Below are 72089 nucleotides of genomic sequence, written 5' to 3'. Positions count from 1 at the left end.
TTCTGAAGCTCCGCACTCGCAGAGCTCTGAAGGCTTAAACCTCCACGATCGCGGAGCACACCAGGATCAAAATTTCCTATAAAAGGCACGAGCTTGCTGCCGAGTTCAACACCAAAAAAAAAAAAACAATAATAATAATAATACTCCTCTGTAATAATAATAAATATATATATATATATATATATATATTATATATATATAGTATAGTGTAGTTTTATATTAGATTAGTTTTGGGTTATGCAAAGGTTATTTTACTGGTTTTAAAGTCGGAACTCTGTCCGTGTAACACTACGCGATAAATAATCAATGTAAGTTATGTTCTCCTTTTTAAATTAATGTTTCGTACTTAAGTTATTATTATGCTTATTTAAGACGAAGTAATCATGATGTTGGGCTAAAAATATTAAAATTGGGTAATTGGGCTTTGTACCATAATTGGGGTTTAGACAAAAGAACGACACTTGTGAAAATTAGACTATGGACTATTAATGGGCTTTATATTTGTTTAACTAAATGATAGTTTGTTAATTTAATATGAAGATTTACAATTGGATGTACCTATAAATAACCACATACACTCGATCGGACACGATGGGCGGGATATTTATATGTACGAATAATCGTTCATTTAACCGGACACGGGAATGAATTAATAGTCACTAGAATTATTAAAACAGGGGTGAAATTATATACAAGGACACTTGGTGTAATTGTTAACAAAGTATTAAAACCTTGGGTTACATGCAGTCGATATCCTGGTGTAATTATTAAACAAAGTATTAAGACCTTGTTACAGTTTAAGTCCCCAATTAGTTGGAATATTTGACTTCGGGTATAAGGATAATTTGACGAGGACACTCGCATTTTATATTTATGACTGATGGACTGTTATGGACAAAAACCAGACGGACATATTAAATAATCCAGGACAAAGGACAATTAACCCATGGGAATAAACTAAAATCAACACGTCGAACATCATGATTACGGAAGTTTAAATAAGCATAATTCTTTTATTTTCATATTTAATTGCACTTTTAGTTATCGCACTTTTATTTATTGTCATTGTATTTAATTGCACTTTTAATTATCGTACTTTTTAATTTTCTCGCACTTTTATTTATCGCAATTTCATTATCGTTATTTACTTTACATTTTAAATTAAGTTGTATTTATTTTTAATATTTTACATTAGGTTTTAACTACGACTAAAGTTTTAAAATCGACAAACCGGTCATTAAACTGTAAACCCCTTTTTATATATTATTATATATTATTATATATATTTTGTACAAATATAGTTATTTAAAATATAGTGTGAAATAAGCCATCTCCCTATAGAACGAACCGGACTTACTAAAAACTATACTACTCTACGATTAGGTACACTGCCTATAGTGTTGTAGCAAGGTTTAGGTATATCCCATATGTAAATAAATAATTAAAACTTGTGTAATTTGTAACGTATTTCGTAGTAAAAAATAATAGTATTTCCGTACCCCCACGCTACGACATCAGTTCATTTAGTTGAAAATTTTGAAAATTTTTACTAGAATTGGGTAGTCAGTATATAAGACTAGGGCTGTTCTTTATTATCAGAGAGCACTAGATTCTAATACAACTACTACGTTACTAGTATTTTTAATGGTAACCAAGTGTATAAATTAAAAATTTTAAAAATTCGAAAGAATTTAACCCCTTCCCACACTTAAGATCTTGCAATGCCCTCATTTGCAAGAAATCAGTAGCAATTTTAAATTATTGAGGGTGAGTAGCGTAGAAAAATGATTAAATTTTACCAAAGTTTCCAAACATATTGGCGTTTGTTTGTTGAATGATAAATGGTGCACATCATTTGTTCATTCCTTCTTGTTGTTACATCACATTTGTTTTTCGTTTTGTCAAAATTAGTAGTTTTTGCTGAACTTAATGCCAGTCTTTGAAAGTGCGCTGTTTTACCCTGTTTTGTACATTAGATAAACTACAAACATACATAATATTTTTTTATATTTTTTTTATAAAATCTGTATTTATTAAAACAATTTAAATGAATATTTTTTTAAAATTTTGTTTCCTTTTACTTTAGGTAGTTTCGGTATGTTTACCTAGTCCGTCCCTTGACAAAATTTTAAAATTTATCGTTAAAGCGATTGTTTTAAAAGCAAAGATTTTTGAGTTTTTTTAATTTTTTTTTTAGTATACTTTAGATCAATAAAATTAAAAATAATGATAATAAAATTTCTCGTTCCGCCCTTGGGTAAAGCAATTTCGGTTCAACGACCTAGTCTTCAACTCACGACGAATTTTAAATATCAAATTTTTAACTTAATGAAATAAAGTAAATTTTTGTTTTTAAATTCACACTAAACTTAAATTTAAAATGCATAAAATTAAAAATTAATTAATATTAATTTTACAAACTTATATTAAAAATATTAATTTTTAAAATATTTAATAACTTAAATATATTGATTTTAAAATTTTACATTATTAATTTAATATTAATATAAAAACAAGGTAAAAATAAAATTAAAATTTTTTTTGTCTATTATCCCACTTTAATCAATCAAATATTATCAAAAATATACGCCCCTCTTTTGGGTAAAGTAATTTCGGCTATTTTACCTAGTTTTACTCCTGACGAATTTCTAAAATATTTTTGGATTGATTGATTAAAGATATTTATACCTTAAGAATAAGCGGTAAATTTCGCAGTGATGTAATAAATTTTTGTATGATATCAATAATTTCGGTTTCGCATACCTAATTTTATTGAATACCAATTTAATACTTTATAGCGAACGATTCAGCGTTTTTTATCAAAAGGTTAAAAGTAATAAAATAAAATAAAAACTGTACATACTTACCTGTGAGATAGAATTCTCAGAGACCTGCTTTAGCTGACTCATAGGAGAGTCGTGTGATTTGATTTTCCATAGCTACATAAGCATAACCTCGATTCTTCAATAACTTTTCTTCTAAACACATGAACGGTCCTTCTCTGCATAGAGTAACAAATTCGGTATTTGAATATGTTTGATTATTCGAACACTTACCTTCGTGTGACCATTTTCGGCATTTATGACATCTTTCAAGGTGTCGTGCTCTTCCTTTTGTTACGGATTTTGATTTTTCTTTACCAAAATGTATCTTATGATGATCTTTCCTGAGTTCTTTCCTCACTTCGTCCATTTTTCCTCTTATGAAGGATACCAGTTCACTCGGGAAAGTGTTATTATTACGTTTAGTAATCATAGCATGTAGTAGTAGACCATGGTTCAGATCAAAGGAATTCTTCATCTCGTAAAACCTAAAAAATAAAAATTCAGAATGGAGGGAGAAGACTAGTTCTTTAGGGTCTGCTAGGGAAAGACCATTCGGATTCCATTCTCGAAAACTACACGAAAATAGAATATCTAACTCTAACAGAAATATATATTATACTTAAAAGACTCGAATCTTCCTACACTTAGTTAGCTGTGGTGTCGAAATTGTGATTAACTTCATTGTCAACTTCCATCGGACCATGTATGTAATGTTTAACTCTGTGATCATTAACCTTAAATTCAATCCCATTTGAATTTATTAACTCTACTGTTCCGTATGGGAAAACTCTTTTGACTATGAATGGTCCAGACCATCTTGATTTCAATTTTCCAGGAAATAGCTTGAATCGTGGATTGAAAAGAAGAACTCTGTCTCCTTCTTTAAATTCTTTTAAACTTCTGATTCTTTTATCATGCCATTTCTTTGTTCTTTCTTTATAAATTAATGAATTTTCATATGCTTCATGTCCTAATTCTTCTAATTCATTTAGTTGACTTAACCGTAGACGTCCGGCTTCATGTAAATCAAGATTACATGTCTTCAAAGCCCAAAATGCTTTGTGCTCAATTTCTACTGGAAGGTGACATGCTTTTTCGTAAACGAGTTTAAAAGGTTTGGTTCCAATTGGAGTTTTGTAGGCTGTTCAAAAAGCCCAGAGTGCATCCTCCAATTTCATGAACCATTCCTTCGGATTTGATCCTACGGTTTTCTCTAGAATACGTTTTAAAGCTCGGTTAGTATTTTCAACTTGTCCACTTGTTTGTGGATGATAATCGGTTGAGATTTTATGAGTTACTCCATATCTTTTGAGAACTTTCTCAAGTTGATTGTTACAAAAATGAGTACCCCGATCACTTATTAAAGCTCTCGGTGTTCCGAACCTTGTAAAAAGACGTTTTAAGAAGTTGACTACAACTCGTGCATCGTTAGTTGGGAGAGCTTGTGCTTCCGCCCATTTAGATACATAATCAATGGCAACGAGAATGTAGAGATTATTATGAGATTTTAGAAATGGACCCATAAAGTCAATACCCCAAACGTCAAATACTTCACATACTTGAATGACATTTTGTGGCATTTCATCACGTTGACTTATTTTTCCGGCCCTTTGACAAGCATCACATGATTTACAAAGAAGGTGTGCGTCTTTGAAAATTGTAGGCGAATAGAATCCAGCGTCGTAAACTTTTCTTGCTGTGAGTTGAGGCCCATAATGCCCTCATGTTGGTCCTGTGTGACAATGGTTTAATATTTGACTAGCTTCATCCCCGAATACACATCGGCATACCATTCCATCGGGACAACTTTTAAACAAATGTGGATCTTCCCAAAAATAGTGTTTTATATCACTAAAGAATTTCTTTCGTTTTTGGTACGACAACCCTTTTTCAAGGAATCCACATACTAAGTAGTTTGCATAGTCTGCAAACCATGGAATTTCATTATAATCGATTTTCAAAAGATATTCATCAGGAAAGTTATCTTGTATAGCCGATTCATTTAGAACTTCTAATTCAGAATTTTCAAGACGAGAAAGATGATCAGCTGCGAGATTTTCTGCTCCCTTTTTATCTCGGATTTCAATATCGAATTTGTGTAAGAGTAAGATCCAATGGATTAATCGTGGTTTGGCATCTTGTTTTGAAAATAGGTATCTAAGAGCAGAATGGTCAGTATAGACCACCGTTTTAGCTAGAACGAGATATGAACGAAATTTGTCAAAAGCAAAGACAATAGCAAGGAGTTCTTTTTCAGTAGTTGTGTAATTCGTTTGTGCTCCTTGTAATGTCTTACTTGCGTAATAAATAGGTTGAAATCATTTTTCAATCCTTTGTCCTAAAACGGCTCCCATTGCAAAATCACTTGCATCGCACATGAGTTCAAATGGTAGATTCCAATTTGGAGTTATCGTGATCGGCGCATTAGTGTGTTTTTCTTTAAGAATATTAAAAGATTTGATGCATTCATCTGAAAAGATGAATGGAGCATCCTTTTCTAGGAGTTTATTCATAGGAGTGGCAATTTTAAAAAAATCTTTTATGAAACGTCGGTAAAAACCGGCATGCCCTAGAAAACTCCTAACTCCTCTAACATTGGTGGGATGTGCAAGTTTAGCAATTACATCTACTTTAGCTCTATCCACTTCAATTCCTTCCTTTGAAATTTTATGACCAAGAACGATGTCTTCTTTAACCATGAAATGGCATTTCTCCCAATTAAGTACTAGATTTGATTGTTCGCATCTAATAAGCATTCGCTCAAGATTAACTAGACATGTTTCAAATGTATCACCGAAGACTGAAAAGTCATCCATGAAAACTTCCATGCATTCTTCTATCATGTCGTGAAAAATTGCCATCATGCACCTTTGAAAGGTTGCAGGGGCGTTGCAAAGTCCAAATGGCATGCGTTTGTAAGTAAAAGTACCATAAGGGCACATGAACGTGGTTTTCTTTTGGTCGTCGGGTGCTATTGGAATTTGAAAGTATCCGAAAAAACCGTCAAGAAAACAATAGTAACTATTCCCGGCTAATCTTTCCAACATTTGATCAATGAAAGGTAAGGGAAAGTGATATTTTCTGGTGGTGTCATTTAATTTTCTATAATCAATACAAACAAGCCATCCTGTTATAGTCCTAGTAGGAATAAGCTCATTTTTTTCATTTGTGATGACAGACATGCCACCCTTCTTAGGTACGCATTGAACTGGGCTTACCCATGGACTATCAGAGATTGGATAAATTAAACCTACATCTAGCAGTTTAATAATTTCTTTCTTAACAACATCTTTCATATTAGGATTTAGTCTTCGTTGGCATTGCACATAGGTTTTATGACCTTCTTCCATAAGGATTTTATGTGTACAATACGAAGGACTTATGCCTTTAATGTCATGAATCTTCCATGAAATAGCTGGTTTATGAGCTTTTAGCACAGAAATGAGTTGAGATTTTTCATTTTCTGTAAGAGAAGACGATATTATTACAGGTAATTCAGATTCACCATGTAAATAAGCATATTCCAAATGGTTTGGAAGTAGCTTTAACTCTAATGTCGGTGGTTCTTCTATCGATGATTTATATCGATATCTGTCTTCTTCTTTTTACATTTGAATTTCTTCTGTTGTTGGTTTGTAATCATTAGCCATAAGTGCGGCTAACATTTCAACTTCATCAATTGGTTCAGTTCCTTCTCCTAAAGAACATTCTCCTGTTCCTTGTAATTCTGGAAATTCTTCTAACAATTCTGCATGTGAATCTATAGTTTGAATATAATAACATGTATCATCTGCAGATTGCGGTTATTGCATGGCTCTATCCACAGAAAAGGTAACACTCTCGTCCTCTATATTTAGGGTCAGTTTCTTACCGAACACGTCTATTATTGCTTTAGCCGTGTTTAAGAATGGTCTTCCTAATATGAGAGGAACTCGAGAATCTTCTTCCATGTCCAGAATAACAAAATCTACTAGAAATACTAAAGTACCAACTTTAACTAGCATGTTCTCCATTATCTCTCTAGGATATTTTACTGATCGATCAGCTAGTTGTATGCTTATTCATGTTGGTTTCAATTCTCCAAGGTCTAGTTTAGCGTTTAATGAATACGGCATTAAATTTATACTAGCACCTAAGTTTGCCACTGCTTCTATTGAACTATGACTACCCAGAAAACATGGAATTGTGAAACTTCCTGGATCTGAAAGTTTTTCTGGTATCTTATTCAACAAAACTGCAGAACAATTAGCATTCATAGTAACAGCCGAGAGTTCTTCCATTTTCTTTCTATTTGTGATTAGATCTTTCAAGAATTTAGCATATCTAGGCATTCCTGAAATCACATCAATGAAAGGAAGATTTACATTTATTTGTTTAAACATATCCAAGAATTTGGATTGCTCGGCTTCAAGTCTTTCTTTTCTCATTTTACTCGGGTAATAAAGTGGTGGTTGGTATGGTTTAACATAAGGTTTAGCCTTAACTGTGTTTTCTTCATTAACCTTTTCAACTACTGGTTCTGTTTCCTTATCTTGCTCAGGCTGTGGTGCCTGTGGAGTAGGAATAGCGTCATCAGAAATTACAGGTATTTTAGGTGATTTAAGTCTAATACCACCTCTCGTGGTAATGGCTTTAGCCGTTTCATTCTGGGGGTTAGCATTTGTATCGCTAGGTAGACTTCCCGGTTTTCTTTCACCTATCAACCTTGCTAGGTTGCTTACTTCTTGTTCCAGATTTTGAATAGAAGCTTGTTGATTTCTAAATGCTTGAGCATTTTGTCCATTGGTTTGTTTCTGAGATGTGAAAAATTGAGTTTGAGATTCAACTAGCTTCGACATCATGTCTTCTATATTTGGCTTTTTATCATCGGTTTGTGGTGGTTTGTTTGAAAAAATAGGTCTTTGCTGATTGTAGGTATTATTAGATACTTGTTGATTGCTAGGACCTTGTTGATTGTTGTATGGAACATTTCGGTTATAATTCTGATTTTGATTGTAGATTGGTCTTGGCGGTTGATAATTATTCTGATAATTATTTCCAGGCCTTTGGTTAATGTATGAAACATTCTCTCTTTGTTCCATTGTTTGTTCAATACCGAGACAATCTTTTGTCAAATGTGGTCCTCCACACTGCTCACAACTAATTCGTATTGAGTGAATATCCTTAGTCATCTTTTCCATTCGTCTCTCGAAAACATCTATCTTTGCGGAAATGGAATCAAAGTCATGGCTAGAATCGGCTCTAGCTGCTTTAGATGATCTAACGATGTCTTTTTCTTGGTGCCACTCATGTGAGTGGGAAGCAGTGTTATCAATAATTTTGTAAGCTTCAGTTGCGGTTTTCTTCATAATAGAACCACCAGCTGCTATATCGATGTCTTTTCGTGTAGTGATGTCACATCCTTGGTAGAATATTTGTACTATTTGATAAGTATCTAAACCATGTTGCGGACATCCTCTCAATAATTTTCCAAATCTTGTCCACGCCTCATATAGTGTTTCATTTAGCTTTTGCGTGAACGTAACTATTTCTCCTTGAAGTCTCACGGCTTTAGATGCCGGAAAGAATTGTTTAACAAATTTTTCAACTAAAACATCCGATGTATCAATTGCCCCTTCAGGTAAAGATTCTAACCAATCTTTGGCTTCTCCCTTTAAAGTCCAGGGAAAAAACATGAGATATATATGTTCCTCCTCCACTTCTCTAATTTTAAATAGAGTACAAATCCTATTAAAGGTACGAAGATGTTCATTTGGATCTTCCTTCGGCGCACCACTAAATTGGCATTGATTAGTTACCATGTGTAGGATTTGTCCTTTGATTTCATAATCTGGTGCATTAATGTCTGGTTGAGTAATTGCATGACCTTGGCCAGTGCGTTTAGCTCTCATTCGGTCTTCCATACTTAGAAGTTCCAGATTTTCCATGATTGAATTTGTTGAATCTGAATCACTAGTGGATTCTGACTTAATGGTTTCTTCCTCAACAATTTCTGGATGAGTGATTTGTGGTTCAGGAGGAGTGATTAGTGGTTCGGGATCTCTGAATTGTCCCTGAATATCCTCCGGATTCTTAATTGTGAGGTCGGGTTCAAAAAATGGATTATCAGAAATTTGAATTGGAGTACTTGGTCGACTGGATGACGATTCTAAAGAAAAATCAACGGCGACAATATTGGCTAGATGTCTAGATCGAGTTACAGGTGGTGAACGTATAAAAGGTGGTGAACATTTTGCTCGGTGCATTCACTGAATATCCTATTAGTTATAAAAGATAAAAATTATATAAGTTATCAAATTAATATACTTTTCTGATTTTGCCTTTTTTCGAATAGCCAATAGATGCAGCAGGTAGCCAGGACCCTTTAAATCGGAAACCCACAACTCACCACTAACAAATCCAACTATTACTACGAACCAGAAAATTTTGGATGTCTATCAATTTAACCGCTTAAAATAATTTTTCGTCGAAGTTTAAAGAAATTTTAGAGAAGAAATAGAAAATTCTATGTCCTAAAAACTAAAGCGTCGAGAAATAAGAAAGAAAAAGAGCGCGTCAAAAAAGTCGAAAAATAAAAGGTCGAAAAATAAGCGTCGAAAAACAAATAGTCGAAAAATAAAAATAAGAAAATAAGCGTCGAAACTTAGTATTCTAAAAACTAAATATTAAAACTTACGTCTAAAGGTATTAAAGCTTAAAAGAATTCTAAATCCAAAACGGCAATAACTTAAAAAGGCACTAAAACTTAAAACGGCGTCGCAAAATTCTAAAGCACCTAAATCTTAGTCTAAAGAAAAAGCACTTAAGGGATTTTACGGCAAAGTCTAAAAATCTAGAAATATAAAATAACTACGGCAAAATACTAAGTTACGAACTAATTACGAACGAAAAATTATAAAATTACGCTTTAACGATTAAAAATATACAAAATATAAAAATAGGCTTAAAGTTATAAAAATACAATTTTTATAAAAATATTATTTTTATATTATTTATTTTATAAAAGTATTAATTTCATAAATAATACAACTAATTATAACTTAAAAATACAAAATAAATAAAATTAAAACTAATTAATTGAATAATTAACCCTAATCTTAATTAATTAATAATAATAATAATAATAATTAAAACCTAACCCTAATTCGATTTAGCTGATGTACCAGGCCTGTCAAATCATCTCATGCGATCGCATGAGCTGAGTGTTGTAAATCCATGCGATTGCATGGTTCGTGGATCCAGGCCAGATGTTGGGCTGCTACAGTTGGGCCCGATTACTTTTACTCTTTTTTTTATATATATTTATATAAAATATTTATAGCTCAGGATCTTTTGTTTTTTATTTGCCGACGGTTTTAATATATAATATAATATATATATATATATATAATTTTAAGAATTAATTATATATTATATTATATTCATGTGCATAGTTGACTTGTAATTTTTAGTCCGTTGCGTCGCACGTTGAAAGTTGACTCTGGTCCCGGTTCCGGATTTTCGAACGTCCTTTCGTACTATTTAATATCTTGTACTTTGCGTTTCGCGACTCGTACTCTTGTAATTTTTAGACGTTTCTCATCAATAATTTGAACCACTTTGATTGTACTTTGTACTTTTTAGCTTTTTGGTCGTTTGTGTCTTCAATTCGTCGAATCTGTCTTGAGGGATAATGCTACACTATGAACCACTTTGATTGTACTTTGTACTTATTATTTAAACGAATATCACTTGTAAATAGAACAATTGCAACTAAAAGCTTGTCTTTCTTGAGGGATAATGCTATGAAATATATGTTCGTTTTTAGCGTTATCATCATCCTCCACATCTCGGATTTTAAATAGAGTACAAATCCTATTAAAGGTACGAAGATGTTCGTTTGGATCTTCCTTCGGCGCACCACTAAATTGGCATTGATTAGTTACCATATGTAGGATTTGTCCTTTGATTTCATAATCTGGTGCATTAATGTCTGGTTGAGTAATTGCGTGACCTTGGCCAGTGCGTTTAGCCCTCATTCGGTCTTTCATACTTAGAGGTTCCAGATTTTCCATGATTGAGTTTGTTGAATATGAATCACTAGAAGATTCTGATTTAATGGTTTCTTCCTCAACAATCTCTGGATGAGTGATTTGTGGTTCAGGAGGAATGATTAGTGGTTCAGGATCTCTAAATTGTCCCTGAATATCCTCCGAATTCTCAATTGTGAGGTCGGGTTCAAAAAATGGATTATCGGAAATTTAAATTGGAGTACTTGGTCGACTTGATGACGATTCTAAAGAAAAATCAACGGCGACAATATTGGCTAGATGTCTTGATCGAGTTACAGGTGGTGAACGTATGAAAGGTGGTGAACGTTTTGCTCGGTGCATTCACTGAATATCCTATTAGTTATAAAAGATAAAAATTATATAAGTTATCAAATTAATAGACTTTTCTGATTTTGCCCACGTTTCGAATAGCCAATAGATGCAGCAGGTAGCCAGGACCCTTTAAATCGGAAGCCCACAACTCGCCACTAACAAATTCAACTATTACTACGAACCAGAAAATTTTGGATGACTATCAATTTAACCGCTTAAAATAATTTTTCTCGTCGAAATTTTGAAGAAAAAATCTATGTCCTAAAAACTAGAGCGTCGAGAAATAAGAAAGAAAAAGAGCGCGTCTAAAAACGTCGAAAAATAAAATGTCTAAAAATAATAATAAGAAAATAAGCGTCGAAACTTAGAATTCTAAAAACTAAAAATTAAAACTTACGTCTAAAGGTATTAAAGCTTAAAAAGAATTCTATATCCAAAACGGCAATAACTTAAAAAGTACTAAAATCTTAAAACGGCGTCGCAAAATTCTAAAGCACATAAATCTTAGTCTAAAGAAAAAGCACTTAAGGGATTTTACGGCAAAGCTTAAAAATCTAGAAATATAGAGTTACTACGGCAAAATAGTCTTAAAACTAATTACGAACAATAAATTAAAAATTATGAATTAAACGATTAAAATATACAATTTATAAAAAGAAATAAAAATGATAATATTACTTATTTTTATAAAAATATTATTTTTATATTATTATTTTATAAAAGTATAGTTAATAATAATTATTAAACTTTATAAAACTAATTAAAACTAAAAATACAAAATAAAATAAACTAAACTTAATTATTAAATAACTAAACCCTAATTAGGGTTTAATAATAATAATAATTAATAATACTCCGTAATTAATTCTGATGGTCAAAGGTTTCAGACGTGTCAGAGAGTACCATACGGTCGCATGAGTTTTCTACACTCAAGCCATGTGATCGCATGGTTTGCAGTTTTAGTTTTAATGCAGGTCGGAAATAAATGCAGGCTCAGTATCTATATTTTTTTTTAATTTTATAAAATTTAAAATAAGTAAATAAAATACACTTATATTTTTTAAGATCTAAAAAAAATACTTTTATACTTTATAAAATATATATTTTTGTTTTACTTTTTTTTTATGTTTTAAATTTTTATTTTTAATATTTAAAACGTATTTTTATGACAATAAATTAAAACTTAATAAAAAAAATTTTTTTTTTAGAAAATAGCGTTTCGCTTCGGCGTTAAGTGTCCCCGGCAGCGGCGCCAAAAATACTTGATGTTATGCGAGGCATATACGAAATAGTTATATATTTACTACGAAATACTATTATATACGATACAATTTTACACAAGTTATTTTTTCGTTTATAGAGTGGATATACCTAAACCTTGCTACAACACTATAGGTAGTGTACCTAATTGTATAGTAGTGTAGTTTTTAGTAAGTTCGGTTCGTTCCACAGGGATACAGTAAACAAGTTTAACGCTATAATTATTTTAACCTATATATATATATATATATATATATATATATATATATATATATATATATATATATATATAGGGGCACGATCTATGGATAAGCTTAAAAGGAGTACAAACCGGATAAGCAAAATAAAATTTTATTTTTTTTGAATTTTTTTTACATTCATAAATCTGCATTAAAATGCACCTCTAATCAATTTTTTTCATAAAAAAAAAGTTCAAAATCTTTCAAAAATCGATGATGAATGGTAAAATTAACCATTCATCGGGTTAATTTATCATTCATCTTGTTTACGATTAATGATAAAATTAATCAATGCTAAAAAAAACCAGATGAATGGTTAAATTAACCATTCATCTGTTTTTTATCATTCATCATAAACAGATGAATGGTTAAATTAACCATTCATCTGCTTTTTTTTAGCATTGATTAATTTTATCATTCATCGCGAACAAAATTGAATGATAAATTAACCAGATGAATGGTTAATTTTACCATTCATCATCAATTTTTACCATTCATCATCGATGTTTACCATTCATCATCAATTTTCGAACGATTTTGTTCAAAAACTTTTTAAAATTTTTTCGTTTTCTTCTATTTGCATATTAAAGGATCGTTTTTTTTATTAAAAAAAATTTGAAATTTTACTTATCCAGTTTGTGCCCCATTTAGTGCTTATCCATGGATTGGTCCACTATATATATATATATATATATATATATATATATATATATATATATATATATATATATATATATATATATATATATATATATAAGTAGTATTATTATTATAAAAGGGGGTTTTTACCGTTTAATGACCGGTTTGTCGATTTTATGTCTTAAGTCACAATTAAAACCTAATGTAAAATATTAAAAATAAATACAACTTAATTTAAAGCGTAAAGTAAATAACGATAAATAAAAGTGCGATAGTGCGGTAAAGTAAATAACGATAAATAAAGTAACGATAATTAAAAAGTACGATAATTAAAAGTGCGATGAGATATAAAATAAAGGAATTATGCTTATTTAAACTTCCGTAATCATGATGTTCGACGTGTTGATTTTAGTTTATTATTATGGGTTAATTGTCCTTTGTCCTGGATTATTCGATATGTCCATACAGTTTTGTCCATAATAGTCCATCAGTCATAAATATAAAGTGCGAGAGTCTTCGTCAAATTATCCTTATACTCGAAGTCAAATATTCCAACAAATTGGGAATTCGAACTGTAACAAGGTCTTAATACTTTGTTTATTGAATACACCAGGTTATCGACTGCGTGTAGTCCAAGGTTTTAATATTTTGTTAACAATTACACCAATTACCCTTGAATGTAATCCACACCTGTTTTAATGAGTCCATTAACTATTAATCCATCCCCGTGTCCAGTCAAATGAACAATAATTCGTATTTATAGATATCCCACTCACTGTACCCGATTAAGCGTGTGTGGTTATATATAGATACGTCAAATTGTAACCTTTATATTAAATTAACGAGGTATCGTTTATTTAATATAAAGCCAGTTAATAGCCCATAGTCTAATTTCCACAAGTGTCGTTCTTCTGTCCAAACCCCAATTATGGTCCAAAGCCCAATAACCCCGTCTTAAATATTTAGCCCAACATCATGATTACTTCGATTTAAATAAGCATAATAATAACTTAGCTACTAGACATTAATTTAAAAAGGTTGAACATAACTTACAATGAGTATTAATAGCGTAGCGTTACACGGACAGAATTTCGACTTACAAACTTAAAACATTCGCTAACATAACCTTATTATTAATCTTAAATTAAAATTAAAATTATAATTATAAATATATATATATTTGTGAGAGAGAGATTAGAAAAAGATGTAAATAAATCGGCCAGAACGAGTGAACTTTATAGAACTTGGCCTGCTACAGGCTGCCATACGATCGCATGGATTTTGGTCTTCCTTGCCATGCGATCGCATGGCCTTCTTTTACAGCTCAGGTACTTTTGTTTGCAAGCTTGCCGGCACTTATTAAATATATATATATATAATATATATAATTTTATATATATTATATTATATTTATATGCATAGTTGACTTGTCATTTTAGCTCCGTTACGTCGCGCGTTGAGAGTTGACTCTGGTCCCGGTTCCAGATTTTTGAACGTCCTTTCGTACTATTTAATATCTTGTACTTTGCGTTTTGCGGCTCGTACTCTTGTAACTTTTAGACGTTTCTCATCAATAAATTGAACCTCGTGGATTCTACTTTGAACTTTTTAGCGTTTTAGTCATTTGCGTCTTCAAATCGTCGAATCTGTCTTTTGTCTTCACCTTTTATTATTTAAACGAATATCACTTGTAAATAGAACAATTGCAACCAAAAGCTTGTCTTTCTTGAAAGATAATGCTATGAAATATATGTTCGTTTTTAGCATTATCATACATGCGCAATTTTTATAAATGTTTTACGAAATAGACACAAGTAATTGAAATTACATTATATGGGTGAATGATCGAAGCCGAATATGCCCCTTTTGCTTGGTAACCTAAGAATTAGTAAACCGATCTACTAATTGACGTGAATCCTAAAGATAGATCTATTGGGCCTAACAAATCCCATCCATGGTTGCGGATGCTTTAGTACTTCGATGTTATTTTTATCATGTCCGAAGGATTTTTCGGAATGATAGGGGATATTCTTATATGCATCTTGTTAATGTCGATTACCAGGTGTTCACCATATGAATGATTATTTTTTTCTCTATGCATGGGACGTATATTTATGAGAAATGGAAATGAAAATCTTGTGGTCTATTAAAATGATGAAAATGAATGATTATGATAAACTAATGAACTCACCAACCTTTTGGTTGACACTTTAAAGCATGTTTACTCCGCTGTGCATTTGCTCATATTAGAGATATTACTAGGAGTCATTCATGACATATTTCAAAAGACGTTACATTCGAGTCGTCGAGTTCTTCAAGATTATTATTAAGTCAATTATAGTTGGATATATTATGAAATGGTATGCATGCCATCAATATTCGATGTAATGAAAGTTTGTCTTTTAAAAATGAATGCAATGTTAGTAAAATGTATCATATAGAGGTCAAGTACCAAGCGATGTAACCAAATGTAATGTATTCGTCCAGATGGATTAGGAGGAATTGTTACAAAACTACCCAAATCTTGGTCAAACTTCAAAAGCTAACACATCTAAAAAGCGTCCCCTATCAAAACAAAGCGGGATCACTAATCCATACGAATGCCCTTACCCTTATCCACGCCGGAGCCTATAAAAAGGTAAACAACGAGAGGGTAAGCAAAACGCTTAGTGAATGCAATAATTATACACATACATATATAACCTACTTACTTGCAATCACTTACACAAATACCTCATACACGCTAGCATTTAAATTAGCATACCGTCACAAAGAATAACGCTAAACCTCCGATAACACAGGCTAGCACAACAATAGCATATAACGCGAACAATATAACATGCTACACTACATCACATAACCATGGTTAACCAATCATACAAAGGGAAGGATTCTCGCGAATAAACCGTTAGCCACGCAGATGCCACTAGTATGCATCATTAGTCCCTTGGGTGGTATCGCATACCCGAACTTAAAACCCACCCGTCACGTGAAATGTGGTATCGCATACCCGAACTTAAAACCCACACTTCACGCCCGTACACACACATAATGATGAGGTATCGTATACCCGAACTTTTAACCCTCATCCCATGCCAACACGATGTGGTATCGCATACCCGAACTTAAAACCCACATCGCATTTCCCACAAGTAAATACATTACATACACACATGTATAATTATTCCACTCACCTTAAGGATTCGGTGACGGTTTTATCCTTCTGCAAGCTTCAAAGCCAAGTACCTAATACAATAAGTACTCGATCAACACCCAAACTAGTTGGACTAACACCAACACCCTACTCAAGTGCATTTAATGACTTAATGCATTAAATCACCCATTTACACCAACACCGTCCAATTAAGGTCAAGACCATCATTAATCACTAAAAGCTAGCGATTAAGGTCCAACAACACTAACTACCACGAAATCAGGGTATTTCACACCCATCCTTCCCAAATTAGGTCAATCATTACCCATTCGACCATTTTAAGTCAACACACCCCTTCCGGGTCATTCACTACCCCAAGTAACACCCATTTACCAATTAACTAGATGTGCTAGTAATTAACTAACCAATTAAGACTCATAACCACCAATTAACACTTTGAAACCCTTGGTTATTTACTATTGAGTCTTCATGACTCAATCTTTCCCAAGAACACCCAAAATCACCATAAATGGGTTTTATGTTCATCACTAACCCAAACCCTAACCCTTAAACAAATTAAAATAGGGAAATCAAAGTTAGAACATACCACCATAACCAAAATGTAGCTTACGGCTAGATGAATAACTTTAATGATTGAGCTTTAACCCGGATCAAGCTTCTTCCTCCTTGATTCAAGCTTTCTCTCACTTAAAGGGTTTCTCTCTCTAAAATTAAAGTGGAATTGAAGATGATGTTGGTGGTTGTGTTGAATGTGCTTTAACCATCACAAATCTGGCCATAAGTGCCCTAAAACCGGCCCCATGTGAAAGGATCATAATGACCCTCATTAAACTTTTATTTAAAAGCTAGAATCTGCCAACAGTGCAAGTGCGCGGCGTGCAACCTTACCCTTGTGCGGTGCGCACAAGGTCCTGGGCAGCCCCTGACCTCAGTTTAATTATATACAGCCCCCCACATTCTATTCACCCTATTTACACTTCTGTACAGTAATTATTCGGGTCTTACAACTCTCCCCCACTTGAATCAGAGCGCGTCCTTGCGATCCAAGCCGCATGATGAAGCGACCCATCCTAATCCATCCGGACGAAGTCCATATCGATTATAAACAATTCACAACAGTTGATTACATCACGAGGTACTTGACCTCTATATGATACATTTTACAAACATTGCATTCGTTTTGAAAAGACAATCTTTCATTACATCTGAAGTTGACAGACATGCATACCATTTCATAATATATCCAACTATAATTGACTTAATAATGATCTTGATAAACTCAACGACTCGAATGCAATGTCTTTTGAAATATGTCATGAATAACTCCAAGTAATATCTTTAAAATGATCAAATGCACAGCGGAAGATTTCTTTCGTACCTGAGAATAAACATGCTTTCAAGTGTCAACCAAAAGGTTGGTGAGTTCATTAGTTTAGCATAAATAATCATTTCATAATTTTAATAGACCACAAGATTTCATATTTCCAATTCTCATAAACATACATCCCATACATAGAGACAAAAATATCATTCATATGGATTGAACACCTAGTAACCGACATTCACAATATACATATAAGAATATCCCCATCATTCCGGGATCCTCCTTCGGACATGATATAAATTTCGAAGTACTAAAGCATCCGGTACTTTAGATGGGACTTGTTGGACCCGATAGATCTATCTTTAGAGTTCGCGTCAATTAGGGTGTCTGTTCCCTAATTCTTAGATTACCAGACTTAATAAAAAGGAGTATATTCGACTTCGATAATTCAACCATAGAATGTAGTTTCGAGTACTTGTGTCTATATCGTAAAACATTTATAAAAGCAGCGCATGTATTCTCAGTCCCAAAAATATATATAAAAAGGGAGTAATGAAAACTCACCTAATGTATTTTGTAGTAAAAATACATTTGACAACACTGAACAATGAAGGGTTGGCCTCGGATTCACGAACCTATATCATTTGTATAATTATTAAAATATATAATGGAATCACATAATTTTATTTATTATTATTTGTTATTTATATATTTTAGTTATATAGAATTTATTCTAAAAAATTCATTAAAACATTTACTTATATTATATCTTACATTATATGTTATATATATTTATTTGTATATATATTTAAAATGATTAATATTATATATTTAGTTGTATCAATATATCTATATATATTATATGATCGGTATTATATTTAAAATCATTAGTTGGTTATATGTAAGTATATATATATAAATGATATTGATAGGTTTGATATATATATATAGTTATGAGAAAATATAATTATAATATATGTAAATAAGTATATTTTATATACAAAATATTTGTCTGGTTAAAGAGATAGTTTTGATAATAATAATGATTTGATAATTATAATAATAGTAATAACTTTATTAATAATACTTATTAATAATAATAATACTAATAATAATTCTAATACTTAATAATAATGATAACAAAAACAATAAGTGTGATGATAATAATAATAATATCCATAATCATAATAATGATATTAGTACTAAAATGGTAACATTACAAATAATAATAGTATTAATAATACTTATAGTAATTAATGATAATAACAATAGTAATTATACATAAGGATGATACAAAAATGATAATAATATTCATGATACAATAATTATAATACCTTAAATGTAAATATGATAATAATAAGTATAATACTAATAATAATAATAACAATAACAATAATAACAACAACAACAATAATAATAATAATAATAATAATAATAATAATAATAATAATAATAATAATAATAATAATAATAATAATAATAATAATAATAATAATAATAATAATAATAATAATAATAACAATAAGTTAACAAGTGTACTACCTTTAAATGCTCAAAAAAATAGTAAACTGCCCAATCCGGGACTCGAACTTGCGACCTCTCGAACCACACAAACACTCTTGACCACCCATCCAACTCTGATTTTTTGATTAATTACACAAACCCCACATATATATCTGGTATCTGTTTAGCCTGATTCATCTCCTCCTTCTCCAAAAATCCAATCGACTAACTTCTTAACCTTTATTTAGTTGTTTGATTTAACTATTTTAACTGAAATCTAAACGTTCCATTGTTGTTGATACAAAAAAAAATATATATATATAAACATAAACTAAACAGCTTCTGCTGTTATCGTAGAAAAAATAAATAAATAAACTTAAATCTTAGTTTTGAATTCTAGACACTTACAGGTTATATTTATAACATAAAATAGTTTCTAATTCCATCGTATAAACTTATGCAATCCTCAATTTATCTTGAAACAAAACACAGAACTCGAATTTTACAATGAACACTTCGTTTTGACTTTTTGAAATTAAACTTTGACCTCATAATTAGAGCTCGATGAGAAAAATTGGAATTCGAAACTTTGCAGGTAGTTTATATAGAAGATTTATAATAGAACTGCATTATTAGATTTTGAAATGGGTTTTAAATTCAAAGTTTTGCAGTTGGAGTTCAAAAACAGGGTTATACGACTTGTTTCCTAATTTTTCTGTTTTTATTCTTTGAATTGCAGTACGTAAAGAATTATATAGAGTGCAAGTGAGCTTAATACAGTTATAAGATTCATTTTAACATTTTGTTTGTAGCTTAATTGAATCATACAGTTAAATTATAACGACAGGAACAAAAATAAAATAAATAAAAAAATATAAAAGTTGGATAAGATTGCTAACTGAATTCATTTGTATCCTCATATGTTTAGACGTAATTGAAGGCAGTAGTACAAATTATATACAGTACGATGGTGATATGAACTGATTCCATGATTCTAATTTGGTACATATGATCTTATCCCCTTTTTATTAGTAATTAATAATTAATAATTATAATTATAATTATATTAATAATAATAAAAATAAGAATATTAATATTAATAATAACAATAATAATATTGTTATTAACTATAAAAATGATAAATATGATATTATTCATAATAATAATTTGTATTATTTATAATAATAATGATATTTATAATAATAATAAAGATTTCTAATATTACGGATAATAATAACTAAAATAATAATACTAATCGTACTAACAACTAAAATAATAATTTTTACTACTAATTATAATAATAATGATAATAATAATGATAATAATAATATTAGTGATTATAACACCTTTCATGTATTAATTTTTACATGTATTATTAATTTTTATATCTATAATATGTATTGAAAATAATTTAACAAGTAGTGATATTAATGCTAATAATAATAGTGGAAGTAATAATAACATTAGTATTATATTTTAAACTTGTAATTAATTTCATGTAATTTTTAATAGGTATGTAATATGTATATTACATATTATCTTTTATCAAATATGAATATTTATAAGTTATATATCTATATTATTATATATATACCATTACTTATATATAGATTTTAAAAAATATATAGATTCATATCAACTTAATTATTTTGTTCATTAGTTTACATTTTTAATTTTTACTTGATTAAGTTGTATTTCATTATTTCAAATTATTATATATACTTTTGTTTATATTTATACATACACACATATATATACATATATATATACACACTTATTTATATATTACAATATACTTATAGTTATTAATAGAATTCATATACATACATACATTTATAGTTATACATTTTTATTTACAAACAAATGTTCGTGAATCGTCGAGAATAGTCAAAGGGTTATTGATTATATGATTAACATTTCAAAATTTTTGAGAGTCAACATTACAGACTTTGCTTATCGTGTCGAAACTATATAAAGATTAAGTTTAAATTTGGTCGGAAATTCCCGGGTCATCACACATGACAAGAGGGAAGATAAACTAACACAAACTTTTCAGGCTCCCAAGTAAACTCGGAACCTTTACTACGACGCCATTGAACTTTATAAGTTCTCACCTCTTTATTCCTCAACCTTTTCACCTTTTCATCGAGTATAGCAATCTGCTCCTCAATATACTCTAACTTATTGTTTAGCTCAATCTCGTCTAGAGGCACCCATGAAGAATCATCTGCAAGACACTTACGGAGATGGGAAACATGAAATGTATTATGGATCCCCGCAAGCTCTTTGGGTAATCCCAAATGATACGCAACTTCACCAACACCAGCTAAAATTTTAAATGGCCCAATAAACCGAGGAGCTAACTTTCTTTATTTTCGAAACCGAATAACACCTTTCCATGGCAAAACTTTAAGCATCACCATGTCACCTTCTTGAAACTCAATCGGTCATCTTCGTTTGTCAGCATACTCCTTTTATCTATCTTGAGCCTTTTTCAAATGAGCCCGAATCATATCAATCTTGCTATTCGTCTCTAAAACCAAATCGGTAATCCCGATTTCTCTTTGACCCACTTCACCCCAACAAATCGGGGTTCGAAACCTACACCCGTAAAGCATCTCGTAAGGTGGCATCCCGATACTAGTATCATAACTATTATTGTACGAGAATTCCACCAATGTAAGTGCTCATCCCAACTATCGCTGAAATCAATAATACACGCCCGTAACATATCCTCCAATGTTTGATTCGTACGTTTGGTTTGACTGTCCGTTTGAGGATGGTACGCCGTGCTCATTCTCAATTGTGTACACATATCTTCATGAAATTTATTCAAAAACCGAGATGTGAAACGAGTGTCTCGATCTGAAATAATAGATATAGGAATCCCATGCCTCGATATCACCTCCTTGATAAATAATTTAGCCGAAGTCTCCGACGATATCGTTTCCCGAATGGGAAGAAACAAGGCACTTTTCGTCAACCGATCAACTATTACCCAAATCAAATCAAATTGGGTTCTCGCCATCTTTGGTAACTTTGTAATGAAATCCATGGTAATGTGCTCCTATTTCCATTTTGGGACTTCCAACGATTGTAACTTACCATACGGCTTTTGGTGCTCGGCCTTAACTTGCAAACCCGCGACACATTGTTCAACATACTTTACGACATCACGTTTCATGCCCGGCCACCAATACTCTTTCTTCAAATCAAGATAAATTTTGGTCTCGCCCGGATGAATGGAATACTTTAACTTATGTACTTCATCAAGTAGCACTCGTCGGAAATCTCCCATTCTAGGCACCCACACTCGTCCTTGAAAAGACAACAAACCATGCGGGCCTAAAGTAATAGACTCTGTTTGCCCCACGATTCGTTCCTCATGCTTATTGTTAACAAAAGCTTCAATTTGAATCTCACCGAGCTTTACAAGAAAATCGTTAGTAATAAACGTGCTTAAAGACCCTACTCGTATTGCCAGATGTTGACTCTTCCGACTTAACGCATCCGTGACCACATTCGCCTTACCCGGATGATAAAGTATTTCACAATCATAGTCTTTCACCACATCCATCTATCTACGTTGACGATAATTCAAATCTCGTTGATCAAAAAGATGTTTTAAGCTCTTATGATCCGAATAAATCGTACACTTGACACCATACAAGTAATTGCGCCAAATTTTCAACGCATGAACAACCACCACCAACTCAAGATCATGAGTCGGATATCTCATTTCATATTCCTTTAATTGTCGAGAGGCATACGCGATGACTTTACCTCGTTGCATTAGAACACAATCGATCCCATTTAAAGAAGCATCACAATAAACCGTCATGTCTTCTACACCTTCTGGCAACACTAACACCGAAGCTTGACATAACTTCTCTTTTAACAATTGGAAAGCGATCTCTTGCTCGTATTCCCAATTAAATCTCGCGTTCTTTCTCGTCAATTTCATCAATGGAGAAGCAATTTTAGAAAAGTCTTGGATAAACCGACGATAATAACCGGCCAATCCGAGGAAACTTCGGATTTCCGTAGGCGTAGTCGGTCGTCCCCAACTCTTTACCCTCTCAATCTTCCCCGCATCTACTTGAATACCATCCTTCTTCACAATATGGTCAAGGAATTGAACTTCCCTTAGCCAAAATTCATATTTGGAGAATTTTGCATATAATTTCTCCTTCCGCAACGTCTTCAACACACCACGCAAATGATGTTCATATCCCTTCATACTCTTCGAATAGACAAGTATGTCGTCAATGAACACAATAACCGACTTGTCCAACATAGGTTGGCACACTCGGTTCATATGGTCCATGAATGCCGCCGGTGCATTCGTAAGACCAAAAGGCATAACTACAAACTCAAAATGCCCAAAACGCGTTCGAAAGGCCGTTTTCTCAATATGTTCCCCACGAACCCGCATTTGGTGATAGCCGGACCGTAAGTCAATTTTTGAGAAATACGTCGCACATTGGAGTTGGTCAAACAAATCGTCAATCTGAGGCAATGGATAACGATTCTTGATCGTCACTTTGTTTAACTCCCAATAATCGATGCACATCCGCATACTACCATCCTTCTTCTTCACAAATAAGACCGGAGCGCCCCACGGCGAAGTACTCGGTCGAATAAAACCCTTCTCAAGCAACTCTTGGGTTTGATTTAACAACTCTTGCATTTCCGTTGGTGCTAAACGATAAGGAGTTTTAGCAATGGGAGTAGTATCCGGAACCAACTCAATGCGAAATTCAACTTGTCTTTCCGCTGGAACACCCGGTAATTCATCCGAAAAAATTTCTTCGAATTCATTAACCACCGGAATTTCACGAATGGGTGGTGGCTCTTCACGAGTATCAACTACATGAGCAAGAAAATTCATGCCACCACTAACAAGAAAACGACGTGCCCGTGCATAAGTGCATAATGGCACAAGTCTTCTCCGTCTCTCGCCATGAATAATTAACTCTCCCCCACTTGGGGTCTTCACACGAATAGATTTTTCATGGCATGCAATATCGGCTCTATAACGATCGATCCAATCCATACCAACGACAATATCAAATTCACCCAAGGTCATCGGGATAAGATCAATTTTAAACGTTTCGGAACCAAACACAATATCACAATCATTACACACATCAACTCCTAGCACCGTCTTACCATCCGCTATTTCGAATTCTATCAGATGACTTAACTTAGCTAGCAGTTTATCAAGCTTAGACACAAAACTTGGAGAAACAAACAATAAATTAGCACCGCTATCAAATATGATCCTTGCCGGATTAGAGTTAACCATAAAAGTACATGAGACAACTTCATTGGATTGTTTAGCTTCATCATTGGTCATCAAGTAGTTGCGACCCCTAACCGTAACCGCCGCTTTCTCTAAATTTTTCACTTGCTCACCGTACAAATCGGGACACTCCGACTTTCGGTGTCCTTGCTTTTGGCAATTAAAACATGTGAGTGCGTTTGTAACCGGCTTTGGGCATTCACGCGAGATGTGACCCTTTTACCCACAATTATAGTAATTAGGGAGAAAACCTCCGAAATCACTCTTCTTAACGCTATTAACACTTTCGGAGCCCTTCTTCCTCTTCTTGCTTGAAAAGTTCGATTGGCTCGAACCTTCGAATTTTCTCTTAGAAAAAGGGAAATCACTTCTTTTTGGAACCTCCGGCTCGAAACCTTGGGCTAACTCAAACAATTCATCAAAAGACTTAGCCATTCCCCGACTAATCTTACGCTTCAACTTATCGCTTAGTGTACGATAAAAATCTAGCATCAACTTGTGATCATCACCAACATACTCCGGACAAAAACGAGTCTTTGTCAAGAAGGTAGACTTGAGAGTAACCAAGTCCATTGAACCTTGTCGCAAATTGTGCAACTCGTCCCAGATTCGATCAAGGTCGGAAGGAGTTTCGGTATTCTTTGAAAAATTCCTTTTTAAACTCTTCCCACGTCAAGCTCATGCATTGCTTCTCCCCATATAATCGGATTTTATCGTCCCACCACAACTTTGCCTCTTCACGCAACATACTAGAACCGTACCTCGTCTTCTTCTCGGGAGGACACTCCGCGGTACGGAAGGCCCCCTCGATGTCGGAGATCCAACATGTACTTTTCAACGGATCCCTTACCCCATTAAACATAGGGAGTTGAGCATCCTTGAATTTTTTGTAATGGAAGTCCCGCCTTCCATGTCCCCCATTACCATCACCCCCTTCGACACGAGGATAAATATTTCTAGCTTCTAATGCCTCTTCGATCGTGGCATTCATTCGTTAGTTTATTAACTCGGTTACTTGCCCATCAACCGATTCTTGGAAAACCTTTCGGACATCCTCAATAAACTCCGCTCTTTGCTTTTTAATGATGGCTTCAACTTTGGCCGTAAACTCGAGGTCCTCGCTCGTACCACCTTCATGGTTCTCGGGTCCGTTTCTCGTCTTCATACTATAAAACGGAAATAGATTAAATAATGAAACGAAAGGATACAACATAATATTCATGTACACCTCACCCCCCCATCTTGCTCAACCCGTAACAATGGTAGCTAATCATTGTTACGCGAGCACGTCGCATTAACTCGCTAGTAGAACGTCTATCTCACTTGATGATTGCAAAACACAATACAAAACAATTAGCGCATAGTTAGTTCACCTAAACCTAGGCACTAATCAATCCCCGGTCCGACCCGTCTCCTACAAGTCCCGCATAACGCGTATACACAATAAAGTCTAAGTCTAGGCACCTATCTCAAGTCGCCTAAATCCCTTAGACCATGCTATGATACCATTTGTAACAACCCAACCCAATATCCAACCGAATACGCGGAATAATTATTTTTTTTTTTATAACAGCACAGGTGCGCGGCGCGCAGTACCCTATGGTGCGCGGCGCACACGAGCCTCATCAGCTTTTGTCCGGTTTTGTCAAATTTCAATTAAAGATTTCCCACTTCCCGACATATTTAGACGAAACGATTTTCACAACATGTTATGATAGTTAAAACTCACACGATTCAATAATAAAATAAGTTTTACGAAACCGGGCCCATATATGCCGTACTACGAGTTTCGTACAAAATATGAGTTTCGACCATACTTAGTTTAAATTCCAAATGACACTAGAGCATGATGTTTGGGGGTTAAACTACTCAAATCTCGGTCAAACTTCAAAAGCTAACACATCCAAAAAGTATCCCCTATCAAAACAAAGCGGGATCACTAATCCAAAGGAACGCCCTTACCCTTGTCCATGCCGGAGCCTATAAAAAGGTAAACAATGAGAAAGTAAGCAAAACGCTTAGTGAATGCAATAATTATACACATACATATATAACCTACTTACTTGCAATCACTTACACAAATACCTCATACACGCTAGCATTTAAATTAGCATACCATCGCAAAGTATAACGCTAAACCTCCGATAACACAGGCTAGCACAACAATAGCATATAACACGAACAATATAACATGCTACATTACATCACATAACCATGGTTAACCAATCATACAAAGGGAACGATTCTCGCGAATAAACCGTTAGCCACGCAGACGCCACTAATATGCATCACTGGTCCCTTGGGTGGTATCGCATACCCGAACTTAAAATCCACCCGTCACGTGAAATGTGGTATCGCATACCCGAACTTAAAACCCACACTTCATGCCCGTACACACACATAATGATGAGGTATCGCATACCCGCACTTTAAACCCTCATCCCATGCCAACACGATGTGGTATCGCATCTAACGACCCGTCTGAGTCCATCAGGACGAATACATTACATTTGGTTACATCGCGAGGTACTTGACCTCTATATGATACATTTTACAAACATTGCATTCGTTTTTTAAAAGACAAACTTTCATTTCATCGAAAGTTGACGGTATTCATACCATTCCATAATATATCCAACTATAATTGACCTAATAATAAACTTGATGAACTCAACGACTCGAATGCAACGTCCTTTGAAATAATTAATAAATATAAATATATAATAATAATAATAATAATAATAATAATAATAATAATAATAATTCTAATAATAAATTATAATAATACATTTACTAATAAAAGAGATGAAAAATATACAATATTAATAATATCATAAATAATAATAATACTATTAATAATCATAATAACTATAATTAAAATTTATTATTAATTATAATGATATTAATAATAATAATAACAATATTATTAAAATAACACTACTTATAATATCATTTCTATTAATGATAATAATAATAATAATAATAATAACAACTTATACATATCTAATTTTATATATAGTTATATTTCATATCAAAATTAATAGTATAAATAATACAAATATTAATGTCATTGTTAACCTTAGTAATAAATATGAAAGTAATAATAATAATAATATTGATATATTATTTATGTTCTAACTTGTAATTTCAGATAATGTATTAACTTTTCATTTTATTACTTACGTAATACTTATTCTATAACATATTTGAATACTTGAATATTTATATATATATTTTATATATATTTTACAACGTACATATTATACTATTTGTACATAGAATTTATATATATTTATTTTATTTACATCTTAATTATTTTGGTATATTACTCTACATATTTAATTCAAATGATTAAATGGTATTATATTAATTCAACTTAATATGTACACTTATAATTATATTTACATATATATATATCTATTTACAATTAATTGTTCGTGAATCGTCGAGAATAGTCAAGGTCAAATGCATTTATGAAAAATAGTTCCAAAATTTTGAGACTCGGTTTAATAGACTTTGCTTATTGTGTCGAAATCATATAAAGATTAAGTTTAAATTTGGTCGAAAATTTCCGGGTCGTCACAGTACCTACCCGTTAAAGAAATTTCGTCCCGAAATTTGATTAGGATGGTCATGGTTAACAATAAATATGTTTTCGTGACGCATATGAGCTGATGAATAGAGTTTTATTATCATTGAGTAATATAGATAAAACAATTCGATTATTCAAAATGTACGAGTGAAGCTATCTCAAAAGAGTGAAAGGAAGAATTAGAGATTGGACTTAATCGGTGACGCAGTCACTGTTGATTTCTGGAAATAAAGAAATTTAGAGGAAATCTTCGTAATAAGATTTGGTTCTTCGATAATTAAGGAATTTAGAATCCTCTTTGATCAAATGCGATAATCTGTCTCGATTGCTCCGTCTGATTTTTCCTTTATAAATTAAACTCTTCCGTTCCATTATTCTCACCATTCCTATACTTTCTTTCTTAGTTCATACATCCAAAAGATTGTGAAAATGCTTAATCCAGTTCTAATCCTTGATATTTTCCTAATTATCATTTCTGTCATCCTTCTTTTCAATCTTCCACCAGAAAAATCTGTTTACTCCTACTATTACCTTGACACTATTCTTAATTCTACCGTGTCTTTATATTTCTATTCGTATTAATATCCACAATTTGTAACCTTCGTGTTGTTATTGGGCTTTATATTTTCTCTTATATTTTGGAGCTCTTTGCCTTTTTATTCTCTTCTCGACCTCTAGTAAAGCGAGTATTGGTACATAATTCGTAAGTATGGAGTTTCGAATGAACTTAATGTTCTAAATAAGAAAGAACGTAATAGCACGATTTGATTTGTTAAATTACCTGAATCATTGAGAGTAGAACTATCAAGAATATACTTTCTTGATATGTTCAGAAGTTAAGCAGAATGAAAGAGTTATATAACATGGCACGTGATGACGTTATGATCTGTGAATCATCACGTCCCATTAGGAACTCAGCATGACTTACTGTAATATAATCACGTTGATCAAGTGTCATTATATTATACTAATTCATGCATCAATTTCTTTACATTTCTCCAGGATTCATTCATAAATTAAACTTAGATTTTACAGAAGTTTCCAATATAATGAAACACAGGAAGCACGAAGAGGTATATAATTTCAGACGAGAATATTTATGAAAATATCCTCAGAAATATCGAAGATATTTATGATGATATTTTGGAATTTTCAAGTTCGAAGGTTGATGAAGAAAAATTTTCCGCAAGATTTTAACATGACTTCAGAGCAAGATATTCTCTAAAGATTTCAACGGATCCAGAATTACCTGGATTCTTTGAATATATGGTATGGTCCTTGTATTTTTTCTTGGTCTCCTTCGTGGTTAGCTCAATCCGTTTTCCAGTTCCAACTTTTCTGAGCTTTTCCAACATACTATTCTTTATCATCAAACTTCCGACGGTTAAGGTCGTTTACGGTTGTCTACAGTTTCTACTTCTTCATTCAGCTTTTTCAATATTTAGAGTATTGATTCGTAGACTGGGTGCTTTTCAAAATTTTGGAATTGATGATCAAAATTTCTCGAAATTACACGTTATATATATATATATATATAACTGTTGAAGTGAAAACACTGTGAGATTCGAGACTGATGGTTGATGATTCCCGGGAGTTGGTATGGCGGTTATTGTTACAGAATGTAGATGAGTGCATGATGAGACTTTAATAGATAAATATAGTGATTTGTCGGGGAGATTTAAGCCAAGGAACAACGAGGGTGCGTCTGTTGGTAATATTACAGAATGTAAAAGGTTTCCCGGTAACAATAACAATGGCAAACGTGTATATCAAAGTTATAATAAGGTTGATTCGAACGAAAAGTCGAAGTTGACTTGCTGAAGTTGTGACAAAATTTCCTGATTTGAAAAAGAATTGCAAAGTAATTTTCGGTAATAACAACGCCAAAGGAGCTAGCACAAATACGTGTTAAACATTTACTCAGGTTCTGAGTGTTTTCAGGTGCATAACTATATGCATAAATCTTTTCTACCGTAGATGAAGTGCGGTTGGTTCATCCTTTCGATTGAGGTGTTTTCAAGAATCATGAAAGGTTTAAACGCAGATTGTAATTGTCAAGATACAAACGAGGTTTAAGATGAAATCAAGTAGCAAACTTGAAGAAATGTTTAGTTTCATATGTTATAATCAATATTTTAATTCATTTTAATTGTCCAATATTATTAGTCCACAGTTAGCAGTCCACAATTAATAATTCAACAATGCGTATGTAGTTTAATATATAATATTCGAATTAATTAATATGTGTCGTGACCCATTATATACATGTTTCAGACTCGATCACAACTCAAAGTATATATATTATTGTAGAATCAATCTCAACCCTGTATAGCTAACTCAAGCATTACTGCATATAGAGTGTCTATGGTTATTCTAAATAATATATATAGATGTGTCGATATGATATGTCAAAACCTTGTATACGTGTCCCGATATTTAAAATGCGTAAAATAAATAACAGAAATTAAATGACGATAAATAAAATTGCGAGAATATAAATTGCGATAATTAAATTGCGATAAATAAAATGTAATAATGAATTAACAGTTAGCTAGGAACAGTTAGCTAGGATTTTGTTAGCGTGGATTCTTAACAAAATTTCTCATAGTTAATTTGTTTGTTTCTAACAAATTTTATTTTGTCCAATGTTTTTCTTCATTATGCCACTTGTTGAATTCTGATAGGTCAAAATCCAAATATGAAATTGAATGAAAATGGTTATTCTGCGGTGAACGAATACGTATATCTGTGGGTGTAAGTAGGATAATAAATGACTGTTGAATCAGATTCGAAGAATGTACAGTGTAACTTACTAATGTGAAAACTAAATATTCCTCGGGTATTACCTACCCGTTAAAATATTTTCACCATTAACAGTTTGTACCAAAGAATTTTTAATTACAATCTTTATGAAAATATATATACATATATATTTTCTTCAGATGTAATCATGAATTTAATGAGTTATTATGATATTAAACTCATTTGCTTTTCGGTTTGAGCTAGAATAAGTAATCTCTAAAACTTTTAGAAACCACATATTCTTCGCAGAATATTTCTTCAATGAAGTTATGAATCAATACTTCATCGTTGAATTTCTTTATTAGTATTCCTTGGTATCTATGGTGCGTACTACGTTGATGCTCGAAGTACAGATTGTGAAGTTGAGGTTTGCGGTGCGAATGTGGTTGTTGATGGTACTGGTTATGCTGCTGGTATGGTTGGTGCTGCCTGTGATGCCTGCAAGTTGTGCATCACATTTTCCAAAGTCACTACTCGAGCGCGAAGCTCGTTGACTTCTTCTATTACTCCGGGATGATTGTCGGTCAGAACGAGTGGATGAATAAGATTTAGAATTGTGGATAGAATATAATCGTGTCGAGATACCCTGGAAATGAGGCTGAAAATGGTGTTTCAAATAGGTTCTCCGGTGAGTGCTTCAGGTTCTTCGCCGAGAGGGCAATAAGGTGGGTGGAAGGGATCGCCTTCTTCTTGCCTCCAATGATTAAGTAGACTACAAACCCATCCCCAATTCATCCAGAATAGATGATGGCTGATTGGTTGGTCCATTCCGGTCACACTGCTTCCGGAGCTTGAGTGGGATTCCATTTCGGAATAGCTGTCGGAATCCGAGAAACTTGAACTAGTGGCGAGTTCCATTTCGTACGATTGAGTAAGGGGTTTTTCAATATGAAATGATTTTCGGATATTGGATGATATTCTAATTATATAGAATATCTAATATAGTACAGAAGATCCCGTAGATTACGGAGGAAATTAAGGAAACGTGTCAGATAAAGTCTACAGTAACAGATACGCTAAGATATGGATTTGTCTATACACTATTCATGCAATCGATGCAGTAAGATGTGTCTAGACTAGGAATGATAAGCAGGTAATTTCCTAATGATGATAAGTAGATGATTTTCGACACGAAATGATAAGCAAAACTTTTGACATGCAGACACGATCGAAGTCCAGACTCACTAATGCATCTAAACAACTATCAGTTAGACACACTAATGCAAGACCTGGTTCGCTAAGACCACCGCTCTGATACCAACTCTAACGACCCGTCCTAATCCATCAGGACGAATACATTACATTTAGTTACATCGCGAGGTACTTGACCTCTATATGATACATTTTACAAATATTGCATTCATTTTTTAAAAGACAAACTTTCATTTCATCGAAAGTTGACGGCATTCATACCATTCCATAATATATCCAACTATAATTGACCTAATAATAAACATGATGAACTCAACGACTCGAATGCAACGTCCTTTGAAATATGTCATGAATGACTCTAAGTAATATCTCTAAAATGAGCAAATGCACAGCGGAAGATTCCTTTAATACCTGAGAATAAACATGCTTTCAAGTGTCAACCAAAAGGTTGGTGAGTTCATTAGTTTATCATAAATATTCATTTTCATCATTTTAATAGACCACAAGATTTTCATATTTCATAAACATCATTCTCATATCAGGCATTTTGCAAACTGCATAGAGATAAAAATCATTCATATGGTGAACACCTGGTGACCGACATTAACAAGATGCATATAGAATATTCCCATCATTCCGGGACACCCATCGGACATGATAAATTTCGAAGTACTAAAGCATTCCAAATTCCAGAATGGGGCTTGTTGGGCCCAATATATCTATCTTTAGGATTCGCGTCAATTAGGAGTGCACCAATTCTCAAAATTAGTGATGTTCCTTAATTCTTAGATTACCAGACTAAAAGGGGCGTATTCGGTTTAATAATTCAGCCATAGAATGTAGTTTCGAGTACTTGTGTCTATTTCGTAAAACATTTATAAAAGCAGCGCATGTATTCTCAGTCCCAAAAATATATATTGCAAAAGCATTTAAAAAGGGAGCAAATGAAACTCACAATACTGTATTTTGTAGTAAAAATATACATGACGATATTGAACAGTGCAGGTTTGGCCTTGGATTCACGAACCTATATCAATTATATATATTAAAACATATAATGAACATATAATGGTATTCAACCCAGTTTATGTATTAATTATATAATATATTACTTATATAAATAGTAATGTATTTATTATTCCAAATGTTATATATATCTATATATGTTATTTTTATGTGAAAGTAGTAATTAGATATAGTTATGATATATGTAATAATTCTATTGTTATATAAATATCTTTTGTTTGCAAAAATAATAACTATAATAGTATTAAAATAATGATAATAGTAATGTTAATGTTAATGTAGTTGTTATAATAATAACAATGATACTAGTAACAAAGATGATATTAATAATAATAATAATGTTAAAATTAATAATCTTATTGTTAAAAATAATAATTTTATATATCTTTATACTTGATCTTTATGACTTATAAACTTTGTTGTAGTAATTAATATCTTACGTCATTTTTATTTTAATATTAGGATATATATATATATATATATATATATATATATATATATATATATATATATATATATATATATATATATATATATATATATATATATATATATATATATATATATATATATATATATATATATATATATTATGTTTATAATCTAATTATAATTTTATTAACCTCTAATTATTACTTTTAAATTCTAAGATCATCATATTAATATTAAAACTAACTTACTTAATAATAATAACAATAATAATAATAATAATAATAATAATAATAATAATAATAATAATAATAATAATAATAATAATAATAATAATAGATATAATAACGATAATGATTTTACTCATAATGATACCACTAATAATAACTTAAATGATAATGCTAATAATAATACTTAATACTTAATAATAATAATAATAATAATAATAATAATAATAATAATAATAATAATAATAATAATAATAATAATAATAATAATAATAATAATAATAATAATAATTGTAACTATAATCATAATAATAAATGATACTTAATACTTGTAAAAAAAATAATAGTTATAATAATAATAACAATAATAATAACAATAATAAATAAAACACTACTTTAAGGGAAAGTGGCTTAAAAGAAATAGCAGCCCATGCCCGGGCTCGAACACTCGACCTCCCGTTCACCCCTAACATGCTGAACCACTCTTCTGCCTAGTATCTTTCTGTTTTAATTTAACTATTAAAACCTTATAACCCATTTTGTTTTCTGATTACTCTTTCTTCTTCTTCCTCAATTAAATCAACCAGTGACTATATTATTCGTAAAAAGAATTTTGTAATTTGTCTGGTTTAAAAATAATTATAACTGAAAGATAATCAACCCATATTATTTGTTTGAATTAATTGGAAACGAAAAAAAAAATTAAAAGAAAGGGACCTGCTGTAACAGTTACGAAGGACACCTACAAGAACTCCAAATCAATGTCGCATTTTTAGGACGTTTTAGTTAAAGATTATAACATGAAAAAAGTTTCATTTCACTCCTAGAAACTATCTGAACGTTCAATTGAATCTAAAACATTGATACTGAATTGAATTTCACGAAGAACAAATTATTTGACTTTTGACTAATAAACTTTGATTCAAGAATTCGAGATCAAAATAAGAAATTGAGACTTGAAAACTTACAAAAAGTATAATTAGATCATTCCTAACAACTCAGCATTATTAGATCTTTAAGTTTCTTTCAAAATCGATTTTGGAATGAAAAGTTACACGAGCAGAGCAGTTTACCATGTGTTCTTCAATATTTGATGTAATTTGACAATTTAGACTCTGTAAAAAAAATATTTGTGGTTGTTAATTGATAATGAAATTGATTGGTGTTAATTATCACTGAATTTAGCCAGGTTGTAAAGCAATTAACTCAGACAGAATCAATCAACTACAGAGAAATAAAATAAAAAAATGAACCAGATATCGATTTATAACAGAAATTGTTTGTTAGTATGACTTAATTGTGATTACTTGTACCAGAGAACAGACAGGAACAAAAAATCGAATAGTATGATCGTGATGCCAACAGAATTTGATTCTGTATAAAATTTTATTATTAATTAATATTAATATTAGTAATTAATAAATATAAATATATAATAATAATAATAATTCTAATAATAAATACTAATAATACATTTACTAATAAAAGAGATGAAAACAAAATACAATATTAATAATATCATAAATAATAATAATAATACTATTAATAATCATAATAACTATAATTAAAATTTATTATTAGTTATAATGATATTAACAATAATAATAACAATATTATTAAAATAACACTACTTATAATATCATTGCTATTAATGGTAATAATAATACTAATAATAACAACTTATACATATCTAATTTTATATATAGTTATATTTCATATCAAAATTAATAGTATAAATAATACAAATATTAATGTCAATGTTAACCTTAGTAATAAATATGAAAGTAATAATAATAATATTGATACATTATTTATGTTCTAACTTGTAATTTCAGATAATGTATTAACTTTTCATTTTATTACTTACGTAATACTTATTCTATAACATATTTGAATATTTATACATATATTTTATATATATTTTACAACCTACATATTATACTATTTGTACATAGAATTTATATATATTTATTTTATTTACATCTTAATTATTTTGGTATATTACTCTACATATTTAATTCAAATGATTAAATGGTATTATATTAATTCAACTTAATATGTACACTTATAATTATATTTACATATATATATATATATATATATATATATATATATATATATATATATATATATATATATATATATATATATATATATCTATTTACAATTAATTGCTCGTGAATCGTCGAGAATAGTCAAGGTCAAATGCATTTATGAAAAATAGTTCCAACATTTTGAGACTCGGTTTAATAGACTTTGCTTATTGTGTCGAAATCATATAAAGATTAAGTTTAAATTTGGTCGGAAATTCCCGGGTCGTCACATCGCATACCCGAACTTAAAACCCACATCGCATTTCGCACAAGTAAATACATTACATACACACATATAAAATTATGCCACTCACCTTAAGGATTCGGTGACGGTTTTATCCTTCCGCAAGCTTCAAAGCCAAGTACCTAATACAATAAGTACTCGATCAACACCCAAACTAGTTGGACTAACACCAACACCCTACTCAAGTGCATTTAATGACTTAATGCATTAAATCACCCATTTACACCAAAACCGTCCAATTAAGGTCAAGACCATCATTAATCACTAAAAGCTAGCGATTAAGGTCCAACAACACTAACTACCACGAAATCGGGGTATTTCACACCCATCCTTCCCAAATTAGGTCAATCATTACCCATTCGACCATTTTAAGTCAACACACCCCTTCCGGGTCATTCACTACCCCAAGTAACACCCATTTCCCAATTAACTAGGTGTGCTAGTAATTAACTAACCAATTAAGACTCATAACCACCAATTAACACTTTGAAACCCTCGGCTATTTACTATTGAGTCTTCATGACTCAATCTTTCCCAAGAACACCCAAAATCACCACAAATGGGTTTTATGTTCATCACTAACCCAGACCCTAACCCTTAAACAAATTAAAATAGGGAAATCAAAGTTAGAACATACCACCACAACCAAAACGTAGCTAACGGCTAGATGAACAACTTTAATGCTTGAGCTTTAACCCGGATCAAGCTTCTTCCTCCTTGATTCAAGCTTTCTCTCACTTAAAGGGTTTCTCTCTCTAAGATTAAAGTGGAATTGAAGATGATGTTGGTGGTTGTGTTGAATGTGCTTCAACCACCACAAATCTGGCCATAAGTGCCCTAAAATCGGCCCCATGTGAAAGGACCATAATGCCCCTCATTAAACTTTTATTTAAAAGCTGGAATCTGCCAACAGTGCAAGTGCGCGGCGCGCACCCTTACCCTTGCGCGGCGCGCACAAGGGCCTGGGCAGCCTCTGACCTCAGTTTAATTATATACAGCCCCCCACACTATATGCACCCTATTTTACACTTCTGTACAGTGATTATTTTGGTCTTACAGTTATTCGGGGATTAATCGATCAGGACTTTGGAATGATTAATCGGCAATTCGAAGATTAATCGAGGATTAATCGGATTGTACTTTATGCATTAAATATTAAATTTCAAAAATTATATGTTTAAATATAGAAGAAAATCATAAATATAAACTTTAATATAATTGTCTAAATTTGTTCATTTTATTCAAAAACTATTAGTTTCTAGTTTAAAATCATGTTAAAATGCTCATCAATTTTGACTTTGTCCGAATTTGATTACCAAATTCGATTTTGACCCAATAGTTGACGTTGACCGACTAATTAAACGGATTTTGAAAAATCAGAACGGATTGTTTTTAAAAATGATTAATCGAGAATTAATCGGCGATTAATCGGTTATTTTACAACACTGGTCCCTACTTCGTTGGAAAAAATCTGATAACGTTAATTTAGAAAAATTGGTAACCAAAAGAAAAGAAGGAAAAGGAAACGACGTTTCTGTTAAGACAAAACCACATTTGAAAATTAAATGCTTACAACACATTTAGAAAAATAAATAAAATGAAACGACAATAGCTTCGACACCAAACGACGACCTATTCGTCTTTCATCAATCAATATCAATTATCAGTTATCAATTATCAATATCAAAAGTATTCTAAGGAAATTTTGACTACGAGGACAGTCACAAATTTATACTCCGTAAATGAATACCGCCGAAAGGGAAGGGGTGTGGTTGATAATCATTGACTATCTCACACTCTAGTATTTGTCTAGAATATGTAAATTTGTATGGTTTAAATTGCATTAGGTTTAGTTATTCGGTGTGAACATAAATAATTATGTTTGAAACAGGATGTGAATATAAAAAGGTTGAGGTCAGCCGCGCGTTGCCTCTGTAAACCTCTTTTTTTTTTTTTTTCTTTCTTTTATTGTGACGCATTATAAGATATTATTATACATTTTATAAAGAAAGTAACATTGTCATATTGCAAGGCGCTAGTAAAGCATAACGATACCAAATGGGCTAACTTTTACACGTATATTCGGGCAAGGGAGATGTTATTACGTCGCTGTCTCTCCTCTTAAGTCTTACCTCTTGGTTTGCCCCATGAAATTCATCGACCTCGTGACAAATTTTCTATGACCAATATACGCGCGATGCCCCTTAAAAACACAACGAATCAGTATAATTTAAGTTCACTTGAAGCTACAAAAGTTGCAGAAAATCAGTATAATTTAAGTTCACTCGAACCACACGACCGTCATAAGTGGGTAGAAAAACGTACCACTTAATGATACAATATAGGCGATTGCTCACCATCTCGAGCCAACTTCTCCTTTTTCACCACATTCTCGAACTCCTCTTTTAATGGCAGAATGGCTCGATCACCACCAAATGGCTCTACCCCAGCAAGGTACACTCGAGCTTTTGCTGGTGGCCCTAGTTCTGTAAGAAGTCTGCATTTTTATTACAAAATTTTAAGTGACTCGGCTAAATTATATAGCATTTTTCAAGAATTGAAAGGTTTGGAAGTTTACCTTGCGAATTCTGAAGCATTTAGAGGGCAACTTACTGACTGAGGCTTGATTTTGGGGTAAGAAATTCGCATTGTTTGTTTCGGTGCATGAAATGCTACCTGCAATGATCAAATCAGATTATATATATACTTGAATGTGTCAAAGTTAACATGATACAAATAAAGGTTGTTAATACATCAATCAGTATTCTACTATGTATAATCGCTAATCATATAAATTTTTGTAAATTAACAATTACCAACACCATTCAACAATCTCAAAACAATAAACAAATCATTAAACAGAATATGAGCTTTAGCAGACAGTGAGGTGAAATAAAATATTTGTTATATCAGATAACAATGCTAATAAAAAATACTGAATAACTTTGACAAAACAAACAATATAAAGAAACACATAATGTAAATGTAAACTCCAAACATGCTTGCACGTAATATGTCTAGAAATTTACGGATTATCAAGTGTAGTGGTTATGAATATTATGTTGTCAAAGATTGGATACAACAATGAATTATATTAAAGCAACAAAAATATATGAGTAATGCTTGCAAAAAGAGAAGTTACGAAGATTTTGTATGCCACCTGATAGTGAGTTTCTTGAATGGCAAATATAGATAAATTGATCCTCAATGGCAACAGCTGCTGATCAGAATATTGTTGGCCAAAATCGTCACCCCTTGTATCAATAAGACGTACTAACAATTAATATTTATTTAAATAATGATACACAGTGCAGTGCAGTTAGATGAGCATAGATACCGATCATGAAACATCCATAATAGCTAAAAGAGTAAGCAAACTTAGGTAGTAGATCATTACTCCTTGTAGGCATAGAAACTTAATAGGAAGGAAATGTAGAAATGAGGCTCAGACATTTCTGTAAAATTGGGCTAAAGAATATGAATCGTCATGCCTGCAACTTGTAAGTTGCCACGCCAAGAACCACTGAAGCCTTAGCTTGAATAGTATGGGGTGAGATCCAACTTGGGGTTCTGCCAACCCAGGTTCGATTCTCACTCCAAGCTAGAGTTTCAAACTTTGGAGAATGACTCGGGGGTTTTCCTTAACCTTCAATAGTACTGTCAACATCGTCGCTAATTGGATTTTCTCCTAACGTGTGTGTGAGTGACATATGATCGCTAAGGTGGTTAAATCCACTCTGGGTGATGCCGATATCGCCGTTTGAAAAAAAAAATTTGCCACGCCAAGATACGAATTCATTTTTCTCCTAGCTCGACCAACTCCCATATGTTCATCATCACAACCACGGGCGGAACCAGCTAAGGGCAGCAGGGGGCAGCTGCCCCCAGTGGTTTAATCTTTATTTTTATCTATTTATTTGTAATTTTATGCATTTATGTTAAGAATTATGCAAAAAATTGAAGCTTACAGGGGAGGTTTTAATGGAGAAGTTGAGCGGAGCTTTCTTTGAGGAAGATGACTTCGACACTTTTCCCAATTACCTTTTACATTATTTTCCTTTTTAACCTTACAAGTATTTAAACTTACAGTTTAGTCCTTTTATTTTATTATGATTTGTTAAATTAACACAACTTTTATATTAGTGTAATCTAATACTCCGCGTCTCTAGCATATGCAAGAAAAACAGTGTGTATATTTTACAAAAGTTGTACTCCGTATAATTTAAGTAGATGTATTTGTACCTTAAAAGTATCTATTTTCGTAAAAACTAATATTGAGATTTCTATTTAATTAATGTATGTAAGTAAATGCACACAAAAAATTTACATACTAACACTGGTCATTGTCATTTGAAAATGACAAACGATACAAATGGGGTTTCTTTTAATATTTTAAGTTAATTAAGATTTTGATAGATTTAAAAAGTCATCTCTTATTGACAATAGAAGAACATACATAAAAGTTGGACGTTTTAAACTACTGTGTGTTTATTTATGTATATTCACAACTTTCAGGGGCAGAAACAAGGGGGAGACTGATGGGTGCTCAGCCTCCCCTATGGTCCAATCAATACTCAAGTTTCAATTGTATATTATGTCTAAATAATTGTAAGTCTCCCTCAAAGCTAAAGTCTTAATTATAATATTATGTTCAAAATATGTAAATTAAATGACCCAACTTTCCAAGTCTCATATAAGCCACCATCATCTGTAAATTCTGGCTTCGCCTCTGACAATTTTATTCTCATTTTGATAATGTTTCACATATTACATTTTTCTATTCAATCGTTTTAGCTAAAAAAAATTTGCCCCCAGTCAACGAAAATCCTAGTTCCGCCACTGATCACAACCTATTTATGTAACAAAATAAAAAATATTTGTAGGAATCTCATTCAATGTTAATGGGAGTCGTCACATTGAGCATACAGAATCTTGACAAAGCACACACTATTTTTTTCTCAATAATATACCAACACAAAAAATAGTAAGACACGAGATTTTTGGTGTGTTTTAGTGTATAGGATAATGTATGTAATCAACTAAGAGAAACGGAACTACCATGGCTGCAGCTTTTGAGCTGCCTCGCCAAGATACATATCCATTTTTCCTCATTGTTGCTTGACCCATGTCACATATTATCATCACAGACTATTTTGTACTTTCCCTACCATATAACATCAGAGGTGTTTTGTTTGTGTTAAATAATATTTAATCAAAATTATATAAATAGATTAAGTTTTAAATGTGTTTTTATTCCTGTTACTTTCATCAATTATTATATGACATATACGAAGAAATTTACAGTCAAAACTGAAAAAAAACTTTTTAAATGTCAATAGTGAAAGATAAAGTAACAAAGAAGGTACCTTGTTAAAAATTTTCCAATCATCTAATACAGTGATCTCACAATCATAATAACGATTTAAACTATAATATTCTTTTAGTTAATTTAAGTAGCTTTATGACAATTTTTACGATTCCACTTGTTAGCGTGTCTTGTTGATTTATAATAATAAATAATAAATATAAATAATAAATAAATATACTAATTGTTGCCAACATCCACGTCGCTTTACTCACCAAACAACGTCATTTGGTACTGTTCATTAGTGCGGTTATTTTCGTAAATTTCCATTTTCTTTTATAATTGGTGAACGTTGCGTTCAACGCGGCGTCATCACGAAGTCATTGTATATTATTTTATTATATTATATGTAGTTAACAACAACAAAAATCATTTTCGCAGTAGCGTGCAGGCCAGTATATGTTTGCTAAATGTTACTATAGGTTTCTTTCTCTCTCTCTCTCTCTCTCTATATATATATATATATATATATATATATATATATATATATATATATATATATATATATTAAATATAAATATTAATATTATATATTGTTGACAACAAACTTTGTTTTTTTTATATTATATATTGTAGACCAAACAAATTAGAACTAATACTTTATTATATTATATATTGTAGACCAAATAAATTAAAGCTAATACTTTAGTCAGACTTTTTATTTTACTTATTGAAAGCAGAAAATAAATTAATCTTAAAAAGAGAGATTTAAAAACGTATTATATATATAATTAATAATTTTCTAACGACAACGATAAACTTTAAGATTGTCCTTAAAGTGTATAAATGTGTTCTATTAGTAGCTAACTAGAAAAAATTTGATCCGCGCGTTGTGGCCAGCGATGACAATTGATCGGATATGGATCATGTGAGACCGTATCCATATCCATATCCATATCCATATCCATTTATTTATTTTAATCCATATCAATATCCATATCCATATCCATTTATAAAAGTTTCATTCATCCATGTCCATATCCGTCGGGTGAAGCGGGTTAATGGATAATCATCCATATCCATTTAAATCTATATTATTTTTAACAGTTATAAGCGGTGATTCACTGTATACGATCAAAAATAATATTTCTTAATAGTTTATGCGACCGAAAGTCACATTTTTACTAATCCATATAACAAATAGTCAAGAAATAGCCTATTGAACGTGCAAAGATCTCGATTACCTGTAAGTTGCTTACCTTTTAGTTAAATGGAATTACATTTAAACCACTAAAGTACGATAAATACATTTAAGGATTTAACAAAATAAAATATAGGAAAAAATTTATATTTTTAGAGAAAATATAAAGAAAGATGAATATAACTAATGAAATATCACTATATAAATAATATTTATTCGAGTGATAAAGTTATATATTTAGTTATTTCAGGTGAAAGTGGGTTCATCCATGGATGAAACTTTTCATCCATATCCATATCCTTACCCATTTCGGTTCATCCATATTCGTATCCATATCCATTTAGATCGTCCATATCCACGAATAATCGGGTGGATCAGATGGATATCCACTGGATCGAGTATCCATTGCCATCCCTAGTTGCGGCGGAACATATTAACGTATTTTATAGTATTAATGTTGAGCGAAAATTGAGAAAAAAATTATGAACAAAAAGAAAAAAAGGGGCCAGAAGGACTCGAACCTAGGTCATTTCGCATACCACTCATAAACTCAAAAAAACATTCGTTTCAAATATAAGTAGTTGCGTTTTGTTCGTAAAATTATTTCGAGTTGAACGGTGATAACGGAAAAAACTTAATTCGCGTTAAGAAAGAAGATAAATCCCGTTAAAAAGTTGGGTGGAATGTTTTTTATGGTTATTATATTAAAATGAGTCTTATACTTAATACCCCTATTTTGGGAAGAAATTTCTAAATTGTTGTTTAAAGTTACAAATAGAACTTAAAGTTGAGGGGGGTGAAGTATAATTTGGGGATAAATTTAAGGTGTCGTTTCAAATATAAGTAGTTGCGTTTTGTTCGTAAAATTATTTCGAGTTGAACGGTGATAACGGAAAAAACTTAATTCGCGTTAAGAAAGAAGGTAAATCCCGTTAAAAAGTTGGGTGGAATGTTTTTTTATGGTTATTATATTAAAATGAGTCTTATACTTAATACCACTAGCTTGGGAAGAAATATCTAAATTGTTGTTTAAAGTTATAAATAGGACTTAAAGTTGAGGGGGGTGAAGTATAATTTGGGGATAAATTTAAGGTCTTGGGAAGAAATATCTAAATTGTTGTTTAAAGTTACAAATAGGACTTAAAGTTGAGGGGGGTGAAGTATAATTTGGGGATAAATTTAAGGTGTGGTTTAAATAGGGTGGACGGGTCTAAATGACCAAAAATTCCACCCCTTTTATATCTAAGGTAAATTAAAGTTGAGGGGGGTGAAGTATAATTTGGGGATAAATTTAAGGTGTGGTTTAAATAGGGTGGGCGGGTGTAAATGACCAAAAATTCCACCCCTTTTAGTATCTAAGGTAAATATTGACTTTTTGATTACTATTATTCATATATATATATATATATATATATATATATATATATATATATATATATATATATATATATATATATATATATATAACGAAAACTATGTAACCAAAGTTTTTTCGTTGAGAAATGAAAAAACTAAATAAGAATACAACCAAAATAAGAAGAATATGCTCGTGATTAGAAAACAAAGCTCTAAAAGCTCATAACATCCACTAACTACTATCGACTCTAACAGGAACTATAACAAACTAGGCGATCTCCAAGAAACGATGAAACAACTAATTAAACCTACATATTACCAAACCAAACATAAAGACCGGGTGATAATATCAAACAAAAAGATCGTGTCAAAACTAATCGGCCTTTGACGTGGTGTTACCATCCTTGAAGTATAATTTAACTATGTTTCTGTTAACGGTGTCGTGTCGACGCTCTTTTCATGAATGAAAACTTCATGAATAAGAGATCACGTTAGCCAAACCATTATCAATACGTATACCCGATGAAGAAGGAAGGAACCCCTTGTTCACCAAGTCATCGAAAAAACCTTCATCCCGTTTGCTTCCTCTACCTCTTCGTCTTGATCCCAAAGTGTAAAAGTAAAATCCCCGTCATCCAAAGACTTCTTCTTAAACGCAGTTCTTTTCTTCTTGAACATGAACCCACAAACACCTAAAAAATTATTACAAACAATAATTATACATATCATATTACTCCTTCCGTCTCATATTAATAGTTCATTATTCAATTTTGAAATGTCCTAAATTAATAGTCCACTTTCATAAATAGAAAATAATATGAAGTTTAAGTACTATTATGCCCTTAATGTATGTGAATAAGATTAAATAAGAAAGAAAGAGTAAGTGTAAAACTGGAAAGTAAACAGAATATACAGTACTTTTATGACATTTTCTTAAACTGTGTGTTTTTTTGTCTGTGAACTATTAATATATATAGGACGGAGGGAGTATATAATTATAATAATAAATAATAATAATAAGTATAATATTATATATTATAATAATATAAAATAATAAATACTGTAATAACAATAAGTATAATATTATAATAACGAGTAAGTGGTAGCTTACATTATCCATGTTACTAAATAATAGGAACTAGCTGTGGAGCACTCGCTTCGTGTCGGTGCTTTGTTTTGAATGCGAGTTAAAAAAAAAGTCTTGATATAATTTGGAAAAAAGAATTTTTTTTCGACATCTAACACTGAAGGGTTGTTCTTTTTGTGAAAGTTGCTTCTTTTAGCGTTTAGTTTTTTTTTTTTTTAAATTTAGTTGATCTATTTTGTAAAAAAGAATGTTTTTCGACATCTTTTGGTAGCATTGAAGGGTTGTTCATTTTATGAAAGTTGACTATTTTATCGTTGAGGAAGAAAAGAGAAAAAAAAATATTGATTTTTTTGTAAAATAGAATTTTTTCGATATCTTTTGTTAACATTGAAGGGTTGGTTATTTTACGTAAGTTGTTTATTTTATCGTTGGGACAAAAAAAAAGTGAAATGACGAAAAGACCACTGATTACTATTGATGAATAGTGAAATAGTATTTTGTTTATGAGTGTATATATATATATATATATATATATATATATATATATATATATATATATATATATATATATATATATATATATAAAACAAAAAAATAAATTCATTAATATTGTGGATCTTAGATGCTGATGCTCTGGTATAAATACCTCCATATCAGAACGCTCATTCCACCAACACACAAAATCAAAATCTGGACCTTCCCTAATCGTTGTTAATAATTTCCCTTGTTATTATCTCCAATCCTTTGATCAATCAGTTCATCATCATTATATTCTATCTTGTCACCAATCGTAGATGGGGAGTTTAAAGGCAGTGTTGAAGCATCCAGATGATTTCTATCCATTATTGAAGTTAAAAATTGCAGTTAAAAAGGCGGAGAAACAGATCCCTTCAGAACCACACTGGGGATTCTGTTACTCTATGCTTCATAAAGTTTCTAGAAGCTTCGGTCTCGTTATTCAACAGCTTAATCCAGAGCTTCGTGATGCTGTAACGTCTCTCATTCTAACATCATCTAGATTTATTTATTTATTTATTATAAATATATTAAGTAGATTTAACGTTTTGAAACGGTGAATTGAAATTAGGATCTGCTAATTTGTTTCTGATTAACGAAAATAAGTTAAGTATTTTCAATTAATCATCACATAATTATAATTATGATCATTTTGTTATATAATTTGGTTGCTGTTTTGGATCTGGTACATTAATTATTGAATTTATACTCAGTATATGTTTCGTGTAAACATCTTTATTGCAGTTGATGAATTTTAGAGGATTAGACTCTAACCACATGAATTGGAATACTGATTATAACCATTTTAAGCAATTGCAGTACAAATATGTTTCTATGTAAATGTAACAACCAGGATATTAATTAAAAAGTGGACTAATTTAAATAGTTACATGTCAACAGCTCGATGGTATACTTGTAAGATTGCTTAAAGAAGCAGTATCACTATCACTCATTTTGTGCCAACAATTGTTTATGGAAAAAAATAGGCTGAACCTCTTTGGTATTATGTCACTCAAAATGCTTAGTTTAGTGCATACACCTCTTTATTGGAATTTTATATTATGTAATTTGTCAATTGGTTCTATTTTTTAATGTGTTTATTTGAATTGTAGGTGTGCATTTTTTATTTAGTTCTTCGTGCTCTTGACACCGTCGGTATGTCCTATTTTTTAATGTGTTTATTTTATGTTGTATTCATCATTCAACAATCATTTTTAATTATCCCGAATTATTGATTTTGTGTTGACTTTTTTTGGTCAGAGGATGATACAAGCATAGCTTCTGATATCAAAGTACCCATTCTGATTGCCTTCCATAAGCATATCTACGATCGTGACTGGCACTTTGCATGTGAGTACTACGATTGCTTTGCATTTGCATCCCATTTACATACTAATTGGTATGCTAATGCTATTGTTTCTTCTAATTTGAAGGTGGTACGAAGGAATATAAAGTTCTCATGGACCAATTCCATCACGTTTCCACTGCCTTTTCGGAGCTAAAGAAAGGGTATAGTTTACATATAAAAATTTATCATTAAATAGAATTGATGAACACGAATCAAAGTAACAAATTTGACAATTTGTATGTTTCGTATCATCTTGATTTTCAGTCTATTACAAATCTGATCTACTTTACTCCATTTGTTATGTAGTTATCAGGATGCAATAGAGGATATTACCATGAGAATGGGTGCAGGGATGGCTAAGTTTATATGTAAAGAGGTGCGTGATATCATGGTTCAAAGTACCAATAATATTCGTATATGTAGTTATTTTTTAGTTTGTTCTTGTGTGTAAATTGCACATCGTCGTCTTTAAAAATCCCACTCGCTTTCTTTGATTTGGATAAATTTATGATATTGTAATGTGTAATACTTATCTCTGCAGGTTGAGACTATTGATGATTATGATGAGTATTGTCATTATGTTGCGGGACTCGTTGGGTTAGGGTTATCGAAGCTTTTTCATGCCTCGGGCACTGAAAAATTGTTCTCGGATTCTATTTCCAATTCAATGGGTTTATTTCTCCAGGTAAATTTGGATCAGCATTTTTACCCGTCAAAGTTCTGTCTTAGTATCTGGAACAATGATTAACCTTGTTTAGTTTTTCATAAATTGCAGAAAACAAACATCATTAGAGATTATCTGGAGGATATAAATGAGATACCCAAGTCACGTATGTTTTGGCCTCGAGAGATTTGGAGTAAATATGTGAATAAATTAGAGGTGTGCCGTCTTTCATGTAGTTTTTAAGGTTTTTTTTTTTTTTTTTTTTTTTTTTGTACAATTTATGTTGCACTTATGGACACTGGATATAAAACATGGATCAAGCAACCTTCTTGACACAGATATAGAGGTGGCAAATTGGTTGGGTTGGGTAAGAGGTTAAACGGGTCGCTTGATACAGATGGGCTTTGGCGCGAACCGTTTAGTTTAGTTTTAAGTATTAGTTATTATAAACGATAAATGATTATTATTTACTTTTTCACTGAGTATTAGGAATATTAGTCTAATCAGTTATTTGATGATATGCACATCAGGACCTTAAGTATGAAGATAATTCTGAGAAGGCTGTTCAATGCCTGAATGATATGGTGACAAATGCGTTAATACATATCGAAGACTGTTTAAAGTATATGTCTGAACTGCGTGATCCAGCTGTCTTCAGATTTTGTGCTATCCCACAGGTATATTTCAGTATTTCACAATGGCCCTTTCACAATTCAAATGTTGTTGTTTTGTTTCCAAGATATGTAAAACACTATTTTACATTTGGTGGGATTTTAATCTATTTTCACTTATTGAATCAATTATGTAATTTAGGTAATATCTTACATAATATATTATACATGTACTTGGCAGATAATGGCAATTGGAACACTAGCTTTATGCTACAACAACATTGAAGTTTTCAGAGGTGTTGTGAAAATGAGACGTGGTAAGCTATCTAATTTACTTTGCAACTGTCGTCACTTTAAATCGTTAATTTACTTTTGAATTAATTAAAATTAATAATTAATACATATGATACTAATTGGGGTCTCCCTTTGTCAATAGGCCTTACTGCAAAAGTAATTGATAGAACGAAAACTATGGCTGATGTATACCAGGCTTTTTATGATTTTTCATCATTGCTCAAAAACAAGGTATTATTAATTTATAATTTTTAATACTTATCAAAATCAATCATGTAAAATAAAGAATAATACTCCATAATTATTGGTTGGCTGTTACAGGTTGACATGCATGATCCCAATGCCAAAACAACACTCAATAGGATAGAAGCAGCTCAGAAAATCTGCCAGGACTCTGGCACCCTTAGCAACAGGTATGTCAAGTTTTCATTTGACCCAGATTTGACCAACCTTGACTTTGACTGACTTTGGCTTACAAGTTAAAGGGTTATTCTAAACATTAAACTGATTCTGATTATTTTTATCATAACATTCATTTTTCTGATATCCAATCGTATTTTGTTTCATTAGGAAATCATACATAGTTAAGAGGGAGCCAAGCTACAGTCCTGCTCTGGTACGTTCCATTTATTTTCTTGTTTTTCCGAAAATTGCCTTTGTGAATTTCAACAGTCTGTTAATGATGTGTATACCAACGTGATCTTTATGCAGATTGCTTTGCTTATCATTATACTGGCTATTCTTTATGCGTATCTGTCTGCTAATCGATCAAATAAAATCAGTAAGCATGCTCATTTTCTTAGTTATCAAAGTTGCAAAATCAATACACATACTTACATTTTACATATGAATCCTATCTTCACTCCCTGCAGAAGTTACTTTGTAATTTAATGGTGATACTGAAGCTGTAAAGAAAAAAACAAATTTGTGATATGTAAAAGGTAGTATTTTTGTTGGTGGCTTATCACTATGCAAGTCTTGTAACGGTTATCGTCACTTGGTGGTGGAATATTATTATTATTATTATTGTAAATAAATGGAAGTAGCTGTACTATCATTTGAGATTTATGTGGAATATGAGAACTTTGCTAAACTGATTTATGTCTCATTTGAGATTTGTTTTGGAGTGATATTTATTAAACATTGAGGGTTGTTATAGATTGATGTCTTGTTAAGAGCAATAGTAAATGACTTGAACAGAGAAAACAAGAAAGATATATGTTTTTATGTATAGCAAAAGCCATATCAGTCTCAGATTGTAAAATGAAACTGTTGTTACGATTTTCCTTATAGCGGTTGTAAGGTACCAGTACATGACATTATCCGCCTAGCGTAGAATGATTGTATGTTGATTGATGTTTGCCCTCGGGAAATAATCCCTGCAGATCCGGAACACGGATGAAAGATCCGTGGGGTGGCCTTAATCAAACTATGGATCAATCTGTAATTGATCCGTATAGCGTTCTGCTGCTAAGCGGTTAATGTTTTAGAGTGAGAAAGAACTGTGTGAGAGAGAGAGTGTACTTATCTCTGAATGAAGTTCCGATCCTAAATGCAGTGACCCAGGGGGTCTATTTATAGGCGTAGAATGTCCGAAATTCTCGGGATACACGTGTCAATCGCTGATTAGTTCTGTTACGCGAAGTATCCGGAAGGTCGTTGGCGTGTGCTGACGTGGCTGCGTGCTGTTCACGCACCTAGTAAAAGAGCTTAAGCATTGAAGCTGCCTGCAGGGCTTACGCTTGACGCTGGGCGGCCTGCTGAACGCTGAGCGGCAAATGCTAAAAACCGCCAAATATTGTTAATCTTTTGTACACTTTGATCCATTTTTCTGTATAAAAATGGTGCTTTTATGCGCGTATCCCCTAGTATACACCATTAGAAACGAATGAACATGTTTGAAAATCCAACAAATTTGTACAAGTATTTTTTTGAAAAATCAATTTCATCATCATAAGAATAGAATTCTACTAATTTTAGGTATTTCTTCAAAGGATTTTTCTAAGTTGCACAAAAGTATTGTACTGTTTATTTGTTTGATTTAAAGTGATGGTTTTGAAATAATACAATACATGTGTAGTTCATATGACAAACCGCTCCGCTATCATTAGAAAAATTACTTTCGAACGCATGATCAATCCTACGATTACTCGATAACTAACAATTTCACAATAATTCATCTCTTGTAAGTTTTAAGAGTGCACTCTATATGTTTTATAAATGTAGTAAATAAATAAACAAGACTAGCTTAGAGGAAGTCTGATAACGAGTATCTCTATTTTTATTGTTACAAACTACATTACAATTGACACTTTAATCTTCAAACATAAAGGTATCGACGATTTTCAGGGCTGTCGTGAACAAGTATAAAATAGAACAATTGTACATACCAGTTACTTATTAAATTTATAATGCTGGTTAGTTAATCGTATATGCGTGTTAAAAAATCCTAAGAGAGGTCGTTAAAATAGAAGTTTAAGGGGCTACTGTGTCATTCTTTATACTATAGGGGCTTGAACGAAATTTTCATACGTCACAAACAATATACGTGAAGGTGTATCATCATCATCCCTTCCCTTATAACAACGCCCGGAAAGAAATGGAGCCCTAATTTCGTCGTTCTCTAAGAACAAACACCTAATTGGAAGCTTTTCATTCAGGTATTTTGTCCTTTTTTCAGTTACCTTCGAATTTAATTTACAACTTTAATTTATATTTAGCACAATTTTTGAATTATATATTCCGAGATGCGTTTCCCGTTTTGTACGGTTCTTCTGCTGAATATATTATTTGTAGCTTAATTAAGATTATTCATTTAATTTATGTTTGTAATTTGTGAATTAAAGCTATATTAGACACACATGCCCGATGCTTTAATAGTGACATCAGGTAATCGTTGACGAATCGCATCGAATATAGAAAGTGATCTACGGTTTTAGAACGTTGCTAGCAAAATGAGACTGTGGTGACGTGGATAACATATAAACTTTAGATTGATCTTACTTGTTAAGAATTTAGAATAATAAAGAAAAAATGAGACTGTGTGTGGGTTGAGTTTTATAAATCTGTAGTCTAATTGGGGATGATTTGTCCAAACACGAAGATTATTAAGTTATTATGAGTTTTGAGTCGTTCACCTACCGAAAGATATAACATAAAATGTGACCTAGAATGTGTTCGCCTAACACCCCTCACTGACAACTCAGCAGCCTGGCCATCTATGATTCAAAAAATGTCGTTTACCTTAAAAAAATGCGGAAGAATGAAGACTTATATGAGTTAAGCCATCCCGTAAGAGATAACATCTTTTTCTTTCAATTTTCACCTTATGCTTTAATTTCTTGATAAATTTTTCCAAATCTTTGTGTGACAATCGTGTTCTTATCAATGGAACAGACTGGAATGTTACCCTCCTTGAACAGAAGAGTATCTAAGATTTGAGCTCTGATTGACGTCATTGTGTCCCAATAAAAACACTATATATCGTTTCTAATTCTTTAAGAGATTGTTAATAAATTCACTGGCTCAACATCATTTGACATTACAAGTTAAATCAACACATTTTTGTTGATGAGTATCGTTTATTCTTCAAGAAATTGTTAATAATCTCACCGACCCGACATCCCATGACACTCTAAGTTAAATCAACACATTTTTAGTTAATGATGTTCTTTTTTTCATAATTTGAAGGGTACTTAAAACATTTTTGTCTACAGTGTTGCAATATACTGTATGGATTAATAGGTGTATGTTAGATGAGGTTAATTAGGTTTGTACCTGTTTATAAAACTATCAAAAAAAAAAAAGAAACATGTCATTGTATGTGAAAATGTTGAAACTTGTGCTCACAATAAAAAAGTTGGGGAGGTATCCTTGCATTCCTGGTATCAGGTGGTATCGGGTTCTGGTTGCATTGTTTTGTACTTAAAGGCTTGTATTATTGGAAGCTGAGTTAAAAGTTTGGTCAGGAAATGTTGGCCAGTTTCTTAATGATGATGGAGTGAATGTGTTGAGTACATTAGTCTGCAATGTGTTGGTGCTGGTATGTAAGTGATTAATGGTGGTTTGTTTGGTGAAAAATGTGCAATCTGTAGTTGTGATTGGTGTTTGATATCATGTATGGGTGAAGTATGATGTATATTTGTCTTATGGAGGGTGTGGTTGCAATGGGCAGGGTGGTGGAAGCAGGTATCGAAGAGGTGGTGGTAATATTTGGTTGGTTTTTGTTTGGATTTGAAAATGAGCTCAGACAGTGGGACCCGAAGCAGGAGCAGGAGCCCCATGGATCGCACGATGCGTACTCAACGCGGCTCTTATCGCGATGCTCCATACAGGAGGGATTTTCGTGACTCTCATCGGGGTTACAGGTTTTTATTATATAATGTTAATATTATTTTCTTTAATTAAATCAAACATATAAGTTGGGGGCTGGTGGGAGACGCAGGTGATAAAGATATACATCAAGGAATGTTGCATCTGTGTGATTGTATGATGATCTCAAAACCCGAACTTGATATAAACTTCGCTTTTGGTTCTTCACATATTTGTTGTTGTTTATTGTTTTCATCACTGATCTTACTATTAGGAAATATCATCGTTATACCTAAATTGTCTTCTTTATATTTGAAGTGTTATATGGCTTCAAACAAATTTGCACATGTTTAAATTTACAATTGTGTTTTAAACTTGATTCATAAATTCAAAGAATATGATATTGTAATGTTTAATGTGTTTTACTATTACTATATAAAATCGAGGGAATGCTACATCTAGACTTTGAATAACAGTTGTTGTTTACTTGTTTTGTTCCAGCCAAAATAATCTGTGTAAGAACTGCAAACGAGCGGGTCACTTTGCTAGAGAATGCCCTAATGTGGCCATTTGTCACAACTGTGGACTTCCTGGGTAAGATTCTTGATGATGCACTTTTTGTTAATTTGTCATATGTCAACTGTATCTTACTGATACAGTAATATATGACGTTTTATGTTCATTATCTGCACCACTGCTTTACATATAAAACCTTACTTGTGATCATTATCTGCACCACTGCTTTACAATTAAGTTTTTGTTTTGTTTTTTTTTTTTTGTGTTGGCTAAGGTTTGAACTGAATGTGTTTTGACCGGGTATATAGAGTTCCAGATAAGAAACAAGAAAGAACTTCTTATCTGCCATTAATACACTCTTTTTACTTAATTGCCATCTGAATCTTCTCCATCTCATGTTTTAGAACTGCAGTTGGTCATTTCAGAAATTTGGTTTCTAAATAACAACAGATAGGTTCAAACAGCTTCTAAACAATGAAAACAGAACACAAAGCAAATAACGTCATTCATCTCCGCAAATATATATTATTTTTCGTTCTTTGTCACATTTATTTAACATGTGTAATGCATTATCTCTTGATTAATTGTGGCATAACAGAATGGTTGGTAACAGGTCAAAAGTAGTATGGGTTGGACTGAACCAAAACAACATAGAATCTGTACATTAGTGTACCACATATGGTCACTTAAATTACTTAAATCCTGTAATAATATAATTATTTGATTAAAATTACACTGGCAGTTTCCCACATTTTACCCGTGTCCTTGTAACTTATAAGCTACTATTGTGTTTGACCCAGTGTTGCAAAAGTCGGCCGAGTCGGCCGACGCGTCGTTTTTTAGGCATAACCGACGCGTCGTTGCTAAAAAGTCGGTCAAAGTCGGTCTAATTCGGAAAAAGTCGGTCAAAGTCAGTCAGAGTCGGTCAAAGTCAGTCAAAGTCGGTCAATTTTTTTTTTTTTTTTTTGTAATATTCTTAATAATTGTTAATTGTTCATGTTTATTGTAAATATAGTTTATATTTAAAGATTTGATCTATATAATATTATATATAAATATATATTTAATAAAACTATTTAAAAAGTCAACGTTAGTCAACGCCCGTTGCGTCGCCGTTGCGTCCGACGCGTCGTTTTTTTAGGCATGGCCGATGCGTCCCCGACTCGCGTCTTTTACAACCTTGGTTTGACCCGTTTGAGATAAAAGATAACCCTAATCAACTTATTTATAATTAGGTGATGTAGATTGTCATTTGTATTCTTAATTTCTATCGTAATTAAGGTGCTTATTATCAGTTATTAACCATAATAAGTCATGTAAAACAGGCATATATCATCAGAATGTTCCACAAAGTCCCTATGTTGGAACTGTAGAGAACCTGGTCACATGGCCGGGAACTGCCCGAACGAGGGCGTCTGCCACACATGCGGGAAGACAGGTCATCGTGCTCGGGAATGCACAGCTCGTATAATGTCACCTGGTGACATCAAGCTGTGCAACAACTGCTACAAACAAGGCCACATAGCTGCTGACTGTACCAATGACAAGGCATGCAAGAACTGCAGGGAAACTGGTCATCTTGCACGAGAATGCAATAATGATCCAGTTTGCAACTCGTGCAATGTAGCGGGCCATGTGGCTAGAGATTGCCCAAAGGGAAGTATGGTTGATGATAGAGGTGGCCCACGTGGTGGTATGGGCGGGTTTCGTGACATTGTTTGTAGGAACTGTCATCAAGTGGGCCATATGAGCCGTGATTGTGTTGCTTTGATTATCTGTCATAATTGTGGTGGAAGAGGACACCTGGCATTCGAATGCCCTTCTGCGAGGTTGGTTGATCGCTATTCAAGGAGGTACTAATAAGCATCGGTAGTAATTATCCTCCTTCACTATATGAGTGTCCTCACTATATTGTTTTTAATTTAATTTAGAATTCCAGATACTGTGTTTGTTGAGTTTGATTTATATTTGAATTAAAATTATAATCGTATTTAAGCATCAAGCTGTTTAGCTTGATGTTATTACTGTTACGTTTGTTTTACGTTAGTGTAATTCAACTAATACTACCGGAGGAGGTCGTGTTACCTTTGAGTTTAGTTCAAGTTATTTTTTCTTTGTTGCAATATATGAGTTACGTATCACACGTTTATTACCCATTTGGTATGAAAGGACATTGATTGTGTTCGATTGACTCTTAGACCAATCCCGACATATACCACTTCCTCGCCACCCCTTAAGGTCAACGATGTCATGGTCCCTCGCCCCTTCGTGACCATTGCCCTCCATTTCGTGCGAAAAACTATTCTTAAATGCCGTTAGAATTTGAAATCCATTATGGCGTATTCTAAATTATGTCGTTTATAATTTATTAGTTTAATCAAATGTTTTAATTAGGTTTTATTTAAAATGTAACGTTATTTTTTAAATGAAAGTATTTATAGTTTAAGTAATTATATGTTATTTATTTTATTGAAATTAAATAAATACAAAATTTATTATTAAATTATTAGATACTTATATAATTAAAAAGGTGGGAAAGTATGATACGTTTTTTTTTTTTTTCCTTCCGAAAAAAGTATTATTATAAATAAAACAAAATAGATCCGATAATCTAGAGCGTTACATGAGTTGTTACCTTGACAGATATGAACCTGTTTGACTTTATCCTATTACAATTACATTAGTACAACAATAATCGAGAAAAAACCCCGATACAATCACAAACGATTTAAAGAAACTGATGTTTCCTTGAGGTAACCGCCGTCTAGACCACCGAATCCTGAAAAAAGTCCTCACCTGAATCGAAGTCAGCAACGGCGAACAACAATCCACGAGCCCACCCACCAAACCGCATCAACCCCAAACAAATAACACTGAACCCAAATCGCTCACCGGGTAACCCAAGAACACCCACCTCGAGACCGCATCAACCAACAACCCAAATCTAACCCCGTTAGTCAGCACAACCAAGCAAACACAACAGCAATTAGCTCGGAAACCCTAACATGTCAAAGCCCTATCATCCGGAAGATCGGGCACCAACCGAGAAAACTACTCCAGGATACCAATATTTTGGCACTTAACAACCCTAAAGTCACTAAGGCGGCAACAACACCGGAACGAAACCGGCGACGAGGAAGATGGAGCGAGCGGGATCGAACCAAACGAAATCGCCTAGGGCCAAACGAACCTAAAGCCCACGACACCGAACAAGCGCACACAAAATCCAATCTACCTAGCCTAAAACGAGCCTAAGCCAGCACAGGGCCCAAACCAACCAGGTCCTGGCGTACACAATGTAACATCCCTCCTTTTTCCGTTTACTTTCCGTTTATTTATTTTAAAGTCCGTTATATATTTATAACATCTCCCGTTGATACGATTTTTAAATTATCTCGTTTAGGTAATTCACACACCCGAATGAAACTTGAGGGACTAAACTTGCCAAGGGACCAAACCTTTGACTAGGTCAAAGGGTCAACCCTTCACTCTCATCCATTCATTCATCTCTTTCTCCTTTACTACTTCAACATTTTCTCTCAAACTCAAATCCAAAGAATCATCATCCAAATCCGATTTAGCAAGTGTTTTACAAAACAAATTACATATTTGGAATCCTTGCAACTTCCTCTTCGATTCCATACCGATTTCATTACATTTGGGTAACTTTCTAAAATCACTAGATTTTGTGTTCTTGATGTTTTTAACTTATAAAAGTGTTAATTAGTGTCTATGGCTCAAGTCTAACATGAATATATGATTTGTATGCTCGATCTTGTTGTTTTGAAGTAAGTAACTAGCACGAACTTGAATTTTGGTGTGTTGTTCTTGAGATTTAGTTGCTTAAAAGTTGTTAGATGTTAAAAGTTCATGTTTTAATTGTGTTACTAGTATCACTAGCTTCAATTTGATGTGTAGGTTGCTTTAGAAAACTTCATAAACTTGATTATTGATTTTGGTGATGTGGGTTACGGTTTGATAGATTTAATATGAACTTTTGATGCATTGAATGCTTTGAAATGTTGTTTGCAAGTGTTTAGTAGTATTGTATGCATAATTACCTACGAAACGGCGTATTATATGTGTAACACCGGCAATTTTTTTTTTTTTTAAAAAAACACAGCGGAAGACTTTATTAACAAACACACTATTAGTCGTGTCATTACATTAATCTGAGTAATTAAGTTTAAGTTTACACCACAGTGTTACGTTATCACAAAACATTATTTATACAAAAGTCCACATCAGAGTTGGGTTGTCAAACATGTCTTCTGCAACAGCACCCATCCCGACTAGCAGTACCTAAACCTGCAAGGGGAGAATATGTGGGGGATTAGCGCACCGCTAAGTGAATGGAATCTATCTAACAGATATAGCTTAAGTCACACACAAGCTATATACTAACAACAACACATGCTAACTACCAACTAGCATACAATAAGACAATACGAGGATCGGCGGCTTGTACGAGCACACGACTCCTAGCTGATCGGACTTGAGTCTACCGATAGTCCCTGCTACTCAATTCACAGTATAGTTATCCAGATGCAGGGGATGCATCATTCACACTATACTCTACAATCAGTAGCCTATGGACCCAACCTCCCCTAGGCACGGTTGACCTCATACGGACTCTAACCTCTCCTAGGCACGGTCTCGAGTCCCCAGTCTCCCTAGGCCCGACTGGTGCCATTCACACAGTGTACACATAATTCACATACAACATCAGGCATACTATATTATTCTAACATGGCAATTTCTACACTATGCATGGTAAAAGAGTCAACCATAGTAGCATGATATGCTACTTAAACTCTATCCGGAGATAGACCCACTCACCAATTACCAGCAACTGCTCAGTTATTATTTCTGAGCTTCCTCCTTGTCCTTATAACCTGAGAACAACACAAAAAAAGTTAATATACATATCCAATAAATAATATAATCATTTTATACGATTAACTAGGTCATAACACCATATATTCATAATTTTATGAGTCTACATCATGACTCCACTCAATAATGGCATACAGGTGCGTGCAAAACACGACATACACATTAAAACTCCTTTTCCAGCCCAAAAACAGTTCGATCTAGTTTCTTAAAAGTTCACCATTGAAAAGTATTCTTTATTACGATTCTAACGATAGTTTATTCATCAAAAACGGAGTTACGTTTTGAAAGTTACACTCGTTTCAATTTCATAAAAGGCACTGTAGCAAATAGTGGTACTGTAGCAACTCGGCACTGTAGCAAATAGTGACAATGTAGCAACTCGGTACTGTAGCAAATAGTGATACTGTAGCAACTCAGTACTGTAGCAACTCGGTACTGTAGCAAATAGTGACACTGCAGCAAATACCGAACACTGTAGCAAATAGTGACACTGTAGCAACTCGTACTGTAGCAAATAGTGACACTGTAGCAATTCAGGCACTGTAGCAACTCGGGCACTGTAGCAACTCGGGTACTGTAGCAAAATACTGTAGCAACTGGTTCGAACACATTCGCTGATTTCGTGATTTTTTCCCCAAAAATTCGATTTTTGAGGGATTTTGATCAAATTTTAAGCACATAGAAGCTACTAAACATATATACAACCTATTTCTAACATCAATTAACACATACAAACACATAATATGAAGATTCAAGCTCAAAATTTATCAAAAACCCATTTACACCCAAAACCCAATTTCTATGAATTAAAGCACGAATTCAAGCTAACAAACCTGGATAAATGATCACAAGGATGATATGAATCAATCCTTAAAGCCTCACAATCCAATTTAAGACTTAGATTCAATTAGGGTTTGTGAAGGGATGAAGTTTGGGTACGGAGTACTTATTTTCTTATTTAGGGAAATGAGAAGAAACATACAGAAACATACATATAAATGGGTTATAAACCCATACCCCATATCACACGGGTATTTACCAGTTATCTTATCTGATAACCTTTCGTATCTCCTTAGGCGGTCCTAACGGAGTCCAAATTAAATAAACCAACCTGTTCTGGGACCCTTGTCACAAACTGGTCACAACACAATTATAATAAAACACTAATAAAATAATTAAAATAAAAGCACTTAAGACTAAGCACAAACCCTAAGGCAAAATAGGCAACTTACAACTAGCCCGGGTTTCAGTCTGTTACAAATCCACCCCCCTTAAGAAGATTCCGTCCTCGGAATCTGGTCTTGGTCAAACAAATGAGGGTAACGTTTTCTCATCAACTCTTCCGTTTCCCACGTAAGATTAGAACCCAAACTGTGTTTCCACTCAATCAACACCATCGGAATCTCTTTCTTTCTCAGCTTAGTCACCTTTTGGTCAACCACACGGACCGGCTCTTCCACCAATTTCTTATTCAAATCGACCCTTAAATCTTCTAAAGGAAGAAGTTGTGTTTCATCGTCGACTTTACACTTACGAAGATAACATACGTTGAATGTATTATGAATACCAGCTAACTCTGGCGGAAGATCTAACACCACAGTCTGATCATTCAACACTTCACTAATCGGAAACGGACCAATAAATCTCGGTGCTAACTTACCACGTTTACCGAATCTGATAACCCCTTTCCACGGCGAAACTTTCAGATACACTCGTTCACCCACATTAAAGGTTACCGGACGTCTACGCGGATCAGCATACATTTTCTGCCTATCTCTAGCGGCTTTCAACTTTTCTCTCGCAATTGCAACTTTTTCGGCTGTCATTTGAACAATTTCGGGACCTGCAAACTGTTTCTCCCCGGCTTCTAACCAACAAGTCGGAGTTCTGCAACGACGACCGTATAACATTTCATAGGGCGGCATCCCTATACTCGAATGATATGAATTATTATACACAAATTCGACCAACGACAAATGTGTATCCCACGAACCACCGTATTCTAACACACAAGCCCTTAACATATCCTCCAAAGTCTGTATCGTTCTTTCACTCTGATCGTCTGTCTGAGGATGATAAGCTGTACTTAAATTCACACGTGTACCCAAATTCTGTTGAAGACTATTCCAAAAATTCGACACAAATCTGGAATCTCTGTCTGAAACGATCGATAATGGCACACCATGTCGACTAACTATCTCGTTTATATACAATTCGGCTAACTCACTTAACGAAGCTGTTTCACGAGTAGCAAGAAAATGAGCACTTTTAGTTAGGCGATCCACTATTACTCAAATCATATCATGTCTTTTCTGAGTTCGAGGTAATTTGGTCACAAAATCCATCGTTATATGTTCCCATTTCCACTCTGGAATCTGTAACTGACGTAACGAACCATAAGGTTTCTGATGTTCGGCCTTCACTTGAGCACATATATGACACTTTTTGACATAACGGGCGATATCTGATTTCATTGTTGGCCACCAATACACTGTTTTCAAATCATGATACATCTTATTACTACCCGGATGTACTGTCAATCTGGATTTGTGAGCTTCCGTCATGATTAAATCCCTCAAATCTCCAAGCTTAGGCACCCAAACACGATTGTTTAAGGTCTTTAGTCCACGTGAGTCATCAATTAAGTCTACTTTTCGTTTAATCATTTGTTCAGATTTAATATGTTCGTCCTCTAAAGCACAGGCCTGAATGGTTTTTAAGCTGTTAATCAAATCTGAAGTTATATTCAAACGAAGAAATTTCACATGTTCACTTGACTTTTTACGACTTAGCGCATCTGCAACCACATTTGCCTTACCCGGATGGTATTTAATTTCACAATCGTAATCTTTGATCAACTCTTGCCATCGTCTCTGACGCATATTCAATTCTTTCTGTGAGAAGATATACTGCAAACTCTTGTGATCTGTACATATAACACAATGGGTTCCATACAAATAGTGTCTCCACAGTTTCAAAGCAAACACTACTGCAGCCATTTCAAGATCATGCACTGGATAATTCTTCTCATGAACTTTCAACTGTAGCGAGGCGTAGGTGATTACTTTATCTCTTTGCATTAATACACAACCCAACCCAGCATATGATGCATCACAGTATACCACGAAGTTGTCTGAACCTTCTGGTAAAGCTAACACTGGTGCCTGACACAGTAGCTGTTTCAAAATCTGAAAAGCCTTTTCCTGTTCATCAGTCCATCGAAAGGCTACATCTTTACGAGTCAACTTAGTCAACGGACCCGCTATTTTCGAGAAATCCTTGATAAATCTGCGATAATAACCGGCTAATCCCAGAAAACTCTTAATCTCAGTCGGAGTCTTCGGAGAATTCCAATTCATTACCACTTCTATCTTTGTCGGATCAACTTTTATACCTTCGGCACAAATCACATGACCCAAAAACTGCACTTCACGTAACCAAAATTCACACTTTGAAAATTTTGCAAATAGTTGTTCACGTTTCAACATGTTCAAAACCTGTCTCAGATGTTCAGCATGTTCATTTTCGGTCTTTGAATATACTAGTATATCATCTATAAACACAATCACAAACTTATCTAAGAACGGGCGACACACTCTATTCATTAGATCCATGAAGATTGCTGGCGCATTCGTCAACCCAAACGGCATGACAAGAAATTCATAATGACCATACCTTGTTCTGAACGCTGTTTTCGGTATATCTGATTCAGCAACACGAACCTGATGATATCCGGATCGTAAGTCTATCTTAGAAAAGAATGAAGCACCCTGTAACTGATCGAACAAATCGTCTATTCGAGGTAACGGATACTTATTCTTCACTGTTCTTTTGTTCAATTCACGATAATCAATACACATACGCATTGACCCATCTTTCTTTTTAACAAACAATACCGGAGCACCCCACGGTGAAGAACTCGGTCGGATAAACCCACGATCTAATAGTTCTTGAATCTGTGACATCATTTCACGGATTTCAGACGGCGCTAATCGGTATGGAGCTTTTGCAACTGGAGTTGTTATAGGAACCAATTCAATCTTATATTCAACTTCCCTTACCGGCGGCAGACCTGGTAACTCATCTGAGAACACTTCGGGAAATTCTGATACTATCGGAATATCGGCCACTGTTTTCTTTTCTTTCTTCGTATCAATCACATATGCAAGAAATGATTCACAACCCTTTGCCATCGACTTTTTCGCTTTCATCATGGTTATCAACAGAAAATTATACCCTCCCCGCTCCCCTCGGGCCACAACACGGGTTCCATCGGTCGAACGAAAGGTAATCATTTTCCTATCACACTTAATATTAGCCCTAAGCGAGCTCAACCAATCCATTCCTAGTACTACATCAAAGCTAGGAATAGGTAACACTAAACAAGTCACCGGGAAAGACTTCCCTTCGATCTCTATACAAACCCCAGTCACATAGGTTGTGACGGGTGTGATCTTACCATCAGCTACTTCTACACTAACCGGCTTGGGTAACACAGTAGCTGGTAAATTCAACTTAGCACAGAAATCTAGAGACATAAAACACCTATTGGCACCACAATCAAACAATACGCGAGTAGGTATTGAGTTGATTAGAAACATACCGGTGATTACTTCGTCGGTTGCCACAGCATTTTTCACCGACATCTGAAAAGCTCTAGCCTCTGCTGTTGGAGGGTTCTTCCTCTTCTGCCCACTCGAGGCAGTTGACCCTCCAGCTGATGCTGAACGCGCCCCTGACCCTGCCCCGGAACTACCACTCTTCGACGGACAACTAATTGCACGATGCCCTGGTTTGTGACAACTCCAACACACACTATTCAGATACGGGTATGCTGAAGACTCATGCCCAACAACACCACACTTTAAGCATCTTCTTGTAGCCTCAGAACACTGACCACTGTGAGAAGATCGACACGTGTGACACCAATTCTCTTTACCTGATCCAGATCCAGTACTACTCTGACCACTTTTACCCTTCGATTTAAACCCACTAGACTTCTTAAATTTAGATCCTGATTGACCAGATACTTGTCCACCTTGTTGTAGCACATTACCAAACATTCTGTTTCTGGCAGCCTGAACATCACTTTCTACCATCTTAGCCATCACAACAGCTTGAGACAATGATGTAGCTGTTCTAACAAAAGTTCTGTACTCAGGCAGAATGATATTAACAAAATGCTGGATACGAGACGCTTCGTCTGGCACCCATTGTTGTACAAACCTCAGTTTATCCATAAACTTCTCTACTACCTCATCGATCGTCATTTGAGGTGTCATCTTCATTTCAAGAAACTCAGTCTTGATTCGGTTCATATCAAATGGATTACAATATTGTTCACACACCTTCCCATGAAACTACTCCCATGTGATCATACTCACTTGCTCTTTTGGTATACTAGAAATCAAAGAATCCCACCAAATCATAGCCCTACCTTTCAACAGTCTACTAGCATATGTTACCTTCAGCTCGGGTTCACACTGACACGCTTCAAATACCCTTTCAACTTCTCGCAACCAATTGAGAGTTACAGTCGGATCAGTACTTCCAGAGAACTCGGAGGGTTTGCAATCACGGAAGTTCTTATACGTACATCTTTTGGGTGGTTGTATGTAAGGTTGATGGAACATTTGCATTTGGTATGGATTCATCATCATGGGATTTTGGTAAGTAAAGGTGTTTTGTGGTGGCATATAATATTGGTTAGGTATTTGATTCTGAAACTGGTTCTGGGGCACATTAGGTATCGTTTGGGATTGCGCGGTTGGGAATTCAGGTGGTGTATCATCATTTCCAGAATGCCTCGCCAATTCAAGCTCATTAATTTTGTCCTCGGCCTCTTTTAGCTTGCTTTCTAACTGAAGGATGTAACTACTCTGATCATCATCTGACTCAACACCCTCTTCTGGTGCTCTAAATGTTCTGGGGTTGGAGGGGCCAGTTGCGTTTCTATCAGCCATACCTGTGCTACAAAACATCTCACACAAAAGCTTAGTGGATAACAGTTAGTTCAATCACAACTAACACACGTATATCCTATTTTCACTTAGCCCCCACTCCCACAGACATGTTTGACTTGCCTCAGGGTTTGGGAACAAAATACGCGCACGTATTTGCTGCCAAACCATGCTCTGATACCAACTTGTAACATTACCATCAGCCCGTAGTATGATATTGTCCGCTTTGGACACAAGCCGATCACCGACGAGCTACCCGCGCACGAGTACAACCCCGGATCGCACTTCTACCTCACGGATTTGCTTCTCGGGTAAACACCCTCAAAACGCGTCATGTCAGAGTGCGCAGTACAACTGGTATGATACTGTCCGCTCTGGGCCACAGGCCGATCACCGACAGGCCAACTTGCCCCGGATCGCACCTACCCGCACGGCTTTAAACGCGTCATGTCAGAGTGCGCAGCACAACTGGTATGATACTGTCCGCTCTGGGCCACAGGCCGATCACCGACAGGCCAACTTGCCCCGGATCGCACCTACCCGCACGGCTTTAAACGCGTCATACCAGAAGAGGTATCCACACCCTTATAAGGAGTGCTTTGTTTTCCTCTCCCACCGATGTGGGACGAGTCTGTTACAACTCTCCCCCCCCCCTTCGGGACACTGCGTCCCCGCAGTGCACATCGATGCGGGCCTCAGCTCTGATACCATCTTGTAACACCGGCAATTTTTTTTTTTTAAAAACACAGCGGAAGACTTTATTAACAAACACACTATTATTCATGTCATTACATTAATCTGAGTAATTAAGTTTAAGTTTACACCACAGTGTTACGTTATCACAAAACATTATTTATACAAAAGTCCACATCAGAGTTGGGTTGTCAAACATGTCTTCTGCAACAGCACCCATCCCGACTAGCAGTACCTAAACCTGCAAGGGGAGAATATGTGGGGGATTAGCGCACCGCTAAGTGAATGGAATCTATCTAACAGATATAGCTTAAGTCACACACAAGCTATATACTAACAACAACACATGCTAACTACCAACTAGCATACAATAAGACAATACGAGGATCGGCGGCTTGTACGAGCACACGACTCCTAGCTGATCGGACTTGAGTCTACCGATAGTCCCTACTACTCAATTCACAGTATAGTTATCCAGATGCAGGGGATGCATCATTCACACTATACTCTACAATCAGTAGCCTATGGACCCAACCTCCCCTAGGCACGGTTGACCTCATACGGACTCTAACCTCTCCTAGGCACGGTCTCGAGTCCCCATTCTCCCTAGGCCCGACTGGTGCCATTCACACAGTGTACACATAATTCACATACAACATCAGGCATACTATATTATTCTAACATGGCAATTTCTACACTATGCATGGTAAAAGAGTCAACCATAGTAGCATGATATGCTACTTAAACTCTATCCAGAGATAGACCCACTCACCAATTACCAGCAACTGCTCAGTTATTATTTCTGAGCTTCCTCCTTGTCCTTATAACATGAGAACAACACAAACAAAGTTAATATACATATCCAATAAATAATATAATCATTTCATACGATTAACTAGGTCATAACACCATATATTCATAATTTTATGAGTCTACATCATGACTCCACTCATTAATGGCATACAGGTGCGTGCAAAACACGACATACACACTAAAACTCCTTTTCCAGCCCAAAAACAGTTTGATCTAGTTTCTTAAAAGTTCACCATTGAAAAGTATTCTTTATTACGATTCTAACGATAGTTTATTCATCAAAAACGGAGTTACGTTTTGAAAGTTACGCTCGTTTCAATTTCATAAAAGGCACTGTAGCAAATAGTGGTACTGTAGCAACTCGGCACTGTAGCAAATAGTGACAATGTAGCAACTCAGTAATGTAGCAAATAGTGATACTGTAGCAACTCAGTACTGTAGCAACTCGGCACTGTAGCAAATAGTGACACTGCAGCAAATACCGAACACTGTAGCAAATAGTGACACTGTAGCAATTCAGGCACTGTAGCAACTCGGGCACTGTAGCAACTCGGGTACTGTAGCAAAATACTGTAGCAACTGGTTCGAACACATTCGCTGATTTCGTGATTTTTTCCCCAAAAACTCGATTTTTGAGCGATTTTGATCAAATTTTAAGCACATGGAAGCTACTAAACATATATACAACCTATTTCTAACATCAATTAACACATACAAACACATAATATGAAGATTCAAGCTCAAAATTTATCAAAAACCCATTTACACCCAAAACCCAATTTCTATGAATTAAAGCACGAATTCAAGCTAACAAACCTGGATAAATGATCACAAGGATGATATGAATCAATCCTTAAAGCCTCACAATCCAATTTAAGACTTAGATTCAATTAGGGTTTGTGAAGGGATGAAGTTTGGGTACGGAGTACTTATTTTCTTATTTAGGGAAATGAGAAGAAACATACAGAAACATACAGAAACATACATATAAATGGGTTATAAACCCATACCCCATATCACACGGGTATTTATCAGTTATCTTATCTGATAACCTTTCGTATCTCCTTAGGCGGTCCTAACGGAGTCCAAATTAAATAAACCAACCTGTTCTGGGACCCTTGTCACAAACTGGTCACAACACAATTATAATAAAACACTAATAAAATAATTAAAATAAAAGTACTTAAGACTAAGCACAAACCCTAAGGCAAAATAGGCAACTTACAACTAGCCCGGGTTTCAGTCTGTTACAATATGTGTGTATTAAGTTCCCGAATCATCACTTGCATTTATGAGCTTAAAACATTGAATGGTGAGCGTTAAATGACCATTCGTCGGGAATTCGGTTATTGTAAATAATGTTTTTATTTGATGAAAAGTGTTTAGTTGTATTCCTCGTTAAATTACCTTTCCAACGATATAAGATACGTGTTTTGAATGTTTACGGTTCTCGATTTATGGTTATTTGATGTTTGGTTCGTGCACTTGAAAATTCAGCAACAACACCTGAAACCAGGGGCCTCGCTATAGCGAGCCCTGGTGTGCACAAAATCTCGCTATAGCGAGAAATCTTCTGTCCCAATTTTTTTTTTGATTTTTCAAGTTTCGTTCCCGCTTACTCGCAACTCCGTTTAACATGAAATTTTGCCAACATGCTTATATATGACTACGTTTTTATGTGTAATGGTCGGAAACCCGACCTGACCCCGTTGACTTTGACCAAGTTTGACTTTTAGTCAAACTTAACCAAACTCTTATGCAATCGTTCTAACTTGCGTTTATACTTATATCCTGCATGAAACTTGACAATTTGACTCACATACTATATTAATCGAGTCGTAACGAGCCATAGGACTAATTGAACACTTTGACCGACTTTATACTTTACCGATATTGATACAACCTATTGTTTAGGTCAAGACTAGCATTCGTTCTTACACACGTTAACTTTTTGAAGTATATTTATTCTCGTGCATTCAAGGTGAGATCATAGTCCCACTTTTACTCTTTTAAACTTATATTTGGGATGAGAAAACATAAACATTTCTTTTTTACTAAGTGAACACAAGTACAGGAAAACAAACATTCTACATACGAGTTTGAACAAAAATTCTCAATTCGATTATCATTAGTTACACTTGCCGGGTGTAAGCGAGAACTTATGTTATATGGCCATATGGGTTTGACAAACCCTCATTCGAACGGTTCGATACCGTTACATCAGATGAAATGTATTTTCGAGAAACAGTGTATGTTCTAACACTATTGTGATGGAGTTCTATGGAAGGAAAGTTAAGCCTTGATAATTGGGTGCTCGTGAATATTAACTTTTAGAATGTATTACTATTATTTCAATGTTACAAATCTTGTGGTTCAACTTACTTTACTTACTCGATTACTTACTTAAACCTATGTTTTCACCAACATTTTCGTTGACAGATTTCTATGTTTTTCTCAGGTCTTTGAACGATATGTGATACATGCTTCCGCTCATTATTTGATACTTGCAATGGATGTCGAGTATATGTGCATACATGAAGCGTCCTTTGACTTTAATTAAAACTGTGTCGCGTCGGTTTCAAATGTACTTATAACTTGTAACGTAACTTTTGGTTGAACAATTCTTGTAAACTTGGGAACAATCTTTACTTTTAAAATGAATGCGACATATTTTGGTCAAACGTTATTTTAAAGACTTATGACCACGTAACGGGACCTAAGTAGTCGGCGCCGTCAATGACGATTTTGTCGAGTCGCTACAGATGGTATCAGAGCGTTGGTTGTAGGGATTTAGAGTTCATTGGTGTCAACCCCGAGTCATAGGGTACATTAGTGAGTCTAGACTACAATCGGCATATAGACTTGAAGTAGGAATTACTTGACTACTTGTGCATTTATACTCGAACGTTTCTACTCATATCTACTCTTATTTCATCTTAATCTCACGTTGTTTAATTTGATTGACCCGCCACCTTGACTTAGTGAAATAATGTCGAATGCACATATGAATTAGGGTAATATAATTTCCGGGATTATATTACGGTGACTCATATGAACGTTCCGACATTATGACATAAAGAATTTAAGGCGACTCAAGGAAAATTTTCTCTCTATCCTTATTCCATATCATGATTAGTATTATTGAAAATACTAATCAACGGTATTCTTGTGTTTTGAAGGAACAATGCCTCCTCGCCGTGTACCATGCCACGAAACACCCGAACAAGCTCTACAACGAATGATAGCCACCGCCGTGGATGCGGCCATGGCCGGTCACTCCTCCAACAACAATAACAACAACCACAACAACAACAACAATCAAGGGGCCGGTAACTCAAGCGAAGGGTGCTCCTACAAATCCTTCGTGGGGTGCAAACCTCACACTTTTGATGGAACCGGGGGACCGGTTGTGCTCACCCGATGGTTTGAGCAAACGGAATCCGTCTTTAGCATAAGCGGTTGTCGGGACCAAGACAAGGTCAAATACTTCACTCACACCTTCGCCGGTGTCGCTCTTACATGGTGGAATACTTATGTACAATCGGTGGGTACCGATGAAGCTCACGCCCTCTCTTGGGCCGACTTAAGGGAAAAGATGATCGTCGAATATTTCCCCCGTGAAGAAACCCGAAGGCTCGAACAAGAGCTAAGAACTTTGAAAGCGGTCGGAAACGATCTCAAGACCTATAATCAACAATTTTCGGAACTAGCCTTGATGTGCCCAAACCTTGTGAACCCCGAATCTCTAAGGGTTGAACTTTACATGGATGGTCTTCCAAAGAGCATCAAACACGGGGTAATGTCATCCAAACCCGCTAATCACCAAGAAGCTTTGAAGATGGCCCGCTAATTGATAGAAACGGTGGACGAAATCGTAGTACCGGCACCTAAGGCCGAGGATAAGTCGGGTGGCAACAAAAGAAAATGGGAAGTCACTCCATCAAACAACTACAACAATAACTTCACCAAAAAGCCTTTCACCAACGACGGCAAGAAGGGTTATGCCGGAAACCTACCTATTTGCAACAAATGCCACAAGCATCATTTTGGCAAATGTGGCGAGCTAATTTGCCACCGGTGCCAAGGAATCGGTCATAAGGCCAACAATTGTAAAAGTGTCGCCCCCGTCGCTCGAAAGGGGCCCAATGCACCAAAAATGGTCACTTGTTACGAATGTGGCCAAACGGGTCATTATAGAAATGAATGCCCAAAGAAGAAGGCCAACCCCGATACACACGGTCGAGCTTTCAACATTAATGCCCAAGAGGCCCGGGATGACAATGAACTAGTCATGGGTACGTTTCTTCTCAACAACTCTTATGTTACTTGCTTATTCGATTCGGGTGCCGATAAATGCTTTGTATCCAAGACTTTGGCTCATACTCTTTGCACTTCACCACTCCCCTTAGATACTACTTATGCCATTGAGGTGGACAACGTGAACCTATTGAGTGCCGACACATATTACCGGGGGGTGTACGTTAAACATTTTGGCTAATGAGTTTGAAATTGACTTAATACCCATGGAACTAGGAAGCTTCAATGTAATAATCGGTATGAATTGGTTATCCAAAATGAAATCTCACATCCTTTGTGATCTTAACGCAATCCGAATTCCTATCGAAAATGGTGAACCCTTGATTGTTCATGGCGATAAGAGTTGCACCAGACTCAACCTCGTCTCATGCCTTTAAAGTTAGAAAACTACTTCGTAAGGGTTGTTTTGCGATCCTTGCCCACGTTAAGAAAGTCGAGTCCGATGAGAAGCATATCGATGATGTGCCAATTGTTCGTGACTTTTCCGATGTATTTCCCGACGAATTTCCGGGTCTTCCACCTCATCGGTCGGTAGAATTCCAAATCGATCTTATTCCGAGAGCCGCACCCGTAGCACGTGCACCGTATAGACTTGCTCCATCTGAAATGCAAGAATTGCAAAGTCAAATCCAAGAACTACTTGACCGTGGTTTTATCCAACCTAGGCATTCACCATGGGGCGCTCCGATTTTGTTTGTTAAAAAGAAAGACAGATCCCTACGAATGTGCATTGTTTATCGTGAACTAAATAAATTGACGGTTAAGAACTGATATCCTCTTCCTCGCATCGATGACCTCTTTGATCAATTACAAGGATCTCGTGTATATTCAAAAATCGATCTCCGCTCGGGTTATCATCAATTAAGGGTTAAGGGGGAAGATGTTTCCAAAACCACTTTCCGAACTCGTTATGGTAGCTATGAATTTCTTGTTATGCCATTTGGTCTCACTAATGCACCGACGGTGTTCATGGACCTTATGAACCGCGTGTGCAAACCGTATCTCGATAAATTCCTTATTGTGTTCATCGATGACATCTTGGTCTATTATAAAAGCGAAGAAGAGCACGAACAACATCTCCGACTTATGCTTGAACTCTTGAGACAAGAACGACTCTATGCCAAATTCTCCAAGTGTGAATTTTGGTTGAAGGAAGTTCAATTTCTTGGTCATGTTGTAAGTGATCAAGGTATTAAAGTCGATCCCACGAAAATGGAAGCCATTAGTAAATGGGAGACTCCTACTACTCCTACTCACATTCGTCAATTTTTGGGTCTCGCCGGATACTATCGTAGATTCATCAAGGATTTCTCTTTGGTTGCTCGTCCTCTAACCGCGTTAACCCACAAGGGAAAGAAATTCATTTGGGCAACCGAACAAGAATCCGCATTTCAAATCTTGAAGACAAAGCTTGTAGTGACCCGAACTTTTCCATGTTTATATATAATTGAGATTGATATTTACATGATTAAATTTTTCCAACATGTTAAGCAATCAAACTTGTTAATACTTGATTAATTGAAATATGTTTCATATAGACAATTGACCACCCAAGTTGACCGGTGATTCACGAACGTTAAAACTTGTAAAAACTATATGATGACATATATATGGATATATATATAGTTAACATGATACTATGATAAGTAAACATATCATTAAGTATATTAACAATGAACTACATATGTAAAAACAAGACTACTAACTTAATGATTTTTAAACGAGACATATATGTAACGATTATCGTTGTAAAGACATTTAATGTATATATATCATATTAAGAGATATTCATACATGATAATATCATGATAATATAATAATTTAAAATCTCATTTGATATTATAAACATTGGGTTAACAACATTTAACAAGATCGTTAACCTAAAGGTTTCAAAACAACACTTACATGTAACGACTAACGATGACTTAACGACTCAGTTAAAATGTATATACATGTAGTGTTTTAATATGTATTTATACACTTTTGAAAGACTTCAATACACT

General features: G+C 33.8%; 2 protein-coding genes across 3 annotated transcripts; both read left to right on the top strand.

The window, feature by feature from the left end:
- The first annotated feature begins 45789 nt into the window (after positions 1 to 45789).
- On the top strand, positions 45790 to 49646 carry LOC139871561 (squalene synthase 2-like). Of its 2 annotated transcripts, none has more exons than XM_071859266.1 (14): positions 45790 to 46136; positions 46776 to 46818; positions 46924 to 47013; positions 47097 to 47172; positions 47318 to 47387; positions 47553 to 47696; positions 47787 to 47891; positions 48206 to 48352; positions 48528 to 48603; positions 48723 to 48811; positions 48902 to 48993; positions 49151 to 49196; positions 49292 to 49361; positions 49453 to 49646. In XM_071859266.1, the coding sequence occupies exons 1-14, from the start codon at positions 45942 to 45944 to the stop codon at positions 49464 to 49466; spliced, it is 1257 nt and encodes a 418-aa protein (XP_071715367.1). In that variant the 5' UTR covers positions 45790 to 45941; the 3' UTR covers positions 49467 to 49646. The 2 variants fall into 2 exon arrangements, with proteins under 2 accessions (XP_071715367.1, XP_071715366.1); XM_071859265.1 differs by having other exon boundaries at positions 47541 to 47696.
- Positions 49647 to 51153: 1507 nt separating this feature from the next.
- On the top strand, positions 51154 to 55503 carry LOC139871972 (uncharacterized). Its single transcript, XM_071859741.1, has 4 exons — positions 51154 to 51240; positions 52755 to 52947; positions 53393 to 53485; positions 54733 to 55503. The coding sequence occupies exons 2-4, from the start codon at positions 52820 to 52822 to the stop codon at positions 55265 to 55267; spliced, it is 756 nt and encodes a 251-aa protein (XP_071715842.1). The 5' UTR covers positions 51154 to 51240; positions 52755 to 52819; the 3' UTR covers positions 55268 to 55503.
- Positions 55504 to 72089: the final 16586 nt, after the last annotated feature.

The sequence above is a fragment of the Rutidosis leptorrhynchoides genome, chromosome 10 (genome assembly GCF_046630445.1).
Source record: "Rutidosis leptorrhynchoides isolate AG116_Rl617_1_P2 chromosome 10, CSIRO_AGI_Rlap_v1, whole genome shotgun sequence".
NCBI classification, from domain to species: Eukaryota; Viridiplantae; Streptophyta; class Magnoliopsida; order Asterales; family Asteraceae; genus Rutidosis; species Rutidosis leptorrhynchoides.
The sequence above is the reverse complement of the archived record's forward strand: the minus strand, read 5'-3'. Positions and strand labels throughout refer to the sequence as shown.

Coding starts and splice junctions, on each gene's coding strand:
- LOC139871972 (XM_071859741.1), top strand. CDS start 52,820: ATGAGCTCAGACAGTGGGACCCGAAGCAGGAGCAGGAGCCCCATGGAT. Junction 52,948..53,392: donor GACTCTCATCGGGGTTACAG/GTTTTTATTATA, acceptor GTTTTGTTCCAG/CCAAAATAATCTGTGTAAGA. Junction 53,486..54,732: donor CACAACTGTGGACTTCCTGG/GTAAGATTCTTG, acceptor CATGTAAAACAG/GCATATATCATCAGAATGTT.
- LOC139871561 (XM_071859265.1), top strand. CDS start 45,942: ATGGGGAGTTTAAAGGCAGTGTTGAAGCATCCAGATGATTTCTATCCA. Junction 47,014..47,096: donor TCGTGACTGGCACTTTGCAT/GTGAGTACTACG, acceptor TCTAATTTGAAG/GTGGTACGAAGGAATATAAA. Junction 47,173..47,317: donor TTTTCGGAGCTAAAGAAAGG/GTATAGTTTACA, acceptor TTTGTTATGTAG/TTATCAGGATGCAATAGAGG.